This window comes from Amblyomma americanum, chromosome 6 (genome assembly GCF_052857255.1).
Source record: "Amblyomma americanum isolate KBUSLIRL-KWMA chromosome 6, ASM5285725v1, whole genome shotgun sequence".
Classification (NCBI taxonomy): Eukaryota; Metazoa; Arthropoda; class Arachnida; order Ixodida; family Ixodidae; genus Amblyomma; species Amblyomma americanum.
Genome location: NC_135502.1, coordinates 59,694,567 through 59,765,969, shown reverse-complemented (window position 1 = coordinate 59,765,969; position 71,403 = coordinate 59,694,567). Strand labels below are relative to the sequence as shown.

Below are 71,403 nucleotides of genomic sequence, written 5' to 3'. Positions count from 1 at the left end.
CTCGTAAACAGTGACTCCACGTCAAATGACACCAAAATTTCGTCGTCCTCTACAACCATGTTGCGAACCTTTTCAATGAAGTCGTGTGAGTTGTGCACGTGCGTTTCGCTTTTACCAACCAAAGGGGAGATAACACGATGCAAATAGTTCGACAGCTTGTGAAGCGGGTAGCGGGTGAAATCGACGATTGGGCGCATTGGGTTGCCTTCTGGGTTGCCTCCATTGCCATGGAGGTCCATGTTCCGTCGTTCAAATCATGTTCTGTGATCGGTTCACCCTCGACGGTGACTTCCATGTTGCAGGCGTGTCAGCTCCCTCCGGGGAGCCGAGGTCGTCGGGAGTGGTTACCGCCAGGCGGCCGTACTCGTGCTAGGCCTATTAGGCCTAGCGGCGGAAAAAACGTGGTCGACGCAAAATGCGCCGAAAAATAGGCACACGAGCACTTTCACGCAAACACCGGTCGTCCTCGTGGTCCGGACGAGGTCCTGAAGGCGTTAGTAAAGGTTTCAGCAGCCGGTCGAGGGCTATTCCGCGGGTGGTAGCCGTAATCCTCGGAGCTCATGCGAAACGCGTCCGCACGCTCTCGCAACGCGGCGAAAAAAAAAATCAGGCAGAATGGAGAAATGAAATGAAAGAGGTGAGGGGACAGGAAGAGAGGATAGGGAGAGAAGTAATATGTACAAACTATTTACACAATAAGAAATGTGTCCAGGTTGTGCGCGTGATTAGTTCATTTTAGAGGAATTAAATCACACGCGCACAGCACTGTGTTGGCTACAACTGGAGTGGGGCGTCCAGTTATTAAACGTTCAATAAGGTAGAACTCGCGGAGCGTTCGGTCACTGCGTGTAACTACCTGACGGAGAACAGACGGGACGTCAAGCCCGTGTGTTCGAGGAATGCACAGAGGCTCGCCAATGTTCGCTCACGAGTGCGCGCACTGCCCTGCGGCCACAATAGCGGGGAGGTCATGGATCTCGTGGAGGACATGGTGCGCAGGTGCTTGGGCACAACGAGCATAGGTCGGGGCCGGTACGGTTAAGCCTTCTGCGGTATAGATGTGTCATGATGGAGCACAAACCGGCGCAGAGCAGGGTCAGATAGGGTGGAGCTGAGTCGGTCAATAATAGAGCACAGCTCGGTATCCCGTCGCTGTTATTGCCAACGTGAGCAATAGCAGAGAGCGAGAACAGGTCGGCGGCGTAATCAGTGCCAGGAGTAGAACTTTCTGACGGGCTAGTTGGTACATTTCTATTAAATAGCGTGCGCTAACAGGACGAACACAGGAAACTTGGAGACAGAGGAAAGAAGCGCATTCCTTCTCTGTGCTTCTTTCCTCTGTCTCCAAGTTTATTGTGTTCGTACTGTTAGCGCACGCTATTTAACGGTGCCAGGATGGCCAGAAGGGTCAACGGGATATCAGGAGAGGCAATTGATCGGCATCTGTGTGTAACCGACCGGACTTATAAGACCACGTTGTAATCGTAGTCTTGAAAGCGTAAAGCCCAGCGACCTAGCCGGCCAGTGGGATCTTTCAGAGAGCAGAGCCAGAAGAGCGCATGGTGGTCAACGTAAAAGGGCGGCCGCATATTTATACAGCGAAATTTTCGAACCGCCCACACGAGGGCCAAGCACTCGCGTTCCGTGATGGAACACTCGCGTTCCGTGATGTAGAGAGGAGGCGTCTGGCGTAGGCGATGGCACGGTCAGACCCAGATTCCACTGAGAAAGGACAGCGTCGATTCCATGACCGCTGGCGTCAGTGCGGACTTCAGTCGGAGCGGCCACATCGAAGTGTGCCAAGACTGGCGAGGTGGTGAGCTTCGAGATGAGCGTGACAGTGTGGGAGTTTCGGAATGCCGTATCCTTCCCTGGCCGGTAGTGGTGGTGGTGGTGGTCACTTTGGGATATTCCAGGGAGGGGATACTGGACGTGACATATGTTCCCTGATTCGTGGGATCACTCTTGGCGTCCAGGGGAGGGGGGGGGGGGGTGCAACTGTCGCCGTCGTCGCTGTTCTTAACGTAATCCAAGAATCGTGGCGGTAGCTGGAAATCCGAAGTCACCAGGCAGCAGGCCCACGACAGCAGCAGCATCGGCACCAGGGGAGGGGAGGATGAACGGCAGCAGGTGGAAACTGCTGCAGGGTAGCAGCGCGGCGGGGGACGCTGAATAGCGCTTGCACAGCAGTGGCGTCAGGCAACTGGCGCCACGAGGGCCGGTGGTCGTTACCAGGAGCGCAGGATACGAGCCTGGGCGGTCCGCTGGAGGCTGCAGCAAGATGGCAGCATGACGAGGTCTCGGGAAACCGCCTTGGGGAGCGGCGCGAAGAGGCCCCGCGCACACCAGTTCGCGCGGGGTGGGCGGAGGGCAGCTGGAAGGCCGCTCTCGCATCCGGGATCAGCACAGCAGGCGTTGAGGTGGTGGGCGGGCCGCCGCCATCGTAGTCCGCTGTGCCGGCTGCTGGGAGCTTGCAGGAAAAAGGGCCGTCGCCGCTGCAGCTGACGACGACGGCCCAGTGAAGCTGTCCCGGCGGGCGTAGACTAAACGGCCGCCGAAACGGCCGACGGGTAGTGAGGCCTATTTGAAGTAGGGACGCGGCCACCTAATACCCGTGTTACACGGGCGTTTTCACCGACAGTTCAGTTAACCGCCAGTTAAGGATTTCAACTGCCGTTGAACTCAACTGGAATCGCCAGCTGTTACACGAGCACTTCGCGTTCAGTTCAGTTAGCACTCTAACCACATGTCCTCGCGTCTAGAGCGAAGTTTAAATAAGAAAAAAAAGCAGTGCGTGCATTTTTTCTTGTTGTAAATGATCGTAGTGTATATATTTTTTACTATAGTGACGATTATTTTTGTGCACTTTTTGCTTTGCGGTAGAAATTTGCGGGTTCGAAGCACACTGAGCCAAGACAATCCAGTAAGAGGGCATGTTTTTCGGTCTGTAGGTCGCCATCTTGTCAGTTGGCCGTTCAACTGGTATCCCCGATCTCAGTCGAACTCAACTGCCGTTGAGATTTCAACGGCAGTTAGCACTGCCGTGTAACACCGCTAACTGCCGTTCAGTTCAACTGAGAATCAACTGAACTGCCGTTGAAAACGCCCGTGTAACAGGGGTATAAGCGGCCGACGGCCGATGGGGAAGCCCTAGTAGGGCGGAAGGGCGCCGGACGCGCGCGGGGGTCCTCGAGCTCGTCCAAAGGGCAGGCAGGAGGGTGGGCCGGGCGCGGCGAGGGCTTCGTGACGGTAACGTCAGGAGGCGCGAACACTTAGTGGGAGGAGACGCTGGAGACATGCGTTCCCCACAGAGGTCCAGACGGAGACCGCGCGCCGTGGAGACGCAGGATAGCGGACGTTTTCCTCCTTCCCCACGGGCGAGCAGCCAGAAGGTCAGCTCGAGAGTGCTACGCCGCCTCCTTCCTCAAACAGGTCGCAAGCGCGCACCGTTAGGCGCCGCCAGAACGTTCACTGACTGGCCGAAAGTGACAACAGGCAAGTGCGCCGAGATCAGCGGGTACAGGCCGCGGCCGGAGACTACAGCGAGAGGACATCAGGTAAATACCTCCCTTCTTCCCTTTTTGTTGTCGCCATCCTGCCCGTCAGCCGCACGACCAAGCCAGACGGCAAGGGTCCAGGTGAGCAGCTAGCGATTTTGGGAGAGCCCAATGAACGTTCGGGATGGGGGGGGGAGGGGGGGGAGGGGGCAAAGCGTCCTGTTCCGTGTTGTGTTCTTATTCGCATTTCCGCTGTGCCACCGTGAGAACGGCCGTGCGTGGTTTGCGATACCGGGAGCTCAGAGTTCGCGGCCGAGGCCTCAAAGGAGACTCAACGGCCTAGTAAGTTAGCCCCCACAGCTGGCGCCTCAACGTGGTTCTCACGCGCAGACGCGCTAGAACAGCTCGCTCCCGGCGAACATGGCGGATCCTCAGTGTTCACTACCTGATCTGATGCGACTCACAGAGCTCGGCCAGGGGTCTAGGGAACGCCCTGCCGCAGGCACTCCACCAGCGGAATCAGCTCTACGGACGGGACGACACACCGCGGCAGGCGCGACGTACGCAACATCGGGGGACGCAGGAAAACTCCGCCAGATACCTGGCGTTCATTCACCATCGGCGCGTGCCGCCTGGGCACAGGCGGGCACATCGCCCTACGTCTCACAGCTGCCAAATGGCACAACCTAGACCGCGCCACATGCGGCGAGTTCACCGCTCATCACGGCTCCTGACATCGAGACACCCGCAAACGCGACAAATCTCGCCGAAGTCATGGCCAGCGCGTTACAACAAGCACTGCAATGCGCACAGCCCAGTCCTCGGGTCGGACCTCCGATCCCCAAGTACAGTGCATGGGTACAGCGATCAAACGAGCGCCAACCACTTTTTGCTGGCTCTCGACCAGTACGGTCAGACAACTGGCACGAGTGAGCGTGATATGCTTCGCAGAGTGATCTCCGTTGGGCTCGTCGATCAGGCCGCTAGGTGGCACCGGTTGGTCGGCCACATCGCGAGCACGATGGCCGATTTCCGCAGCTCAGGGAGGAGTTCCTGCCTTACGACTACCAATTGCGGATGCGGCGAGAGTTGGACCTGCGCACGCAAGCCCCTGACGAATCTTTGGTCGAGTATGTCAGGGCGATGCAGGAGCTTTACGACTACACCGATCCTGGAGCTTCGAATGCGGAGACAGAGCCACCCCATGTTTGCTCTCTATCTGCGGGGAAATCGCTGCGGAGACTTGAACAAGCTATAGCTGTGGAAGCGCGCCGGGTACAAGCCGAAATCTTGGCAGCCCGCGCCTGCCGGCCCCCGCCACCACCATCGGAATCACTGGAGCCCAGCTGCGCCTGGAACGGCAGCACGCGCCCACGAAGCGAATCAGCTCGGGCACCGGCTCGGTTCTCGGGAGAAGGCGCGCTTTTCAAAGTCTAGGATCGCGCCTTGGATCCCCGCACAGCCAGAAACTCGATAACCCAACACAAAGAGTTGACAATTTAACACAGACTCGAACAACACATATAGGATGTAAATCAAGTTCGCAGTAATCGACACCGTCTTACAAGAAATTTTACGCCGGCTTTCCCCCGTCAGCTCAAGGGGCGCCAATCGATCTATCCCAGCAAAATGGCCAATCCTAAAACCATAACAATTCGGCAGTGGAACTGCAGGTCTATGCGCAACAACAAAAATTGGCGGTGGCTTAGCTCTGGTTAAACCTGGAGTGACGCGATAGCTACAGCTGGCCGAGTGGAACTTGGTCACGGGACCAACCACGTGATCAGCCACGGCGCCGCGCCACCGGCAGCTGCTCCGCACCACGTGACCAACCACGTGACAACGTGGCGGCGAAGCCAAGGGTAGCAGCGCAACCACGCTGAAGGCTCGAAATGCTACCGTAATGTAGCTGTCGCTACAAAAGCAGATCTGCAGTTACACATTCAATCGCAATCCGAAAAACCTGACGTAATATCCATCCAAGAACCCAGAATGTCTCGACTAAAACTTCCAGGGTACCGGGCAGTTCTGCCATGTCACATCGCAGAACAGCCTTTAACCACTACGATGGTGCATAGAAACCTTACCGTGGTTAACCGTGAGATTGAAAACGTACAGCTCGACTTTATATTAATCGAAATTCTACCTAGCAAAAGAAACTCCTCTGTTCATGCTGAACGCATACAGCCAGCCCAGGGCACAGGCTGGACCAGCGAAAGCCGCTATACTCAAAGCCCCACAAATCGCAGACCAAAACCCAACCCTAATTGTGGGCGACTTCAACGCTCAACACGTGCAATGGGGACACGCAGCAATGTCAAGGAAAGGCACGGCCCTAATAAATTTTATCCAGCAAAGAGGGCTAACCCAATACACGAACCCCATGCAATCTACCAGGAACAGCGTGAACAGGGACACATGCCCGGACCTCACGATAGGCAAAAATCTCGCAGACTTAAGCTGGAGCAACACGAGACAAAATCTGGGAAGTGACCATTATATCATAACGTCTAAAATCGCAATTGGCAATCTCAAACCCCAAACCAGAAAAAAACAATCACCGACTGGGACAAACTTATGACGATCCGCGACCAAAATTAACCGATCAAAGACCTAGAACAGTGGACACAAACCCTCCTATCGGATGTGGGAAAGGCCACTAAAGAACTAGCACATGACCTAGGCGTAAATACGATTGACAGCCGACTTACACACATTTGGGAGGCAAGGCAAAAGCCTAGAAAAAGATGGCTTAAGCAAACATACAACAAAAAGCTTAGAAACAGAATAGTCACACTCACGGAAGAAATTCAACACCACTCCGCAGAACTCGCGAGGAAGCAGTGGAACCATATCTGCGAAAACGTAAATGGCAATCTAGGCACGAGAGAGACGTGAAATCCTCTGCGGCATCTCCTTGATCCGGAATCGAACAAAGCTACGCCTCAAAAGGAAATCGCCAAAATTTTATACATAGACCCACGCGCGGATCAAGATATTATAAACACGCTACAGCAGAAACACTTCTGCACAACCCGAGAGACGAAGTCTCTACCCGATCATAAAGGGCAATCTAACCCCATCCTGGACGCTGACATAACAATGGCGGAAATATGAGCAGCCCTTAAGATACGCACGACATTCGCTCCGGGAGAGGACGGCATTAACAATAAGACACTCAGAAACCTATACGACGCTTCCATCACAGCCCTCGCGGACTTTGCGAGCGAGTGTTGTAGGGAGGGACTCCCAGCGTTTTGGAAACATGCCATCGTTAAATTCATCCCAAAACCAGGCAAAAAGCTCGCGCTCGAAAACCTCGGACCTATTTCGCTTACTACCAACCAAAAAAAACGACACACTAAGAAACTGAGAAACACCGTCAACCAAATCTCCCTCCTCATCAGGCGCATCGCGAATAGGCGAGGAGGAGTTAAAGAAGCCGAGACCAGGAAACTAATCCAAGCCTTCGTTCTTAGCAGTCATCTATATAATCTAAACGATACGTCACTCTCACAGTCAGAGAAAGAGATGACCAGAGTTCTCTAATTAGACAATCCTACAAAATTGCGCTCAGCCTCCCTCGTAATACCCCAGATGAAAAACTACTACAGTTAGGAATTCATAACACCTTAGCGGAAATGATGGAAGCATAACTCACCACACAATACGAAAGACTATCAGGCACTGAAGCGGGGCGTTTCATCCTAAAGAAGGCAGGAATACAATATGAAGGAATCCGTGCACACACGTTGCAAATTCCAAGACACATGCACGAACACTTAATAGTCCATCCTCTGCCCAAAAACATGCATCCACTCTACGATACGGATAGAAGAAAGGCTAGGGCACAAAAACTTCACGAAAGATTTTCAGTACAGAAAGACACGGCGCATGTGGACGTGGCAGAAAATGCGGACAGAGACGCCTTTTCCCTGGCAGTTGTCTCTCATCGACGTTCTCCCTTCGCATCGGCGACAATCGATAAAACAAAATTTTCGGAGGAGGCCAAAGAAGCTGCCATAGCTTCAGCCATTACCTCCACCACTGGCAAATACATCATCAGCGACTCTAAAACCGCAATTCGAAATATTGCCAAAGGAAGGGAGCACTCCGCAGCCATCAAAATCTTACGAAAAATCTCCAATACCCGCCAGATCACATTGATCTGGGTCCCCGCCCATTCGGGCCATCCTGGAAACGAGGCGGCGCACCAATTTGTCCGGGTAATTCGTAGTTAACCGGGAGGTGCGCTACCCCGAGCTCAGGTCGGCCAAGGAGCGAGTGACGACCTCCAAAGGAATTACTACCCACTTCAAGAAAGAAAGACAAATCTTCCCTGAACCACATAGATCTCTTAGTAAGACACAACAAGTCAGTTCGCGGCAGCTCCAAACAGGCACTTTCTTTAATCCGTACATGTACTCCATATGGTCCCCAGAGCAGTTCAGCCCCGTCTGTTCTCTCTGTGGGCGCCCGTTGTGCCTTAGACGGTGCGGGATGGGCAACATTATTTTCCTTTCTTTTTCTCTGCCTACACTAATATATGTGGGCACCAAAAGGCAGACACACCACACATCCTATACTCATGTAATCAAGACAAGCCATCGAACAGTCTGCAGCTCTCTACCCAATTACAGTGGGAGGCCGCGCTGCTCAGCTCGGACCCGGAGGTTCAACTCCGAGTCACGAAGAGGGCCGAAGAGGTCGCCGAACACCATCGTCGGTCGGCCACCTAGCGTCCGGCCTAGAAGAGGAGCCCACCGCGGGGAGGGGAACATCACCCCAATCCGCGCCTAAGACCCCTTCTTTAATAAAGTTTACCTCTTCCTCCTCCATACTCATACGGCCTCTGGGCAACGAAGGTCACACGGCCGGGAGTCTGGCCAGCCTCTCGCCAGCCGCCCGACAGAGATTTCCAAGCACGGACAAACGATCGCAAAGGGGTTACGCCTCCAGACGGACAGCGTCACCGAATGGAAATGCCGGTTCGGAACGCGCTCACGGATGGCCGTGCGCGAGAGCAGCCTCGTCCGTCCCTGTTCCATGCACGGAACTCTGTGCGCTACTTCAACTGTGGCCAAGCGGGTCACATTGCACATGCGTGCCATACCAGACCAGGAAGCGAGGCAGGCCGCCTGTAGTGGCGCCGGCGGCCGTGGCGGAACCGGGCGATGTAGCCGCGATCGCGGCCCCTTCGCTGTTCAGGGTCGGAACGCCGAACAGTGTGAGTGCTCCGCTCATAGAACTTGCAATCGCATGATTTACATTCAAAACACTACACGACACTGTCGCGAACACGTCGTTCATCGGAGACGATATCGTCTCAAACATTGGCGGGTCGAGGCATTTTTCTACTCTGGACGCTAGCAGAGGCTATCTCTAAGTAGAGATACGACCAGGCGACGAGTGCAAAACGGCATTCACATGCCACAGGGATCTCTATGAATTCGTTAGGATGCCCTTCGGTTTGTTCGGAAGCCCGAGCACCTTTCAGCGGCTGATTGACCGTGTGCTCGGCGATGCCGAATGGCATCGCGCCCATTCGGCATCACGCCCTCGCCTACCTGGACGACATCATCATCTACCCCCGTACCTTCGAGGAGCACCTCGACAATCTCGGGAATGTCCTGAGAAAGCTCAGAACAGCAGGCCTCGCACTCAACCCTGCCAATGCGCAGCTGTGCAGAGCGGAAGTCCGCCTACTCGGCTACCGCGTGCGGCGCATGCAGGTGTCTCCGGACCCGGAGAAGCTTCGCTCGATCCTGGAACTTCCAGCACCGAACGACGTGAAAGCCGACAAGCGCTCGTCTGTCGTCTTGTGTGTTTCTTCTCTGTCTTCGTCTAAGTTTTGCGCTAACTTCTTCTATATCATGCAAAGCCAACTTGCCCGACAACACGCTCTTCTGAAAGCCGTACGTGCGCCGCCTTCTATGGTCGGCTACTACCGCCAGTTCATTCCCAACTGCATACGCCTGCAAGCCCCCCTGACGAAGCTGATAAGGAAGGCAGCCCCGTGGGAATGGGGAAAGTGCAGACGAGTTTTCGTCAGCTGGCTCAGGCCATCGCCGACACCGCGTCACTGAAACTGCCAGACCTAAACCGACCATTCGTGATCCAGACAGATGCCTGCGATTTCAGAGTGGGCGCAGGGTTACTCCACATGGGAGACGAGCAACTGCGACCCGTGGCATTTGCCAGCCGTGCGCTGACGCCGGCCGAGCGCAACTATTATAATCAGGGCGACCGAGCTTTACTGGCACTGCCAATAATGGCGTCGAAGAACGAACCCACTAACAAGCGTTGATGATGATGATTCACAAATGAGGATGAAGTTCACATGAAGCGAAGGGGGATGATGGATAATCACAGATGTGGATGAAGTTCACGAAAAGTGCTCACACTTTTCCCCACCCCGCGACGAAATCGGCCATCCTGGTCGCAGGAATTAAATGGAATAAGGACGGCGGGTGAAAGGCTTGAGCCGAGACACGTGCACAATCTCAGTTCCACGACAGCGACGGTCGTTGACAGGAGACGCTGGGGCTACGCGATAGTTCACTGGTGTAGTTTGTTCGAGCACCTTGTATGGGCCGATGAAGCGACTGAGAAGTTTCTCACACAAGTCTGGTGTGCGGGTAGGCGTGAATTGTTCATAGGAGGGTGGGTCAGAGAAGAAGGATGCTTCCAGGATGAATGTAGGGGACCGACCATAGACAAGGAAAAACGGAGAGTAGCGGGTCGTGCGTTGAACTGCAGTATTGTAGGCGAAGGTGACAAAAGGAAGCAAGGAATCCCAGTTACTGTGATGAAGGTCAATGTATGTGGATAGCATATCGGACAGGGTTCGATGATAGCGTTCGGTGAGACCATTCGTTTGCGGATGGTAGGAGGATGTTGTCTTGTGAACAGTGTTGGTGGCGTGAAGAACTTGGGCCATGATCGCAGCGAGGAAAGACTTGCCGTGATCGGACAGGAGAACACGAGGAGCTCCGTGGCGTAGAATCATGTCTCGCAGAAAAAAAGCTTGCAATCTTCGCAACGGAACAAGACGGTATAACTGCGGTTCCAGCATACCGGGTGAGATGGTCCAGAGCTGTGACGATCCAGCCATTTCCCGCCGCGGTCAACGGTAAAGGGCCGTACAGGTCATTGCTACAACTTCGAAAGGTGTCAAAGGGCAGGTAAGATGTTGAAGTAGGCCCGCGGGAGGTGACTTGGGCTGTTTACGGCGTTGGCACGGCACACAAGAGGCAACGTACTTGGCAACAATCGCGTGGAGACCGCGCCAGAAAAAGTGGCTCTTGATTCTGTCGTAAGTCTTATGGTAGCCAAGGTGACCAGCGGTGGGGTCGTCGTGGAAGGCATGCAAGATCTGGAGGCGAAGAGAACGGGGAACAACCCACAGTTCGCCGAAAGGGGTGCGGTTATGCCAAAAAAGCAGTCTACCCTGCATTTTAAATTTGGTAAGTTGACGGCGCAATCGAGAATTCTGGGGTAGCGAAGCACCGTTGAGTCGATCTATCAGCTTGCGACAGTGCGAGTCCGATTGCTGGGCGGAAGCCAGATGATGCTAGATGTCGGAAAAGGCAGAAATCGACGTGGTATTCACATCCGGGTGGGCAAATCATTGGCACGTGTGGGCAAGGAAGTACTCAAAGAATTACTAGGTGACAGTGTGACAAGGGGACAACGAGAACGGGCATCGCCGTCGAGGTGCGTCTTGCCAGATATGTAAGTTATTGCTCACACTTTTCGTGAACTTCATTCACATCTGTGACTATCCATCATCACTCTTCGATTCATAGTCCTCAGTGACGGAGAAAGAATGCTTGGCAATCATCTACGCACTACGAAAATTCTACATGTACGTAAAAGGAACCAGGTTCACCGTCGAAACCGACCACATAGCACTGACTTGGTGAGCCGAGCGGAAGGCTCGCGCGTTGGGCCCTGATGCTACAGCGCTTCGAATTCGCAGTGTGCTACCGAAAAGGGGGCACAAACGTGGTTGCTGACGCGTTGTCGCGAGCGCCGGTGAATGACCTCTCCCCAGACGATGGAGAGAATATATCGCTCGATTGCACGCGCACCTCGTTGGTGTGAAGGTTCCAGTAGAGGTTGCGTTCAGCGGAGAAGAGCTTATCAAGGCTCAGCAGGAAGACTCGTACTGTCGGAGGCTGGTCGCTGGGCTTAGTGAAGAGACGGACCGCCCGACGAGTCTATTCAAAGGGCGCCCGGGAACCGCAGGGAAAGCGGAAGGCGAGAGCTCTAGTGCAGCTTGCAATGCTGCGGGTGAGCTGGAGAATTTCCTGCTTTATGCCGACGGAGCTTTGCTGAAATACGTGCCAGGCAAAGAGGACTCGAACGAGTGCTTCAAAGCCGTCATCCCGCACCAGCTCAGGCACGCATGCTGTGATGCAGCATTACCACGATGCGGGCGGCCATGGGAGCGCGCCAAAGACACGGAAGAAACTATGTCGGTTCGCTAGCTGGCCTGGAATGAAGGTTGAAATACGTAAATACATACAAACCTGCCATCTCTGCCAAGAGAGAAAGCCGAGAGGGGGAAGGCCACCCGGCTTGCTTCAGCCAATCGTGGTCAAAAAGCAATGGGAAATCGGGGTGTGCGACCTGATCGGACCGCTGCCGAGCAGCAAAAGCGGACACAGATTTGTGCTGGTGGTCACTTGACACTTCAGCGGGATCGCTGAACTCTATCCGCTGCGAAAAGCCACTACGAGGGAGATCCTGGCGAGAATATCAGGATGATTCTGCCGCTTTGTATTCCCTGATCGGTTGATCACCGACAATGCATCGTACTTCACGTCAAAGGTTTCTCGTGACACATGCATGCGCAGGAATGGGAGTACGGCAGCAGAAAACGACGTGCTATCATCCGCAGTCCAATGTTACAGAGCGTCGCAATCGCGATGTGAAACCACAGCTCGGGGCATACGCCCGGGCGCACAGCGACTGGTACGAGCACCTCGACGCCGTCACCTTCGCACTGCGAACGAGCGAAAACCGCTCTACGGGCTTCACGCCGACTTTCCTGATGTTCGGGAGGGAGTTGAAGACGCCAACGGACACTGTCCTTGCCAAAAGGATGGATGCTGCTCCAGCCGAGACGGCAGCTGCCGACTACGCGCGGCGTGTGCGAGAACGCATAGAAAACGCAGTAAAAGTGGCCAGCCGCAATCGCGCGATAGCCAGGGCGAGCCAGAAGGCGGCCTATGATCGAGCGCATCGGGACTTGGAATTCCAATTGGAAGATTTGGTTCTAAAACTCAACCACGCGCTCAGTGATGCGAGCACTAGATCTGCGGCAGGCCTCGCGCCCAAATGGGTCAGCCCATTGATCGTTGCTGAGAAGCTCTCGCCACTTAATTACAAGCTGAGAAATCTGAACTCGGCTCGACTCAGCGGACCCATCCACGTAGGGCAGCTAAAAAGGTACACTTCAAAGGGAAGTCGCCGTGGCGAGGGTAGCTCCGGCCACGCGAAATTGCGGGGAAAGGGCGCTGCCCCCAACGCACTCCTACAATACCCGCAGACAGCGAAAGCGCTGATAACAGTGGGCGAAGATCAATGGACTTCAAAATTCCCAGGAGGGGACCACACGACGACCTCGTCAAACCCTGCTCCTCAGACGAACCGTGACTTGACCATATGGCAAGTTACGACAGATTAGAATCAAAGGGAAGAGCCAATGGGGAGCGTGGATGCGTTTCCCAGAGGACACTGCGGGAGGACGGTCGCCAGCCCATAGTGACCGCGGCGCTCACTTCCCAAGCAACCACCATGCAGGCACCGTCGCAACTACCGCTATAGAGTGAGCAGGAGCGCCCGGCTGACCACCGACGGCAACGGGCTCGCCGGCAATGGTCAGGGAGAATACGCGACCAGCCGGCGCCGCGGTCCCACGCAGGACCCCAGCCGCGATCGCGGCAGCACGGAGGCCGCGGTACGAGACAGCAGCCGGCGCCGTGACCACACGCAGGACCTCGGTCGCGACCGCGGCAGCACGGAGGCCGCGGTGCAGCGGAGCAGCACGCTGGCCGGCCGCAAGCAGCGTGCCGCAAGCGCCTGGCCCCCGCCACCAGCTTTCGGGGGCCGCGCCCGCACCACCTCCAGAGGACGACGAGATCGGGGACATGGGGATGGTCTTCGATCTGATGGGAGGTTTATAAGCGGCAAACAATAAAAGGCAAGGCCTTTAATGAGATTACTGCAGTCTACCGTCCGCTGAACTCAGGGGACGTACGTTCAGTCTTTAGGGAGGAGTGTGGGAGTTTCGGAATGCCGTATCCTACCCTGGCCGGCGACGCGCGCCGTGGAGACGCAGGAAAGCGGACGCTTTCCTCCTTCCCCACGGGCGAGTAGCCAGAAGGTGAGCTCGAGAGCGCTGCGCCGCCACCTTCCTGTGGCCACTACCTCCCTGCTAAGGGACCGCCTGCAGACCCTGGAGGATGCGGGCCACCAGATCTCCCTGCACTGAGTGCCGGGCCACTCCGGCATTGAAGGCAACGACCTGGCCGACGCCCTGGTCAAGTCTGCCCACACCGATGGTTCCCCGGTATTCTTTGCAGTGCTTCAACATGACTTTGCCCGCCCCCTCATCATGCAGATGGTACGGGGCCTTCACCCCGACCGGACGATTGCGGCCTACAAGCCCTTCCGCCGGCTCTCGGACCAGCTTCCCAGGCGGGACCGAGTCCTCCTCCTGCGCCTCCGCATCGGGTGCACGTGGACGCCCTCGAAGTTGTACGCCTGCGGCAGGGCCCCCTCTCCTGCCTGCCCCTCCTGCGGGGACACGGGGACGCTCGGCCACCTCTTGCTGGCTTGCCCGACCCATGATCCCCCCAGGCGACGACTCGAGTCGGGATACCGGGCACTCGGTCTCCCGACTACCACGGAGCACGATCTCCTCTTCCCGGCTCGCAGCCAGCTCCTGGCGCATCGGGTCCTCATCTCCTTCCTCGAGGAGACTGGCCTGAGCATCCTCCTCTAGACCTTCGCCCCATCCAGCACGAGGCGATGGATCTGAGTGGACCGATGCTCATTCCCCCTGCCCGGTGCTTGCACACATTCCCAGTGCACCGAGGCTCCCCTCCCCCCCGCCCGGTGCTTGCACACACTCCCAAAGCGCCGTGGCTCCCCTCCCTGTTGGACGCTGACGTTGCTGCGGCGGTGCGACTCCTGAACGGCCAAGGACTTCCACGGATACGACGGCGACGACCCTCCCCTCTACCCTGGTCCCCAAGAGTGATGCCCAAAGGGCCAACATACGTCGGGACCAGTATCCCCTCCCCCCCACCCCTTCATAGCAACAACCACCACCACCACCTTCCTCAAATCAGTCGCAAACGCGCACCGCCAGGCGCCGCCGGGGCGGTCGCTGATTGGCCAAAAGTGACAACGGGCAAGTGCGCTGAGCCCCGCCGCGGTGGCTCAGTGGTTAGGGCGCTCGACTACTGATCCGGAGTTCCCGGGTTCAAACCCGACCGCGGCGGCTGCGTTTTTATGGAGGAAAAACGCTAAGGCGCCCGTGTGCTGTGCGATGTCAGTGCACGTTAAAGATCCCCAGGTGGTCGAAATTATTCCGGAGCCCTCCACTACGGCACCTCTCTCTTCCTTTCTTCTTTCACTCCCTCCTTTACCCTTCCCTTACGGCGCGGTTCAGGTGTCCAACGATATATGAGACAGATACTGCGCCATTTCCTTTCCCCCCAAAAAACCAATTATATATATAAGTGCGCTGAGATCGGCGGTACCGGCAGTGGCCGGAGAGACACTACAGCGAGCCTTGACAACGAGAGCATAGTGAACTAGAATAGCGAGAGGACGTCAGGTAATAACCTCCCTTCTTCCCACTTTGTTGTCGCCATCTTGCCCCGTCAGCCGCACGACCAAGCCAGACGGCAAGGGTCCAACTGAGCAGCTAGCAATTTTGGGAGAGCCCAATAAACGTTTGGGACCCCGGGCAAAGCATCCTGTTCCGTGTTTTCTTATTCGCATTTCCGCTCGATAATGTTCTTAGCAAGCATTTTTGTAACCTCGGCGTTGATGGCCTGGCGCCCAGCGTGGGAGACTCGGTATGGTCGACGATGGATAATATAGGCATCCCCGGTGTCGATGCGGTGCTTCACAGAGAGAGCGTGGCCCAGCGGATGTTACTGAGGTAAATGTCCGAAAAAGATTCGAAAAGGTCTCGAAGCTGTGCAGTTTGGGCGGGACAGAGATCGGGGGCCATCATGGTCGTGAAGGCGTCCGTAGAAAGAGAGGCTTGTTGTGATCGGAGGCCCGACAGCGGGAACAGACGAGCCATCAAACTATGCTTGACCCAAAGGTGCTGTCGTCCTGAGAAGAGGATTAGGAACGGCTCCTGGCGACGGTGAGCTGTGACGAAAGGCCTCTCATCCCTTCGTCCGGAGTATGGAATGCGGCATTGTTCCCGAACTGGGCCCTCACGTGGACCGGCAGAAAGACGCGAACAAAGGCGCCGAACCCGCCTCGCTCGCTTGCACGTGCGGCCAGACAAAGCGGGGGCGGACACGGCTGATTCATCATACCCTCTGGAATGCCCGGATTGGGGGGGGGGGGGGGGGGGCGTCAGGACGCATCTTTACACGGAGAGCGTCACCACCTGCTAAGCCAGCGACCTTGTGCACATGATCAACCCGTCGGGAAACACATTCCAGGACGTTTCTTTCCCACGGAGGGGGTCACCGCCTGCTAAGCCTACGACCTTGCGAACCTGCTCAACCGGTCGGAAACAGGATTCCAGGAACTCAAGGCGCCAGGATTCCTCATCGCCTGTGCACGTGTTTGTGCGGGCGGAGCGGTCACGGGGTTAGGGAAGAGACTATGAAGAGTGTGTCTTCCCATTGGACGCTTGATCAGCCACCGGTTTCCCTAGCTAGGTGCCTAGGGAATATCCACTGTATTTAAGCCGCGATTTGGCTGGTTTCAGGAGTCTCCATCTCTGACTTTTGGGTCACCCTACTTCTGTTGTAAATATGTAGACTTCATCTCTGACTTTTGGTCTCCCTACTTCTCTTGTAAATATGTAAATAAACCTTCAAGTTTACCAACCCTCCTGAAGGCTTCCCTCCTCGTCTGCAGAGTTCATCGTCATGCGGTGAAGACCTCGGTCCCGATAACCAAGCATATCAGGCTGGTGATGGTCTGCGAGATCACGAGAAGGGGCAGTGTCGAATGCTGCGACTTGGCGCAGAGCGATGGGGGAGATCGTAGCAATGCAAATGCCGGACGGAAGAACTTGAGAAGCCGGAGTTTAGGAACGGGAGAGACAGTGCGTTCGCCTTGACGGAGGCGATGGTATAGGGCAGGGCAACGTTGCAGGTCAGCTGGAGATCGGTGCTAGGCGCAACGAGGTAGTCGCCATCGGGAACGGGGGAAGAGGGTGTCAAGCAACAAAGGAGGCGGTTTGAGACGGCAGGCGAGCATAGTCTGCATTGAACAGGCGGAGAGAGGGATCGACGTGCTCGGAACCGAGTTGTGGGAGCTCGAGTTGGAGGACACCCTGCGAGCGCGAGCAGTCGATCGAGGCTGAATGCATGGTCAGAGAGGAAATCCATGCCGAGAATGAGGTCGTGGGCGCAGGTGGACAAAACAGTGAACTGAACCGGTGTACTGTGGCCGGCAACAGTGATTCGAGCAGTACATAGTCCGTCCACAGCAGGTGTGCCTCCATCCGCTACGCGCACACGGGACGTTGCAGGCTTGAAGATTTTGCGGAGGCGACGGCGAAGGTCAAAAGTTCCCAAAAGTCATCACGGATACGTGAGCACCGGTGTCAATGAGGGTGCGCACAGGAACACCGTGGTCAGTAGAGGATTTCTGGTCGTCGGTGTCATAGATGCAGCGTCACCTCCCGGAGCTTCGTTAGCTAGTTTTCCAAAGTGGAGCGGTCGTAGGGGGCAGCTGCCGAAAGACGGGGCGACTACGGTGAGCGTGAGCGACGGCGTTGGGGCGACGGAGAGCAGGAATTGCGGAAGGGGGTTCAGACTGCTCTGACTGGGAGCGGGGCGAGAAGCGGCGCTAAGGGTCAGGTGGTAGTTGGAGAAGCCACCGCGGGGAGGCGAAGACCATGCGCTGCGGCATGTCGTCGAGAAATGTGTCCAATGGTCCAACGCGGAAGCAGTCACAGCAGATGGCTCTGTCGTCGGCCGTGCGCCATTCCGCCGGATTGCGGTAACGGGCCGTGGAGTAGTAGGTGGGGTGGAAAGCAGGGCCAGGATGAAGTCTCTTGATGGGCAGGAGGCTGGCGGGCAGCTGAGCGGCCAATGGAACACACTTTCACGACGGCCTGAGTAAGCGACACGACGGGCAGCGTCATATAAGGGGCGTGTTGTGGGGTTATCACAGGTGCGAGGGCCTCCAGTTCACGTAGGACGATCCGCGCGACCGAATCGGTGACGGGAGAAGCGTCCGAGGGCACGTGGGATAGAGATCGCTGGTCCTCACAGGAAGATGGCGCTGTGTTTGGAAGGCGGGAAAAGAGTTGCGCAATGCGGCGGCCTTCAACTTGCTCAAATCGACGGTAAAGTACTCCTTAATGATGGAGTCGACAGTGGAGCAGTCTTTGCAAACAAGCAAATGGAAAGCGTCGCCTGCAACGCCTTTGAGCACTTCGCCCACCTTGTCTGTCTCACTCATGGCAGCGTCGACCTTGTGGCAAAGAGCCAAGATGTCCTAAATGTGCCACGTAGCTTTCAGTCGAAGACTGGGCTCGAGATACAAGCTGCTGTTTGGCGGCGAGCTGCCGATCATCAGGCTATACCGAACAGCGCACGCGCTCTGGTTTTTTCCTTAATTTGCTGCGCTGCCAGTGAATAAAGTTAGATGAAGTTTAGAGGTAGTCCTCTATGCCCCTTTCTTGTGTTCGTCTTGGTTGCGCTACAGTTCTTTGGTTACAACATGCACCATCTAGCCCAACAAAAAGTTCTAAAAGCGTCCTTAACTTCACCTTGAAGGTGTCCCCGCTTGTTAGGGCGTCCTCGCGGGTTTCGTACCATTACGATAAAATATGACACTGGCGAGCATTAATGTAGGGTCCCACCTGTTATAGGTGCTGACACGTTCGTAGAGGCTAAGCCAGTCTTTCACATCCGTTCCATCAATGCAGGAAAAAGGTTCCGGGGTCTCGAAGAGGCCACTCCGAACCACTGTCGACCACTCGGCCGCTGACGACCACTACGAACGAATTGTTGGGCTGGTTGGTATTTCAGGTCGTCCACTTTTTTGCGCTGTGGATTTAGAACCACTCCGAAGCTGCGTGGTTGCTGAGCGTAAAATCCGCACCTCCACCGAAGATGTTACGTGGCCCACGGCAAAAACGACGCAAGAGAGAGAGAGAGAGAAAAAAAAACCTTTATTGTTGGAAAGGAAAGTCGGGGCACGCCCCTGGGTCCCCGCACGACCCCACTGCACTCAAGTGTTTATGTCCAGGTCCATAACACTGGCAGCCCGGCCGGTGGCGATTGTCCGCACGGCCGGGTCCTCCGAGCGCAGCAGGGTCTCCCAGTCCTCCCAGGTCTTGAGGTCCTCTAGGCCGAGCGGGGGAGGGTCCGCCGGGCAGAGGGAGAGGATGTGGAGGGAAGAGGCGAATGGTCATGGGCACAAGGTGCAGGCAGGAGTGGGGAAGGAGGGATGATAGTGGGCTAGGGTCGGGGTTGAGGGGAGTGTGTGTGTGTGTGTGTCTGTAGTTTGCGCCAGAGTGTTGCGTGTTTGTTATCTAGGGAGGGGTGAGACGGGGGTAGAGCTGATGCGAGGCTCTATAGGCCTGCGTCATCTCGCTGAACGAGTGCATTCGCTCCCGCGCGAATCCCCGATCCGAGGCCACCTGAGCCCGGTTTAAAGAACCTCGGGCTAAAAGGTTGGCGGCCTTGTTTCCGGGATTCCCGGAGTGCGCAGGCACCCATATAAGCTCTACATGGCGGGGTGGGGGTGCATCGAGCGAGCCCAATATGCCAAAAGCAGGGAAGTGGACTCGGCCTCGCGCAAAATTCAGAATTGCAGTCTTAGAGTCTGTTAAAATACACTGGGCTTCCGTGCGGGTGATGGCAATTGCGATGGCGGCTTCCTCTGCAGCCTCTGGGGCGATGTCTGCACAGCGCACAGGCCGAGAGCACAGGGCCCGCACACAGCACACGACACCCAAGCCCAGAACACGCGCACCACCGAGACACTTCGTTCACCGGTCTTTACCCATCAAAAAAACTTCCTCCAGCAATTAACCGCCTGTGTCTTGGCCACTCCCTCGTAGTGGGAATGTACCAGCTTTATTTGAGGCCAACCAACCAACCAATCTCCGTTGTAATATCACTGACATTTCTGCGCCAGTACTGCTAGTGCACTTTCGCTGCATAGGTAGGCTGAAGCAAACACTCCGCAGCGAACACATCTACATCGAGTTTGAATTGGAGTGGCGGGGCAGGGAAATATTAAAATTTCTCCTTCCACATCTCTCATCCCTGAAAAGGTTTTTTTGCTGTCAAACAAGCGTCAGCAGTGTCGAAAGGCCTTGCTATCATATTTTACTACATACGCAAACCTATTAAGCTCTCGTGTTCGTTCGAAATTTCCTAACGATAAGCACACTGTTCTACCTCTTTCTCGGTATTTTATGAAGCTCATGCAGCACCTGCCAATAACACTACTGGAACACACCCAGTCAGCATAAGCTGAGTGCAGGCATACCTTACAGGAGTCACAGTCACCAATAATATACACATTCGCCAACCAATTAATCCGTTGCTGCTTCCGCAGGCAACTGCATTCAGTCTGTTCACAAATTTATTGAACCAGCATCTCACCAGTATGCAAGTCATGTTTAATAGGCAAGGACCTGTCCAACAGCGATGCTTCCAGAGGATTGTCGTGCGCCAGCCATTCACCTTCGCTGACTTGCCCTAGCTTTCCATGGGGAACCTGCGCTGAAATTGTTCCATTCGGTGACTCAATACTGGTTTTGTCAGCCGCTTGGGCCGCTGCAGACGCGAGAACATATTCTGCGCGATTAGATACCCGCGTTTGGCTGACAGCATTCATTGCCTAGCTTCTCTCGGCGTAGCCCAGATAGCTGACGCATGGCACGTGCGCCTTCGACAGAGCGCGGAGGCTCACGCCAATAAGCGCCTGAAGGTGGCGCGGAAAAGTACTAAGAGTACTACTCAAAACTGCTTGCTCTTCTCGCTAGGCAGTGTGTTATGGCGCTGCAATCGGCACCGCAAACTTCAGCGCAAGTTCCCCATACAGTACTTCCATGCGTTCGTGTGTTCACTGGATCAGCGGTGCTCATGCCGCCGTGTTCTGTCTGTGCAGCGCACCATTATTCCATACGCGGCACCTTCGGCCGCGGCGCTTCGTGGCTGTGCGCGCGTCTGTTCGCCGGTTCAACAACGAGACTTCCACCCCCGCTGCTTGCAGTGCTTCCGTGTGCGTTTCGAGCCGCCTTCATCGCACTCTTCCAGCCTACAAAGTTTAGTCTCTCAGTAGAATGCGATTTCAGAATGGACACGGCTGCGCATTCTACATGTACTCGGATTTCACTGGTTCAGTCGAACCGCGCGGCTGCTTGAATCAAGCAAGAACACTCGTTTGATTTATGCACCTGCTCCAACACAAATATTACCGGTCGCTGCATGAACATCGCCAATCACTTAGCAAAATCTAATTCCACAAAGGACGTTAGAAATAGCATGTTTCGGTCAGCTCCGCTCGTGTGCCCTCAGTGCTGCTGTAAGTTGCGTGGCAATTGGGTCTTTCCGCAAAAAAGAACTGTAAAGCGCATGCGCTCGACGACTGCCGCGGCCTTGCGCCAAGTCCCCCCACCGACATGACGCCGATAAGATTGCAGCGCGGACCACCCGCGCGTATCTGATTTGATCTTTAAGCACGAAATTCTGTTAGCTCCCGTTCAAGGCAAGCTCCGGCAGGTGTCGTTTGGGAATGCGAACATGACGCCGTAAATGAAGCGATTGAGCTTCGCGAAAACTTTCCGTCCAAATGGCATGCAGCTTGGTGCACGGTCAAACGGTGCTCGAGTCACGACGATGATCGGGCGACCGGCGGCAACGGGTAGCGTTGCGTGCTAGACCGATGCTCTTTACAGCGATCGGTACCAGCGGGGCCGGCCTGCGTAGAAGTGACCCAGTATCTGGATTTCACGCCGCCGCCATCGTCTAATCTTTCCACCTTTTCCATTCGCTTCTGTCCAATCTCAGTTTCCTATATGTGCACGACAGCAATAGCGGCCCAGTTCATGCCACTATACAAGCCCATGCTCTTCGGTCGCCGTTTATGATGCAGTCGATACTGGAATTAACGGATCTGTTTGCGCCCCAGCTTCGGGCTAAACAACCAAGACGTGGCCTGCCTATCAAAGGAGGATACTAAGCACCGCTTTTAAAACCAGTGCAGGGACTTGAGCCACCGTGGAAGTCATCGTAGGATGTGCTGCGCCTTTCCTGCAATGCATTCATTTCATGATTGCACGTACTGTCGGCGACGAGAGAGCCTACAATTCTTAGCCCGGGTTCGTTAGGCTTACGTTAGGTTCGTTAATTTGACAAGAAAGTTCACAGGCAGTTGTGTCGCAACTTCCGGAATAAGCTACGTCATCATTATGCTTGTATCCAAAGCAACTTCGCAGCAACATTCAAACACTGCTGTGTGCGTTTAGCAACATCGTAAGCAATATCAGCGGACACTAAAACTCCACTACAGGTGAATGTTACAGTAATTTTGTTTTCCCCACTTACGCAGTTTCATCTTGGTCCAAAAGATGGAAAAGGTCTTTGTATCGCGAGTAGTAGGAAGCACCCTCCATTGCGACCGGGGGGGGGGGGGGGGGGGGGGGCAGGGCTGTTGCAACCCAGAGAACAGACCCACGGGTTTTATGATTAAGAGTCCAACATCTGCTTGAGGGTCCGACAAAAGGGGGATAAACCACAAATGCAGCAGGACGCTACCGCGAACCATTAGGGGAGCTGATCGCAGGCCGTGGAAGTAACGAGTGCTCTGGGTGTGCAACCAGTGCCGCAATGGTAGGTCCGCGGGTCCGAGCGTGGGATACTGCCTCGGCCGGGAACCATCAATCAGTGAGGGCGTCTGGTGGGCACCAGTACCGCAACGCTGACCCCAACGGTCAACGGCAAGCTTAGGAAAGAGAGGGGTAGGGCCAACGCTTCTTTGTAGCTCGGGGACTGCTGCCTTCCGTCGCTCCCGACTGCCCTTTTACACCCTACAGACTGCATCACGGGAGTGAAAGAAGCCGTTAAATTCAAGGTTGAGTTGGTGGTGACCACGGCCCTCCCTTTCGGACCTCATCGCAGGCTGTTCACTTTATTTCTTCAAGAGTACAAGTGGCGCTGCTGCGCTACATTCATCCCCGGTACAAAAAAAAATGGTGAGTGTCCTCACTCACAGGTTCTTGATACAAAAATAATGCTTACACAAAAATAATGCTTACTGCAGTGACAAGGTAACATAACGGTGCAATACACTCTACATAAGGCGGTAGTCCTTGGAATTGTTTCATTTCCTTTGGTAAGTTCCACAGCGCGCAGTGACACAGTAACACTCACGATCATGTAGGGTGCTTCGATGCACGTGCATGTTCACTGTGAGCTTCATAGCTGTGGACTTCAGGGGAGAGGGAGTGGGACCGAAGTCTACTCTGTTCCTTCGTGGACCACGGACGCGTGCACGCACACGCTACACTTGTTCACGCACACGCACGCAATGTGGTGGTTCCAGTTAGCATGATGTCACGAAATGTTGTTCCTGCACCCATTTTGCTTTCCGACGTGCTTTTTCCATGCACTCACACACGCTCGTATGGCACTTCACACACGCACGTGTGGCACTTCACAGACGAACGTATGACACATCACACACGTATACACACGTTGCTTAATAGTAGACAAAGTCGCCACGTCGTAAAGGCACTGCATGGCAACGGGTCCTTTCACTGGTAGTTTTGACATTGCCGCATAAGACCGTGTCCAATGCATCGAAGAACTCGTCATCATCACTGTCATTAGATGGGAGCTCATCTGTGCTCGCTTCTGGGCATGGCTCCGTTGCATCTTCTGTACCAGTGGTGGAGCCCTCTTCGGAGTTGCGTTCCTCGGGGCCGGTGGCTGGGTTGTCACCGCGGTCAACATAGGGCTTGATACGATTAATGTTGACGATGTCGCGACTTTCCAATCGTTTCTGCTGTTTGTCTCACGAGGAGGAAGGGACCATGGTAGGGGTGCAGAAATTTCAACGTGCGGCCTCGCTTGGATGTAGGCATACATACATAAACGAAATCGCCAGCGATCAGTGGTTGCGTGCGGTATGTTTGATCGTACCATAACTTATGTACCTCCTGTTTCCACACATAAGCTGCAGTGTGTGTGCTTACAGAAACCCCGCATATGACAACAAACTGTGGTTACTGGCTGCTTATCCACTTAACTTCTCAGTGCATTTCAAGACGAACTCATGGGGACCATCAAAACTTCAGTGCCATCGCGTGCAAGCAGATCTTCCTTCGGAAAGACAACCATGCGATATTGGGAGGTCTGCGGTAGTTTCGGACGAGTGGCGGGTAATAGCGCCTCGAGTCGGCGTCCGTTTGCGGCAGGACGCATGGGGTTCCAGGCAAATAAAAAAAGCCGTTAATTTGTGTGCAGATAGGTTCTGCTACAAAAAATTCGAATTGTGCGCCATTAACCTAGTTAGTTTGCACTGGCGGTCACTTCCTCGGACAAACGATCAGTCGTGCGAGAATGATGCTTTCATAATCTTCGAGGCGCGCATTCATCTGTGTATGGGCCACACCTGCTTTCTTGAAGGAAATATTAAAAAAAGAAGATCTGTGCGAGGTCTGCACCCGAATTTTCCACGACCCACGTAGCCGTGGCCTCCGCGATCAACTCCGGAGCAACGGGACGGTTGGTCGCGGAGGCTGCGCAAGAGCACAGGAGCTTCCAGGGGCCGTCCACGGATGGCGCCCGATGCCGCGGCACATCATCATCGGCAACTTTTTCCTCCGCCGCAAGCTCCCACTATCTACAGGGTGTTCCGTATTTATTTGTCCGGATTGTAAAAGTTCTGCACGAACCACTGGTTTATTTCTGCTCAAGCAAAGACCACAGGGCAGCTTATGCTAGTCTGCATTTTTCGATAAATAATTTAACATCGGAACTTACCTGGATAGCCAGAAATTGGTGAAAAACCGGAGTCATCTGCGTCGTCTGGGACCTACCCCAGCTCAGATCTGGGGTAGGTCTCACAGTACCCGAGATGACGCAGCCTGTCAAATCTGTTGCTCCGATCACCTAGATGAAAATTCTCAGTGCAGACGACTAGTTTTTCGCCGATTCCGGACAATTCACGAAAGTTCAGGTGTTTAAATTATTTATTGAAAAACATAGACTATCATAAACTATCCTATGGTCTGTGCTTGAGCCCAAACATGCAAGTAGTTTGCGCAGGAGAATTTTTTACAACCCAGACAGATAAATACGGAACACCCTGCATATCGGCATCAGTAGAGAGCTTTAGCTCCACCGTAAGGTAAGCACGGTAACTATGGCAACTGCTACCGTACGGCAAATGTGGCTGGGCAAGCCTGGCAATGGTAGAAACGGCAATGCATTACTGTATTTCGCCAGCTCCAGCTTTTTGTGGCTGTAAAAGGCATGGGAGTTGTGGTAGCGTGTTAGTTCACCAAAGTTGTGTCTTTCATGTGCTGCTGCCGAGCGTTGCAATTTTAGCACAATGGGCAAGCACCTTAGCAGCTACATGGCTGGGAGTTCGCTCTGAAACACGGCAAGCGTGCGGCGAGCAGGAAATTCGATGTGGGCCGTGGCCGAGAAGTGCGGCCGACGATGGTGCAACCAAAAGGATGCATTGCGGAACACAAGCTGCAAAAAGTCCGCTTGCCGAGGCAAGCTTCCCGAACTGAAGAAGAGCTTTTCTGCTATGTGAAGGAAGTGCGAACATGCTGCACGACTTTTTGTGGAATGAGCGTGCACCACAGCACAGCACCAGCTCGGAGTCTGAAGACTCCGCAAGTGACAATTGAACGTAGAATAAATGCCGCTCATTCCCTGGTTGGCGTGTTCTTACTTTAAACAAATTTTTTTTCGCACATTGCATGTATGGGTCACACCCCGAAAATTGGCCCTCGAGTCTGGAAAAAAAAGTGCGGTCCTTACACGCATTTGTACGGTATGTTTGACTTGAGTACTTGTCACAGTTACAGGGACTTACTGCAGTGCGTTATGAACGCAATAGCAGTCGGCACCTGTTTAATCTTTGCGCACTCTAGTGCATGCACTTCGGGATTCAATTCACAATTCAGCATGGGCTGGACTAAAGTTATTAATACGGACACACTTATTTTCACTGAGCATCTACTTACATTGTAGATGCCTGCCATGAACAATTCATTATGTCACTACATTTTGGTGGACAATAAGTTGCATGAGCTACGTATGAGATCAGAAGTGTAAACTGCATACACTATGGTCATTTTTTTTTCTTGCTTTAAGTGTCAAAACTAATGATATGCCACGGTTTTTCAAAACCATTTACATCAGCAAAGACGCCTTAGTGACACTGCCGCCTGCTCATGGGAGAGCAGACGAGGACAAAGTGTGCCTGTGGGCGAGTCAGCCATCTTGTGAGAGTGCACTCTTCTCTGCTGTGCCAGTGCAATTGTGGCAAGTCCCACAAAGCTTTCCTTAGTGCTGAAAGAAATATCACATGGGATCAGAATTCTTCTAAAGACAAGAAATTAAGTTTACATATTTTAATCGCGCTCTTCATCATTGTTATTTGAATTATTGTATCTCCTCTTGTGGTCAGACATACCATTCTCACCTCTTCACGCTTCAGTTTATCCAGAACTAAGTGGTTCTTATAATCCCTTTGTCTAATCAGGATACCTCTATTACCCTGTTACCCCATTGTACTCTCGACTTGATATCCTTTATATTTCTGACCTCACAAATTTCAATCTTTGCATATTTGCTTATTACGCTTTAAATAACCGTAACCTTCTTCAGTACATGCACATCTAAGAAGTGAGTAACCATTCCCTTTTTTGGTCATACGAAGGCACAACATAGAACGGACATAAGAAAGGTGGACATGATGACGCGCTACTGACCACTGGTTTATTATATATATGTGACTATATATAATAAAGTCTGTCTTATATGTGCCTATATACTATGTGTGTCTTCCAATAAAGAAACCAGTTGTCAGTAGTGAGTCATCCTGTCCACCTTTCTTGTGTCTGTTTTATGTTGCACCTTCATATCACCAAAATTTATGTATCAACTAGCCTGGCAACATGTTCTAACAGAGAACCATTACCTTACAATATGGTTACACCACGCGTCAATTTTAGACGATCAAAAGTTCGAACTAGCTATGGAATTCAGACTGTTGGCCTCTCTTTCATAAAGTTATGAAATTCTTTACCATGTCATCTGTGTTCTAAGTGTAAACTTCGCTTGTTCATTTTTTACTAGATTTTTTTTATATTGTTTTATTCCACGTTATATCTATTTGGTTCTTGCTCTGTTTTTGGAGTCTTCAGTACTTAGTGTAGTTTGCTTGAATGTAACTCTATTGCATTTTTTTATTTTAAAACATTGCTGGCTAACAATTTTACTGAAATGTAATCCGTTTCATTTTACTGTTATTTGTGCTTGATTAAAAGAGGTCCCACTACAGTGTTCAGCTTAGGGACCTCTTTCTGTATCCCTTTGTGAGCGTGTAAGCTTTGTATATATGAAAAAAAAAAACAACAATAATAATAAAAAGAAGTGACCAAAATACACCATCACAGAAATGTGCTATCCATAAAGGTAACCTTGCAGTGCTGCACATCGCACAGATTGCAAGCACAGCCTGTTTAGAATTGACTTCAAACTGAATGGTGTCCTAAACTAATTGTTTATTAGATGCTTTCAAGGCTACAAAGTGCTAGCTAGAGCTGCTTGGCTTCACTGGTGTTGTTGTGGTGGCTACTTGCTCACGTGGTTTGAACTGTGTGGGGAAAAGCTCCTGCAGGGACGCCTCTTGTTCCGGAAAAAGGGCCTCCACTGGCAGCTTCTCAAATGGCACCTCTGAACTCTCATCAACTCGGACAGCTTTGCCGACATGCTGGATCCGGAAGGGTACTACACCTTTGTCAACCTTGTTGACCTGTTCAAAGGAATATACAGTCACAATGCTGAGGGCCACTACAGCAAAGACTGCGAAGGATATCAAATGAAGCAGCACACTTACATACATATACACATTTATCGGTACCCACCTATGAGTTCATTCATGCGAAGGCAAAAGTGATAATTTTATGATCAGGAATGAGTGCAACATTTACGTTCCCAAGACAAAGAGACCCAATAACACAGTTCTCCTCAAGGCTCCACATGCACTGTTAGTCCCAGTGAAGCATGAAAAGCACAAAGAGAGGTTTCCATTCAGTAAAATGTGCACAAAAAGGAGAAAGAAAGCATCCACTTTTCATAGCATCCACTGGGTAATGACCCAATCCATCAAGAAATCACTGAGGCCAGTTCTCTGACTTCAATCTCTGAAAGAATCGAAAGCTTACAGCACACACCACTTAGATGTTGAAGAAGCAGTTAAAACTTTCAGTTCTAAAGTGTGGCAGGACCAAAAGTCAAGAAAGCAACATGCAAGGCAAGCATTTTGTGGGATGTTAAGCCATTTGTCACATTCGTGTTTTTAGTTCAGCACATGCAAACTTAGATACAACGGTACGATCAGTCCAGTGGCGCCACATGATTGTTAGAATGCAAACTATTTTTGTCAACAAACAACGCTCCTCTTAGAACTAGAAGGGGCAGAAACATCACCCTAAAAAAAAAAATAATGTGAATTTATCGCTCATACATTTTGTTATAGGCGAGATGAGGCAAATTAAAAGCCCAGTAGCCCATTTACAGCCAGTGAACGTACTGAAAATATCAGTAACAACGACGTACATTAAGGCTCAATATAAAATTATTTTTGGCGCATGCGTACCTTAAAGCACTCTATCCGAAATACTCGTATGCCTATTTTATACTGGCACTACAATCTGCAGCGTCGGAATGTCGCCTGTGCACTAATTGCAGCTTTGGTAGTGCTGTAAGGAACTACTGAGATGTAGTATAGTGCTTGCAGGTCTGGTCGCCGTTCTTGTGCTCATATCAACCATAGTGGAGCGGGAAGGAGTTTAGAACATCCAAAATTCTGCCTATTACATAAAACGCATTTTGGCCAGGGAATTTTACAAATTCGTATCAATCGTAATAGTACTATCAAGATTTTGCTACATCTCCAAGCATATCTTATTCAGGCATACTGTTAGTTTTTGAGTATTTTGTGCTGGTAATTAAAAAAAAATTTATTTGTGCAAAAACTGCTTATTAACTGAGCACAAATTCTTGAAATTTTCAAATAGAGAATCGAATAACCTCCTATTCTATTCTTTGAATGACTCAATAAGTGCATATCCAAAATTATTTTAAACAAACAGAGCCCACACCAATGCCGCACAGCATGCTGGCACAATCGGTCAGCGTGGGATGGAGGCGTTTAGCCCCGCGATATGGTCATTTCATGTGGTGGCATTCATAATACTCATATACGATCACCTAGACTGGGCGACATAGCAGAGCTAAGGCGGGTTTAGCAGAGAGTGCCTTGATGTCCAATCTTGGAGGTAATGGCTCATATGTAGCTTTCATCCTTCTCATCTACTAAGCTATGGAACTAGTTCATTCACTGCCATCTTCAGCAGCTGGTTTGGTTTAATAGGGTTTACCGTCCTCAGGCTATGACGGCTGCCGTAGTGAAGGGCTGCAGATAATTTCGACCACCTGGAGTTCAACATGCACTGACATCGCACAGTACACTGGCCTATAGCATTTCGCTTCCATTGAAATGCGACCACGATGGCCGGGACCAAACCTGCCTCATTCTGGTCAGCAGCCGAGCACCATTACCACTCAGCCACCACGTCGGCGTCTGACTTCAGTAAATATGAAATGACATTCATAGAGTATATACTGATTTGATGAAGCGTACCCTGAATGGAGATGTGTGACATTTTTTGACATCTGTAGATTAAGCACAAGTTACAGCTCCATACCATAGCACCACAGCTTGTACTTCATTGTTTATTTCTTTTGCACGAATACTTGTAAAGAATGCGTATTCAATTCAGTTCTGTCATTATTCGATTCACATTCAATTCGGTTTTTAACTGCACTATTCATATTTGATTCAGTAGCAAAGTTCGACTATTTGTATTAGAATCAGTTTTGAAGAATTACTAGCCGCACATCCCTACAGCTTACTCCAAGCATTCAGGCTTCATGCTGGTCTTGAGCTCATGAATTCAAGAATTTTCAAACACTTTCAAGGCCTTTGGCAATATTTTTGCAAGGACTAATGAAAGCAGTGGCTTATAAAAGCAATACTTTATACACACCACAAATGTAACTATGCAACTCTTATTACATAAGGAATTTCAAGGAATGAAAACTCACAAGCTAAGCTGCTTTTTAGGCTGAGCATTCAGAAATGTTCAGCTTCCATTTTCTTTTTTGAATCTCAACACTGCTGCTGACGTTTTGTGCATTTTCTTTGTCAGTCTTCCTCAGGCTGTCTGACTTTATTATACATGCCAAATCAGTAGTAACCTCTACTTTCTCAGCATAAGCATCTGCTGAAGCATTCAACGCAGCAAAGCCTGCTTCTGACTTTTTTTTTCTTTTCCAGAAGCCTCCAATTTCTTTACCAACACAACACTTTTTAATATATCCGCTACTCTGCACTTTTGGCCACATACTTCTTTTCAGCTTCTAAAAAACCAAAGTAATGCTGTCTTGCAGAAGCCACGGACGTCCTCAATTACTTTGTTATTTGAAGGGCAAGGGTGTTACCTGCTCTGTGCACACAATCGCATGCAATGCGATGTGATATTCAAGACATTTCTTTCATATCTGACACGTCCACTTGCGAATTCGCACTGAATCCCCACTCTATGCTTCGCTGCCCATAACTGTGAATAAACAAGAGTTGAACAACAGTCTAGTATTCTCTGTATGCTTAACTTATTTCATAATCATCTGTGCAGCGGAGATGGATTCTGATGAAACTTCAAGGATGTAGGACCGCCACTTCCGGAATGGATGGGCCATGTTTGCTGTTTTTATTGCAGTTTGAGGCATCACCGGGAAACCCTTTGCATATTTTGCACATGTTTGCATTACTACTGATAGGATGCTGTCAGACCAAATTGCTAGGCTTCTTGCTCTAATCAACTGCAATAGCAATTGCAGTAGCTAAGAGAGCAGCAGCAGCAATGATGACAAAACATATATGCCCTACAAGAGGTTTATTAATATAATGTTACCTTAACCATCTCGGAAATCACCTAAAATCACTGGCTAACTCTGCACCATTCAACTGTTCATATGAAGAGATACAAGTACATAAACATAAGCGCATCCATTCTCAGTGCTGAGTTGCTCAGTCCCTGCGGCACAGATTACGCCCTGCTCCAAGACTCTGTGAAATTCTTCATAACACAATCTTGCTTGTGTAAAATAAACAGTTCTATGGACGAAAGTGTCCCTTGGCGCCGCCCCCTTAAGAACACCAGAAATTCAAGCGGTTTCAAGGAATCGAACGGACCATGTGTTTTCTATCTCACGAGGAAATGAGCTCACAAAGTGTGACTAAAGGTGACCAATCCTTGTGGGTATCAGAGTTGCAATGCAGTCCTTGGTTCATCATAAAGCAAACAGAGAAAGAAGACCGTATGATACCAATAATTTTGAACCAATGTAAAGTTAAAGGACCTTACAAAGTTCATTTTTGATAGCAATCTTTTACTCCACTTTTACGTGGTCCAAATATGCAATTGTGCACAGTGCCACACTGAATGTAAAACGCTCACTACACTGCTGGGAACAACTGGTGCACACTTTCAAGAGCAATGTGGTATAGAACTAGTTTCCCGTCGTCGTTTCCTTTCACACATATAAAAAATGGTACCTTTAGACAAAAATGTTACACTCACATAAATAGTGGCCAGGAACACCTTGTTTTCCTTTCCAGCGTAGTCTGGCCCAGTGATTGGTGTTTCAGGCACCTCAATAGACCCTTCCGGTACAGTGATGCCCTAAATAGGGTTTCGAAAAGATTATTACATATTCAAGTGAGACGCAGAAACTTCCAAGCTTTACACCATTTAAGAGATTCTTCAGCAGAAACATCTGAGAAAAGTGGGTAAAACAGCACTGCACTACTGGCAGGCAGCACGTCTAACAGCAGTGAAATGCATGACATCAATAAACCATGCGCAATGTAGAACAAATGATGAGAAAAAAAATTCAGGGACACTGAGCACCCAGCATACCACAAAATGCGATATCAATAAATTAATGCACACCAATTAGAATTAAATTTTTTGGTTCAAATCACCCGCTGTTTCGAGTGATATCCTGCATGCCCACGAGAGAGGGCTTCCAAGCGCCTTATTTTGTTCTTAGTAAAGCGGCCAAGCATTCAAATTCTAGCTTGCATGTACAAATACCCAAGTGCTGATTTTGGACTAACTTGTACTTGGATGGAAGATGATGAAGACGATGACATCTAAAGCACAACACGTGATACTGGCAGTTTAACACGCAGGACGTTAAGTTGTGGCGACGGAGGAGTGGTCTAATGCACCGATCAGTGAAGCTGATCTGTTCGCGCCGCCGCAGGTTCAAAGACCGCTCACTCTGCTACTTTCTCTGGTTTTCTTTTATTCATACTCCGACCCAGTGTGACAATCCACACCGCCTTTCGGGCTGACAAGGTCGTTATGCTATCACATGATCATACAAACCGAACCAAAACATCACCAGATAATACTTACTGCACCTGCAAGATCAGACACATTAGAAATGCACCAGCTGTAAAGATCGCCACAACCGATTACATTGGCATGCCAATAAATTACCATCAAAATACTTGGCACAATTATGGTTTGAAGCCTAAAACTTCATGCATACGGTGGTATCTTTTTGCGATGACAATCCTGTGATATGGGTCGTCATGAAGTATATCTTTACAGAGTACTAGCACCCTCATACTTTAAATTACGCTATGGCAACTAAGACCGCGCAGAAAACATGGCTAGGCAAGCACAGCTATGGCAGCAAGCAACAGCTGCACATAGCCATATTGGCCGTACAACTCTGGCTACGCTAAGACTCTCCATTGTGTTTTGTGCTTGAAGCTCACAATATGCTCATTGACTGATCACATGCTGGAAAAAAGACAAGCCATTTTTTTGTCTGGCAACCCTATGCAAAGTAGATTGCAGATATCAATGTACTCAGAAGTGAGATTTATATAAAAGCATAGGCACAAATGTAGCAACTGACCGCTTGGCGAAGTGCAATCCGAAGATGCCATGGCTCAACAGTCCAGCCCTCTTCTCGGTTCATGGGAAGCCTGACGATTGTAGACTTCAACATACGAAGGGTCTATTAACAAAAATAAATAAAGAAGGCTTCAAGTTAATCCATGTTCCAAAAAAATTACTAATGATATCACAAATGTGAAGCAGCAGACTTCTTCACATTCGTTCACAAAATGAATCTACAAAGTCCTCAATGGCATGGTGTGATGTGTCAACTTTTTATTGTTTGCCTTTGTGCTTGGTGTCAGGTCTATGCGAAGATTTGGTGCTAGTGCGTGTCCGTTAACTAGCACTACATTCAGCCTCTCATTTGCAAAGAGGCGTGCCATTTACAATCAGCACCCAATAGGTGACAACGTATGCACTCAACTACCACTGGTGTCTCTCTAGCTAGTCCTCACAGAAGCAGTTACTCTGACTTCACCTGTCTGTGCCACTGCCTTTTGGCAGTACTTAATAATGCGAAGCTCTGTCATCGCACTGCCAACAGACTCTGCAACAATGAATGTTCATTGTGTGGCTGTCTGCCAAATTAGCAAACCAGAGCCATCCTTCTCACAGAAAGTCCAAGATAAAAGAGGTCTCCTGCACTTGTCATCAGATGATGCACATAAGTAAAGCATTGTTTTGTTCCGTTAATAACTTGAAGTTACTTTTTGCCACTTTCAGTCTGGCCTGCTCAAAAGAATCTCAATTTGCAAAGAAAAGTAGTAGTCTAATGTTGTCCCCTCCATTAGCATGAAATTGTCATGGTCTACTCGATATGGCAATGGTCTTGCAGCAACAAAGCACATTCCTCAATCTTAGCTATATGCCAAGTAAGGCATGTTTCTGTTGGTGCCACTAAGGAATTTTCATGCTTTATGTGCACACTACATATTATCCCTAAAGCGAGACAACAAACACATTCATTTTAAATGTAAACGTAAGGGTCCTACTTTTACACCAAACCCCACTAAGCTGCAATCCCAAAGCATAATCAAGCAGCATTGCCTCAGCCAAAATATAGCTGAGCCCACTATAATGAATCTAACCGGAAAGTGGATTGTGTTCGTTGCTTCCGAGGTTCATAATAAGTGGACCTTTCATTTTACAGCCAGAAACATGAAGTCCAACAAAACTGTCATTTGTTTCTTGAAAAGTTTGTTATGCGCGTCGGCTTCTTTGAAGAAGTATATATCACAGTGCCTTCCAAGCTCTGCCGAGCGGTCATACATATGTTTCTCGCTGAGACAGAGCAACAAGCTGCTTTAAGAGCATAATTTAACTAATTGTAGTTCAAGCATTCACGGAGACTGGTGGCAGGACGGCCTCCTCGTCATCGGATTCTTGGTAGTCGGGAGCTACTCGCACTTCACACACAATGGCTTCGTCATTGTATCACTTTACAATATTGGCGTCATGATCCGCACCTCAAGAAAACATCCCAGGCGAAATCATGTCTGGCCATCTGTGCATCAACAATGAGTTGTTATGAATCCACATGTATCTAACCACGCAGATGCTCAACAGCATCTTCAGCCATTTCTGGGCCCATACACCATGCTTTATAGAAGCAATTTCCGATGTACCCTGCCGCTGCGGTACATGTACGGTGGCGGACTTCTGTCCCGCAAGGTTTTTGCCATTTGGAGATGGTTCTAACCATCGTTTGAAATTTCGCGCCATACTGACGATGCATGTTCACTGGGAGGCGCTGCCACCTCATAGGATTTACAAGAAGTGTTAAAAAATTGCTTATGCTACATTCTAGTGAAGAAAAACAAAATCGATTTTGATCTTCAGCGTGTTGCGCAGTTCAAATTGTGATGCGCTTTTGTGAATTCAGTTTCTCTGCATGATCGCAATGCAGGTGCACGAAAGTATATTTTTATCTTTATTGGCACTCTCTTGCAGAGGCCAGCAAAATCTGATTTCCATCTTTATTGGCAGTGTCCTGTAGGTTATAGTCACCCTCCTGGCTTACTGGGCTTCCGGATCTCTGGCCAAGGCAGCCGCATGAAGCTAAGGTGTCATGTCGTGTGAGCATGTTACACTGACCCTGTTACACTTGCTACTCCGAGGCTCTCTCTCTCTCTCTCTCACACACACACACACGCACACACAGTGCCAGCTTTTCTCGTAATGAGTTTAGCAATGGCTTTTGCATTCAAAAGTGCACACCAGAGGTCAAGTAGTAATCCTTAATTTCATGACAAGTGTTCTACAGAGCGAGCACTGAGCTGATCAGAGCGTGTCCTCAGAGTTGCTACTGCTGCTTGTAAAGCATGTAGTGCATTGTGTAGTGGTAAAGCAACCATGGATGAGCAGTGCGTAAATGTAATGGACGCAATAGGGAATCTATTGCTCCTATCCGCTTAATGCTCAGCTCTATTTCCATGGGCTGGTGAGGCTTCATTTTCGCCTGGTCTATATTCAGCAACAAATTTTTTGGACGACAGAGAAAGGCATAAGCGCAGAGCACCTGTAACTGATGACAGGATCACCCCCCGGCACACTTTTAGCTGCATGGTTGCTTTGCTCCATTGGTGGTGAAGTTGGCACCACCTATGGAAGCTTCATATACCCACACATGCCCAAAAATTTGTAGTAACAAAAAAAAGGGTGTTTTGCTGTGGCTCTCACACACTGAAAATGTGCATTTATGTTAGAAATATACCTTAAATAATGAGTGTTATCTGTACACTATGTCTTAAGAGGAATCTATTAACTGCAACCATGGACTATATTCTGTTGCATAGAACAAAAGGGCACGTTCTGGCTCTATAGGGAACCTGCGCTGCCTAAGAGGCGCCCCTAAATTTGAGGCCCAGCGCCACCTGGTTTTCAAATGAATAATCACATACTAGTAGAATGGAGCAGACGATGCCGTTGGAGCATGGCTAGCGCGACTGCTGGCTCTTCAGCTTTCTGTTGCGTTCGTAGAGTTTCTTTCTTGGCTTTACTGTTCCGAAGAGCGAGAGCTTTTCGAGATTAGTTTAGCAACACTTCTTGATCGCCGCAGTCGCCTGGCAGCTTTGACACCGGCTATGTTTTCACAGCACTGCGGGAAACATGACGCTGGTGATGCCGCACTATGGCTTTCAAGTCAAACTCCTTTTGAGTACGTTTTTTTTTTTGCTCCGGTTTTTCTGTGAACAGCGGAAGAATTTGCACAGCAGAATATGTGTACCCTGGTAAGGAAACACTCCGAAGCAACCAAGCTTCATGCCAATGCACGGGGTCAATATCGAAATGGACTTCCGCGAACTACATGGGCTACGCACAGAAAACTTGTTCAATATTTCTTCTTGTGCTTTCGACAAACTGTGCTAGTATATTAACCAGGCCAACATCGGCCCCCTTTCGTTGCCCTTAACATGTCGTAATTTAAAACACATGCAGTGAGTATGAGGACGTGTACAGAAACATGCTTGGGCGTGAAATAAATATGCCCGTCCTTGCGCCTCAATACATGCGTACTAGCTTACGATCATTTATGACTGCCATTACATGAGTTTTATGGAGGTTACCACTCTTCATGCTTTCTAGATTAACAGCATGCGTGGGTTACACAAGTGCATCATATATATCGGCACCTGCGAGGCTTGCTTTCAGGGCACTGCAAGCATGACGCCGCTACGGGCCGTCGTAATACAAGACTGTGGTAGCCACCCCGAAAAGATGCGGGCGTGGGGAGGACACAGTGATCATCTCCAGCAGACTAGCCAGCCTGAGAACTTGCAACATTGGAAGTTGTTTAATTCAGTGTCACACAATGAAATAGTTATTCCGAGAAAAGTGGAACAACAAGTTTCTGTCTATCGTCTCCATCCCTATACGAAATTTAAGGCTGGTATGAACTTAACATGCCTCCCTCTGCTCCTTCAGTGCACTTGCTACGGTCGAAAATTAAGAGCACAGAGCATTTTGGACAAAATTAAGAAAGCCACACTGCAGCCGATAATGGCATACCTACCTCAACAAAGCGAAGTGTCAACGTAAAGCATTGCCTACAGCAGCACATTTAAATACAGAAAATTTGTTTCTGTTTGATGTACAACGAATGAAGCTATGTGCGATTAGCATGTATCCTGAAACAAATACTGCGTGAAAGTTTTCGTGCCACGTACCCAAGAAAATACTGACACTGAAGCAACCAAAAAACAAAAGTGATCCGAGTGCAGTTGAAGCGATGTGGATTTAGTTGCTGTATCAGCGAGCAACGCCGACCCGGTAAATTGTTTTTAGAGTACACAGCTTGCTCAGCCATCCTTATGGAGCCACTTGCTCCATAATACTTGCTCCTTTCGGGAGCAATACTTGCTCCTTCGTGCGTCGGCTGTGGCTTGCATGGTTTGCAGTCTTCTCTGCGCACCTTACATGCGCCACGAGCAGCAAAGCCGCATTGCGTTAAGAAAATTAAAGCTTGCACAACAAACCAATGAACAAATGAGCCGCATGCGGATTTGACTCGCTCGTTCAACCACCTGAATCTACCTCACTGCCGCTTTTATTCGCGCGTCCACGCTGGAAACAAGTAGAAAACACTCTTATCATAGCCCTCTTCAATGTGGCATTTGCAGACACCGCAGTATGCTGACAGTTTTGGTGTTTCATTGGTCGCCGTTCCGTATTTCTATCCACAGTAGCTGCCCCTGTCCTACCAAGCAGTGCAGGTGATGGCCGCTAGGCGGCGCTGGTGGTAGGCGAGGAAACTTCAACGCAGGTTCCCTATAGCTTTGGTTCCATTGCAAAGAAAAGTTGTGGCAGAGTAATGCACTGCTGCCCCAGCCAAGACTGCGCATTAAAGATGAATGCCACTGAAAATTAATTGCATTAGAGTGCCAATCCTATTTAATGCAAGAACTCGTGCTGGTGCCACTAAACACTTTTGATAGGCAGTGGCACCAGCTAGACATTAGCACAATAAAAAAGGCCCATGTGTTGTGGTGCATTATTATATTTTAACCAAAAAAGATTCACATTATTTTTTTAAGGGCCGACTCAGTGCTCTTCTTTCCGATAGAAAACAATTCCAAACATAGTGGCAGCTTACCTTGATTTTAATTTGTGTTTTGTAACTATATTTGCAACGAATACTACAACCACGTCAATGTGTAATATATAACCACTACGTAGTATTGGTTGCTCCCAAGCCCTTTCTTCACATGTATTTCTCTGCAGACACATCCACATTTCTGCAAAACAAGCTTGCTTACTACACTTTATATCTGCTATTTAATTAAGAAAAAATATACCAGCTAACTTATTTCGGATCTATGGAGAAGACACTGCAGCCTTAATAACAAATATATTAAGAACACTGCACTATAATATGAGCTCCACAATTCAGCCTGCCAATAGAAATACCTTAGCAAAAGCATTGCCACAGGGCATCAGTTCGTATTTGGAACTAGTACTATGGTCACCTTTATGAGCAATAAATGCCTGGTCAATGCTTTACTTACCACAGGAGAAAACCGGGAACTGTATACTGGGCCTAGGTCTTCTTTTCCCTGAAACAGGATAAAGTTATTAGCACTGCTGCAACTTGAATAGATGCTTTGGTTCAATAAGAGCATGCAACAACCAGAAATAAAGGAACATACAACAAAATTTCAATTGAAGCTGTGAGTTAAGGGCATAATACACCTTTGAGATGAGTGCAAACATAGTTAGGTTAAGTGTGTAATACAACTTTGAGCCGAGTGGAAACCCCCTGGAGACTTTATCAGCACTCGCATCAGCTCTTGCAGGTAGTATTGCTACGTCTGCAACAATAGCCGCTCGGCAGCAGCTCAGCACGCAGCTCGTGCGCCACGCTTGTGGCTTTTGTGAAGAAACTGATGTTGCTCCGGCCGCCTCTCAGTGCTGTTGCAACTAGCCAGAGCTTCTCGGTGTTGGCGTTTCTCAGCTGTCTAGGCATAAGTTACCAACACCAGTTGCTACGTGACGATATAGTAGCCGATTGATTTTTAGAACTCAAATAATACACACTTGCGCGATTTTTCGGACTTCGCTAAGGAACCGTCATGTATCTCATAGGAACTCATACATATTCATGATTAATATTTCGAACTCTGGAGTCCGAAAGTTAGATTTTATGGATAAAAATAGGCACCACCAATATCGCGGAGATCGTTTTTTCATTTCAAAGTTTATTTTTCGGACTGATATAGATGCAAGCAAACATGGCTGTCGCAAACAACCGATTGTTCGTTGCTGTAAAAGGTGACATCTTCGATTTAAACAGAATCATTCGGACAAACTGGCTTGGATGGGCTCGGCTATTTGTTCTTACACCAAGTAATGGCACGCTTTTCACTTCAATCGAGGTGGCCTACAAAAAAGAGCATATGACTGTGTTGAAAAACATCCACCACGGCTTAACGGCGCCGTCTGCGGGGCGGGGGGAGGCACTTGCTTTTTTCCATGGGTTCCCATTAGATCTTTGTTACCATCATTACCCATGGAATCAGACTATTCTTGCTTCGCGCAGCGTGTGCATTTGTTTGTGGCATGGCCTGTGGCTGCATCACACTGACTGGTTTATGGGGTTTAACGTCCCAAAGCGACTCAGGCTATGAGGGGCGCCGCAGTGAAGGACTCAGGAAGTTTCAACCATTTGGGGTTCTTTAACGTGCACCGACATCCTGGGGTTATTTAACGTGCACCAACACGCACAGTACACGGCCCTCTAGAATTTTGCCTCCATTGAAATTCGACCACCATGACCAGGATAGAACCCGTGTCTTTTGGATCAGCAGCCGAGCGCCATAACCACTGAGCCACCACGGCGGCCACACTGACTGGTATCATCACGTGAGGTGGTGCAGACATAATGAAAGCATGACTGACTCAGATGCAGTCTGTTACTATAGCCTGCAAACAGGATGTGGAGAGTGGCGAAGCCCACGATTTTTAAAGCCAGTTTTTCATAGAAAATTTTTTTTAAATTTCAGATATTTTTTCGACTGTTCGATTATTCGGACCATTTTCTAGTTCCCGCCATAACCAAAAATCAGATTCGGTGCGAAATAGAAAATGGTCAGAATAATCCGTCAGCGACTAACAATACTTTCACTGCTGTTTTAGCTACTTATGTTTAAATGTGTCAAGCTGATGATGATGATGATATGTCGGCTTAGTCAGCTGTCCAAGCTAGGACTTGAAGAAGGAGTTTGGCAGAATTCTACATTGCAGTGAACAGCGTTCGCAGAAAAAAAAAAAGGATGTTGAACAACACAAAAACTGGTCAAGGTACTGTCTCTCTAAGGTATTCATCATAATCAGGAATAACATTATTAATAAACCTTGACACCAGATAAGATGCAGTTAGTAGCTTTACAGCAGTGAAACAACCAAGTCAATTTGCATTTAAAACGTTAATCAGACATAAACAGATTTATTTATTTTTTTTAAAGGAGGTGGGATAGAACACGTTATTAAAATATACCTCAATCACCTCTGAGGAATTGTCAATTAGTAAAAAGCGTAATGAAACAAAAAGACAATGCAGACTACCATTTTAGTAAAACCTTCAAATCCTCCGACATTAAACAGCACCTCACGTATATGCTGACAAGCATAATAGTAATACTGGGCTAGATCAATATAATTTAGTATCACTAATCAAGGCAAGAATGAACAGGTATTAATGGTTTCCTGCAGGTACACAAGATGATTTTCATAAACCGAGAATGCAGGACCAGTAGAGAAGTTGAACAGAACAAAGTGAGGGCCGAGCAAAAATATAGCACAGGAGTTTCTGAGCATCAGACTGACATTGCCGAGACTAGAATGACCCAACTGACCCAAGACGCTGCCCGCACGTGAGGACACCGCACCCCTGCCCCTGCCGTTCGGTGCGGCCAAGGACCTCCGCCGTAAGCTCCTGGTACCCTACAGCCCGGATGCTTCGTGGACCGGGACTCATTCGCCAATCGTCTCATCCACCGTGGCAGCAAGCCCTTCACCTCCTCCTTCCGTATTCAACTATTTTTCAAGCCCATCATCATCTACAGCATTTCCTCTTCACCGCCGATCTTCTCGTTTGCTATCAGGATGATCCCCCGGTGGCCCCGGGTAGTGTGACAAAGTAGAAGACGACGAACTGTGCAGTGGCGCGGGCAGGAGAGCAGGCGCGCCAGGCCGTCAGCCATTAAAATCATTCTGTAGCCATCTGTCATCTCATTCATCGGCTTGTCGTCATGTAACAATATGACCAACAATGTTAATGTTTCCCATACAGAAAACGAATAAAAGATGCATGTGAACACACAAGAAAAACAGTGAACGTGGCCTAAATACCACAATATCTGAGTTTTGGGTACAAGAGGATGATGAAATCTCTGTCTGAAAATGCTTGTAAATGTCGCACTATACACGAAACCACAAAACTGCTGCTTGTAACAAAAACGGTGTGATGAGCTCTATAAGACGAATTTTTCTCCATGTACACTAGAACAAAGTAAAGTCCACACAATGACAGTCGGGTGACATGTTAGAGAGAAAAGGCGACTTACCACCTTCATCTCATCACGAAGTTTCAGGTTTTCTGGTGTCGCATACATGGCCAATCCCGGCACAATCAGATGAGTAAGACCATAAAACGGCTTCACAGAAACTATGTCCCACTTGTTACCAAGTCCTAGAAGAGATTAAATACATTTGTAACAACTAGAAAACAGCAAGGCTGGACCCATGCAACATAGCTTAGAAAGTTGAGAGACACTTGCATAAATTTAGCTGAAGGCACCAGAGGAGTGAAAGCTCCTAATCACAAACAGACACCTAGATACCAGAAAAAGCCAAATTTGTAACAGATGTGTACAAACTGGTGGCACCTGGCAGCGCGGAATGCGTGTTTCCTGTGCTGCCATTGCTCAGGCAGCAATTGAAAAATGGAACATCAGGCCCATTTAAGAAGTGTCTGCATGTGCAGAGCAACATCAACTGCTTACTCGTACCATGAAAGATGTAAAAAGTGAATTTTCACATCATGGAAGCAGGCAACGGCTCATTTTCTGGAAACTGCCAGAAGACAACCAGGTGCACCACTTACCTTGCATAGCCACGCTTCATCTGATACTGAAGGTACATTAAGCCGTGTTTCCAAGTGGTCATGCCCCCCCTCCCTTTTTTTTCTTCTTTTTTTTTATATTCTATGAGTGTGCCATTAGGCACTGGGTTAGAAAGAGGGATGATGATGTAGGACAAAGTTAAAAGAAGTGAAGATGAGTTTCACTCAGAAAACTGCAAAGCCAGTCGATAAAGCAATTTTCTAATGCCCACTTACAACAGTCACATACTTATCCTTATGACAGAGGCTGCTTGACCTTAAGTAATGCTAAAGTATGCAACGGCTGAAGTGCCTGGACAATCCTTGCTGGCTAAAATGTCCACTTTCATGGTTTCCTGCAACATGAAAGGACTGTTTCCGTGATTTCATGACCCACAAAATGGAAAATAATAGAGCACGAGGTGCAAATGGACAAAGTGCTGCCTTTTCTCTTCTTGTTTCTTGCTCCTTGATGTGGTTTATAAGCCATCTACAAAGCTTCAGTTCGTAGATAAGTACGCAGCAGCACACACTGAGAGATGCCACCAGCACTTCCTCAAGACAGCGACTAGTGTTGCCAAAATGCTATGCAGAGATGCAGCGCAAACAGGATGGCACTGCTAAGCAATGAACACCCCCCTTTTTTTTTTCCTTTTTCAGGGCCTAGGCGTAACAACCACACTTGCCAATTTTGTTGCGACGGTGGCCGCAGACATATACAAGAAATTTATTGTCACTGATAACCATGCCCTCGTCTTGAAACATCTCGCATGCTCAGCTTTGCAACTGGAATCCGAGGCACTGCTTAATTCCTTCATGGATCTTGAATCACCGGTTCACTGGTTGACCTATAATGCTATTATGGAAACTGTCACATTGGGAGCAACATTGTGCTACTGCTCCCATAAGTGTAAAGTCACTGGACTTGAACATAACTGAAAGTAGTGGCATATGATGTTTTATGTTCAAAAGCTGAATGTTGGCTATGAAGGATGCCTTAGAAGAAAGCTCCAGATTACTTTAGACCCCCTGGGGCTCTTTGATGTTCACGATCGTACAGTACACAGCTGTTTTTGCATTTTGCTTCCAGCAGCCAAAGCTGCTGCCACTGTGCCACCACAGGAGGCCATGTACGTATGTGGCTTGATAAACGTCACCCTGAGCATACAGGTCCTCCACAAAGCCACACAACTACAGTATTTCCCGCTCAATTTAATCCGAACGCCAGAATATTTAATCTGAGTGCCATTCAATTTAATCCAGGTGCCACAGAAATTAATCCAAGCGCCAAAGCATTTAATCCAAACGCCAGCGAATTTAATCGTCATGCATTTTCACACTGGACTCCTCAAACTTAAAACGCGGTCTACAAATCCCAGTAGAGTGGAGAGCTGAGCAAGTCAGCAATAAATTGCAATGGGCAAACAGTGCGAAAATCCTTCTGGCACTAAAGAATAAACCATGCACTTCCTGCATACAGGACAGCTGGTCAAATCACAAGGCCAGCACTGCAAATTACTGGAGCTGTGATGCAAGCACGGCAAGGAAAAATAAAAACAAGCTGGAATACGCCCAGCATTTTCTCATGAGCCAGTGGGCCTGAAGCATGCTGAAACCTCGCTATGGTCTTCGTCCTGCGATGTGGAGAGCAGGCAGGAAGCACGAGTGGCACGAACATTCTCGCACGGCCCTGGTGTTGCGTTTCACTTCTTTGCTAAGCCAGAGTGAGGGGATAGTGCACTATGCATGGAAATTCTCAGGAAGTTCTGCAATTTAGCTCTCTTCTTAATTTGCACTGACAAAATGGGAGGATGGTGCTCATCAGAGGTTCGAATAAACACAACTAATGTGTGGACTTAATAAGCAACCACTCTAATAAGACAGTGCCTCAGTAATTGGTGTCTCATCGGCAGGAGAACCATGCACGTACCACACTGAAGTCAGCCAAGTATGTCTCTGTGCTTGACACAAGACCTGCTGTCTTTTTCCTCACCGTCTATCCGAGATGCAAAGGAGAGGAAATACCATCTTTACTCTCACACACTCATCATCATCCCTTAGAGATGAAGAAGCAAAGAACAAAATTATGGCTGACGGTACAATAGTGAACTTCGCCTAAAATAATAATACTACAAGTTACGTGGATGTTCAAGGCCACCCTTATTACAACTGGCTTGGGTAACATAACTGGCTTTAATAAAAGATTTCCTCGCACAAGATTTTCATCGCGTGAAGTTGCTGTAGTGAATAGAAATGTGGTTAGTAGCGACTCATGTGTACGTAACTTAAGTTTAAGACAAATGATCGAACTTACCTTCAACGAACTGCGTGAGGATGACATCAATGTTTGGCTTCTTTTTGAATTCGGTGACCTCCTCATAATCGTAAATGAAGTGCTCTTTCCTCAGGTTTCGAGGTGTCTTGTACCACAGCTTTGACAAAGGCGGCGTGACAACCCGCCTCAAAATTTTGGTCGTCTAAATAAAAGAGAAAAGAACAAATGCAGAACCCACGAAAGCTGCGCGGCGACAATCTTTTCAGACAACTTTCGCGAAAGTCGAAGTCATGGCTCGACACCCGCGATTTTCTCTAGGTATCACATTTAAAAAAAATCAGAAATTCGTCTTGTCGATATTACCCCGTGTGCAGGTGAGTGTCCACTCGCTTACTTTTTTTTTCTACGTGCTAAGAACACGGCTCATCATGCAATCCTAGCAAACAGCGAGCTTGCATATGCCAATCACTGCCATATTCTTACCCTAACTTGGGCGCAGGCCGTTGATTGAGCACTTCCTAATAAAGCCCGTGTCGTCGACGATGCAGCAGTTTTCAGCATTTTGACTAAAACGCAGGTACTGGTACAAAGTTTGGGAGTTCAGTTTAGTTCTGCTTTTCCCAGTAGCACCTGATCGTCCCAGCAATGCCGGTCATCAGGCACGCTTTGCAGATAGTTTCAGTGAAACCGCCGCACTTTCTGATGCGCTTTTTCTACTTGTGCTACCAGTTACTTCCGAAAAACCGGTGTTTCGGTAGTTTCAAACATGTCCCAAGCAGCACACCAGCCGAGCAAACGCACATGGACGCCTGCGCGTGCTGTCATTGTCAAGAACCGATTCCTTTTTGCGGCGGTTAAAGTTGGACTCATTAGAGAATCAAGGCGTCAAAGCCCAGTCGAAAGCAAAAAAAATGAAAATTCAAGCAATATTATAATTATATATTTTGTCCGGAAATTCGGCAGTTTATGAAGCTTTTATCACTGATTTTTATTAATGGTATAGAAAAATGTCACGTATGAGCAGTCAACAACAGCCAATGCAAGCCGTTGTCATATCCGCATGTAACTCAAGTAAACTCAAGCTTGGGACACGATGCCGCTCGTAATTATGTGCGGGCTTCCTTGCAGCGGAAAATCAGTACGTGCACGACAGCTGAAGAAACTTCTGGAGCAAGTCTGGCCCGTCGATCTGGTCTCCGATGACGACGGTCTCTTGCGGAACGAGGTCTACGCAGGTGCCGGTTGTAATGCGCTCTCGAGTTGGCAAAAGAAGCAGGCAGGCAGGCTTGCAGCACGATACGTCTTCGTTTAATCTAGTGGTGGCGTAATGCAGCAAAGCATTAGTTTTCAGTGAACGTGCCGGGACTATTCGTAACCCCGATCAACACTAACGGGCACCGAACTCGCACGCACTGGATTTACTGACGCTCGTAAACAGGATTATGAAGCCAGCTTTTGCGGGTCTCGAGTTTCAAGCACTTGAGATCAACATTAAGAAAAAAAATATATATATAGAAGGTGCTATTTTGCACTGATATGCATGCCGAGAGTAATCAAAACGCTGTGCAAGGTATCGAGCTTTCATCACTGGCATTGGCATCGTGTGATCATTTACGCAAAGCTGTTTTAGGTGCGGTCTCTACTGGGCGGCAACACGCTACGGCAGTAGATCATGCATTTCACGTTTTGCTTGCACACGACTTATTTTCTCTTTATTTTCTTTATTCAATTTTTACCCCGCTTAGCCCGAAGGCGCTACAGCAGGGGGGTTACAATGATGAAAAAAACACATCTTCATTCATACAGCACACTTGCTGACCTGAAAGGCGATTCCATTCACTGATAGAACATACAAAAAATTAATTTGAAAGCATATTAAATCTGGTACAGTATTCCAAAATCTTAAAGCAGTGATCAATACGAGAAGAGACATAATGGGGCCTGTGTAAATATTTTTCCATTTGAATGCCAGTCTTATGATGAAATATTTGATACATCAGTTTAAGGCGCAATTTTCTTCTTCGAGCAGAAAGACTTTCCCACTCAAATTCGTTTTTCACATCGGTACAGCTATCACTTCTAGAGTATCGATGTAGGACGAAACTTGCAGCCCTGTTTTGGATTTCTTCAAGCTTATTGCTCAGTGTTGTTTGCCATGGGTCCCATACCGCACATGCGTTTAGGGTCTTTGCAGCCTTCGCAACCACCATGTCAATATGAGTATTCCAAGAACAATCGGCCGAGAATGTCACACCCAAATATTTATACTGTGATTTTTGCGTCAGCGTATTGTAGCTCACTAGAAGTGCCCTCACATCTGACCACATATGAGAGAGTAAACTTCGCAGGTCTGGGTCGGTGGTTTGAGCAGGCGAGTTGGGTCCGGAGATTGGTGTGGTGTGTTATTACACGTGAGTGATGTGGGCTACGAAGAGTGGCTGTAGTGCTGGATGTGACCCAAACTTTTACTTACAGTTCATCCTTTTATCATAAAGAATGGCTACACAGTGAATTAAAACATGCTGTACGCATTTTTTACTTCAGTCATCTATTTCATAAATGATACCAAGTGTGCCAACAAAAGTATTACATTGACAAGAGTGCCTGGCGACAGCTAGAAACTTTTGTCTGTGAGTAATACTTGTGTTGAGCCCACAGTACTGTTGCCACTCAGTAATGCATTTTGCTCAGGCATTGACAGTGGGCAGAGGATAGCTTGCACAAAGACTGAATGCGGGAAACATCTGTGGTTCCAGAGGCAGGCCAGGAGAAGCAGTTGCGGGACCGGCTCAAGTCTGACGTTGCACGGTGCGTGTTGTGTATCCAGTTGCAGCTTGGCTCTGGATGACTGATCACTGTCATTCTGCGCAGGCTGCTGTCCAGAGACCGGCTGGTGATACTAGACGCCCCCAACTACATCAAAGGTGCAGCCTCTTGCTATGGGAAGGGATAAAGGAGGGAGTGAAAGAAGAAACGAAGAAAGAGGTGCCATAGTGGAGGGCTCCGGAATAATTTCGACCACCTGGGAATCTTTAATGTGCACTGACATCGCACAGCACACGGGCGCATCAGCGTTTTGCCTCCATCGAAACGCAGCCGCCGCGGTCGGGTTCGAACCTGAGAACTCTGGATCAGTAGCTGAGCTTTCCAAACATGTTCTCTGCACAGGGTTTTCCAACCGTGACAAACTAAAGCCAATCAGCTCCAAGACTGTGCCAGTTAGGCTTAATGCCAAGTAATTATGAACATTTTCACTAAGAAAAGCGCAATCCAATATAATGCAATTCATGGAGCAGGAGGGATGCTTTGCTGAATGAGCACAAGAACTGTTCTTGCTGCGAGTGCAGTAAAAGATTGAGTAAACAATGGCAGCGCTCAATAGCACCTGATGCTAATGAACAATATATTAATGCTTCAGAAGTTGTACATTTACAAGTTTTATTTATTTCGATTTTCAGCAGCTTAGATTGCAGGTTTCACACATCTTCATTTGTCCGAATTGTCGGTAGTTATGTGTAAGCAATATTTTTGCTGAGTCAACAGAGCATGTGCTCAGGTGTTCCAGCTCATGCAAAATGCATTGTAGAAGAGACCACTGCTCTTCAAAGAAGAAAAAAAATTCTAAGGACGATTATGAATCTCCCTAATGCGAAATTTGAGCGCAGTTCTGTCGGTGTCTCAAGGCTCTGTAGGCTCATTGCTTTGCGAGATTGTGTGTGATCGGCTGCGGCAATAGCCTAGTGCTCTCGACTAGTGGCCAGTGAAGCTGATCTGTTAGCGGTACAGCAGATTCGAATCCCAGTCGCGGCAATGTTATCTTTATTTATTAATTTATTTAAGGTTTGGCTTGGTTACACCGACGGCAGCGACGCGGCTCAGCCCACAAATGGGCGCTTAAGAGCTGCACTCTAAAGCACCACAAGCAAACATGATTCGCATGCTAAAGCTGAAGATACACTTGTTACCACAATCATAGCTGTACATGAAATTCCTCTGAGCTTTATAGCAATATGCACGGCATGGCACAAGTGGAGAAAGCGGCAGTATGAGGCATGCTGACATCGTTCTCCCCAGTGGTGCACATGGAGACAACTGATAAGAGCAATTGCACCACGTCACTGCAGCAGCTGTGCCATCGCAAAATGGCGTGAGAGGGAGCGCATCTGCCAGCAACAGCAGTAAACCCAGAGCTGCATGCTTGCTACCAGTTATCAAGGCTCCAAACATGGCACCAGCACAGAAAATATGCAGTCCATTTCAGGAGTGATGGTTCAAGGCACAATGTGCCACCACTGCTTGCAAACGTCACTGTACCAAGACGGAAGCGCACCAATATGCCGCACGTGCACCCTCTTCACACAAGCATGATTGCAGTCACTTCTTGGCAGTTCGGGGTAAAAACACTGCAAGTGTTTTTGGTCGGCTTTCTTACTGATGTAGAAAAATGAGAGCAATGCTAAGCTTTGCTGTGTGGTGCAAGAGTGGAGACTTTTTGGGCATGCCTGGCTACACGCTGCCGGGGTTCTGTGTTTGCAGGGTACCGCTATGAGCTATACTGCCTGGTGCGGGGAGCCCGGACGAACCACTGCATAGTAAGTGGTGAATTTGCAAGCCAACAGCGGCAAAATTATCATGGCACTTTTGCACAGGTGCAGGTACTGGCTACCCAGGAGCAGTGCAAGCAGTGGAACGGACAGCGGCCAACCGAGCAGCAGTACACCCTTGAGGTGTGGGCAGCTGTTTCATATGCTTGGCAAGGCATCCTGAGGTCCCCTGTTCTGTTTCCAGGATGACTGCCCTGGCCGAGCGACTTGAGGCCCCTGATGCGAACAACCGCTGGGACCGGCCGCTTGTTCAGCTGCCTTGGGATGCAAATGATGCAGAAGCCGCCAAGGAAGTGGAGAATGCACTGACCGACCGAAAGCCGCTGCCACCCCACCGAGCTACACAGAACGTAAAGGCCCTCCATCACATTTTTCCTACTACATGCAAGCTAACTGCTTTGTGTAGCAATTAGTAGCTAGACATACAGCGCTAGCATCTACATGAATCTCTGAAATTTGAACTTCAGCTGCCATTTTAATCAAGCGGGCTTTGAGTATTTTGGCAGTTTCTATTGTTAGGCCCCCTTGGGTCAGATTCTCATTTTACATGACCACCAGCCTATTATTGGTTTCAGTTTCCCTTTTGATGAATAGTCTGCTGCTCTCGGAACTTGAAACAGGATCTTTCCTTCAAAACCTGGAAAACCGGCACTCGCATTTACTTCTACTATAGAACGCGGCTAGAGCTGCAGAACATTTACACTGCATAACCACCATTTGACAAAGCAGCAAAAGTGGTGTAGTGTGCCAAGCTAGTTCTTTGCAATAACAATTTAGTTGGTAGGAACACCTTAAGTGTGTAGAAGTATCCTTGAAAAGTCACTTAGGCCTGTGCAAAGTAACACGAGTAAGCTGTTGTCTGTCCTGTTCGGCAGCCTTGGGGGAATGCCCAGCATGTGTAGCTAGAATAAATGCCATGTTCATATTGACGTTAGCATGTCCCAAGACATTTTGAAGCAAAAGCAAGCGTGCCGGGCTTCTATCAGGTCTTGCTTGTGGTACAGTGCTACCGCAGGGAAAGTGCAGCATACACAAACAGGTAGGAGGAGACAGTGAAAGCTAACCTTGTGAATGTAATTTAAAGCCCACAACTGCATGAGTTATGAACTTATGATATATGCACTTCCTTTTATTCTCATGGTATTTGACTATATTAAATGCTAGACTTTCTGGTGGTAATATTGTACAAAATGTCTCGGTGACCAGCACACCATATAATCTCGTGTAAGGGCCGCACCCGTGTATGGGTTGCACCCCGTTTTGGACAGGATAACTGAGAAAAAAAAATATGCTTATGCATTTTTTAAAATTCTTGTATGGACTGCACCTTCAAAGTTCGCACCTGAATTTAAAAATAAAAGTGCAGCACTTACATGTGTTTATACGGTAATATGATTGTAGAGGTTAAATCTGGGGTTTGCCAGTGTGCTGAACTGCGTCAAGTTTTACAAGCTACGGGCCTTGTGCTAGAGAGCCATGTACGTAACTTTCCATTGAGCGAACCTATTTTGTTCCGAGCAGCATACAAAAGGCTTCTCCTCCTGCTATTTTTTCAGCACCAGTGAGCACGCAGAGTTGAGATGTGTGATGTGTATTACCTTTGTGGTGGTGTGAACTGGATGCTGCACAGTGTTTGCTGTAGCAAACCTGGCAGCTTTAATGAAGAGTATCAGGAGAGGCTTTTCATGATCGTTTTGTGCAGGCCCCCCTGGTTTCCGACTTGTACGAACGCGACCAGTTGACACGCAACCTTGTGCAGACAATGCTGCAGTCGGCTGACCCCATATCCTTGCACAGTCAGTCAGAAGCACAGCCACTGCCAGCATCTATGCATTTATCTATACAAGGTGTGGCAGAAAAGTAATTAGACTGATTCTGTGTTCCCTCTGATTTCTTTTGACCTCCTCGCAGATTAAGGTTACTCCACAAAAGTATTAGTTCCCTTGGGCAGTTTTGCACGGGCATAGCTGTTGCTTTCATTGTACGCAGTGGTGCTGAGGCATTGTGATGTAAAGGCGTCCAAGTATGTGCATGTTCTTACACAAACCATCGTTTTCCTTTGCCTTTCAAGGACTTCCTGTTAAAATTTTGACAGCTCATTCTGAAGGCACTGTTTAGTTGTGAACTATCCCCTGGTTGCAAAAAAGAAAAAAAAGTGAGCAATTTAATTTTCAATTTACTCATGCATCTAGCATTCTGGCTTTCTTTGAATGGGAAGAGTTTGCAGCATACCACACCTAAACTTGGTATTCTTTTTCTTAGTGTCGTGCTCAAAAATTCATGATTTATCAGCAGTTAACTTATGAGGGACAAATTCTGGCTTCCTCTCAAAGTGATGCAGAAGATTAGGACATGCATATCTCTGAATGGCTTCCTGCTTAGTTGTGAGACTTCATAACTATCTTGGTGCACACTTTTTCTCATGCCCTAATTAATGTGTTAGTATGAAAGACTGTAACCTATTTTGAACTTAACTTGCTATATTATTATCATTCTCAACATCAATCAGCAGCCTGACAACACAAGAGTCTGAACTCTTCCCACATTGTCATCTACTGTTTGAGATTGAAAGCTTTCTTACACAAGTTATATCTTCCTGTCTAAAGCCTTAAGCCATCTGAATGTTCTCCATAAGCCGTTTACAACTTTTCAGAAGTCAGTGGTGGATTTGATGAGCTTTACACAGTGTCGCTAAAAGATTTGTTAAGCTATTTTTTGTAATATGTGCACACACAAACTCACTTCCCAAATAGCAACTGTAGCTAGCTGAAACTTGCTTTGAGCAAGGGCAGTGGTTCACTTAACTGTTATGTAAATGCCATTGTCATGTGCACAGCATTGCCAGCCTCACCACTCTTCTACCACATCTCGCATGCTACCTTGAACTGCAGGCAGTGCTATAATGCACATATATTTGAAAGCACTTTTTTTATGTTTCTTCTGGATGCCTCGTAAAATATTCGAGCTGTGATGCATACTGTGTCACAGCCAACCTTAGGAGTACAAAAATACAAAGCAACATTCCTAGTAACGACTGGGGTCACTTCAGAGGAACTGACAGATGAGAGATAATGAACTGATATCTGGCCTGACGAATTTCTGGTGTGATAGTTGATAAAGAGCGTGGGTAGACCTGTTCAACAAGCTGTGGCCAAAAGTGATTGGTGCAGTTTCAAGTGGAATCACTGAGAGGAGCTGCTACCTAAGACAAGAGGGGAAAAAAGAGAAAAAACCACTTGTAGCGCACTCTACTGTACGTTTAAGATGACAGTCGCATGCACATTCTGGGAGAACAGTGCCCCTTTACAAATGAACACCTGCGATGCTGAGGACAAACTGAATTTGGCCTGTACTGATAGATCATTGCATTTGACAACAAAGGCGCTACTTTTACTGAAGTTTTAAAATAAACTGCGGTACCTCGCAAGTTTGGATCTAGCTGCAACAACATTTTAAAACCCAATTTTCTCAGCAGCAAATGAGTCTTCCGGTGCAAGTCAAACGTCAACAGAGCCAGAGAGAGCCACAGAGTCAATTTTACTAAGAAAGAAAATTGGAAGGCGTCCTCCCTCAGTGTCTCTTTATAAAACTTATGCACGGGAATGCAGGCATTTCACCACATACTTTTGGAAGGTTTTTCCATTGAGTGCTCAGTACAAGAATGGAGACCAACAGGAAGCGGTTGATGAGACGGGCACCTGAAAAAGCAGCTTAGTCCAGGAAAGTGTCAAGCAGGAACAGTTCAGAGCAGAAGGTACATCATTAATTTCTACTCAAGTGCACTGAGCTGTCATCAAAAAGTGCAACACCTGCGATATTAGAAATCATTCGAGTCGTACCGTAATGCAAGTACCTTCATTGTTTCTGCAACACAGTAGCACCTCACCTTCCTGCAATCCATGATGCTTAAAATGTAGTGCATGATAAATACAAAGTCCCGAAGTAGCAAATTGATGAAATAGTAGTGTGTCACCAGTGCACACACCCAAACAAAGCATGCAGACTAAAGCTAAGCATATGTAAACATGGCAGCATCTTCCTTAGCTTGGTCAACCACTTGAGTACAGACTTGCTGTAAATGACAAATGAACCTCAGTGTTTCAGTGATTATTGCATGCAAACCTTTATTGCATGCAAAAGAGGACACAGCAGAACCATAGTGAAAATGAAATGGAGAAGCAGCTCTTTGTTTATTGTCCTTGACCACTGACCTGCACACGCTACCACCTGCCGGCCAGCTGCACCGTCTGCGACGCCAGTTCTTGGCTTGGAGCGGGACGCAGCCACTGTCTGAACTGCCACAGCTGTTCAACCAGTACGTCCGTAGTGGTGGAAATGAGACTTAGGCATCAGCCAGCTCAAGTAATGTGCTGCTGTACGCCAGGTCCCAGTAGTGCTCCACGCCGTGCTTGCGGAAGTGTTCCCGGGCCAACGACTCGGTTGGGCACACCTTGAACTTGAGCTCACCAAAGCTCCGCGATTTCACTGTGCCCTGAAGGAGCAACATGGCACTGCACTGGATCAACCACTTTCAAATGACAAACCATGCATGCATCTCTGATGGAACATGGAGGTTGTCAAAATGAAGCATGCACAGCCTTCACTGCTCTACAGCCTGTTTTGCACTGCGACCAATCCTGAAGGAGTCATCAACTGACAATTTCACACTGTGCCTTTGACATCTCTGTGCATGTGCCCTTAACTTCAGCTGCAATGAACAGCAAAAGAGTATTGCTTCTCCAACAAAGCATACCTCACTGGTCTTGCACATGCGGAAGTTATGTGAAAGAAAGTTATGTTGAATTGTTCTAACATATTTGTCTACTATGCATTTTTCCACGCGGAAAATGATAACATCAGTATGTGTCCCCTGACTCCAGAGTTTTGTAAAACATATTAAGTATTATTAAAGAGGTGAACTCTGTACTCGTCTTGATGCAACAAAATGAACTGAAGTGTGAAACCATTGTTATTGTTATTGTTTTGCTTACTGCTTTTCAGCGCTATATACTCCCTCTTGCAACCATTAGTCTCAAGTTCTCAACAGCACATTTTTGAATGCCCATGTTCCATGTCCAACTTATTTTTTTGTGGCAGCACACAGTAATTTGCCATCATCATAATGAAGCTGGAAAGGAATTGTGGTTTCACTTCTTTGACACTGTTTTGATAGGTGACAACAAATATCACGGGAAACGTGCTGTGCTAAAGGTAGATAATCAAACTTTTGGCAGCCCATCAAATAAGGAACCTCATTTACAATGTGATTATAACTGCACTTGCTCATACTGCGCATGGTGAAAATTTAATCGAAAGAAAGTGCCACCTCAAAATCCCATTACCTCATTCGGTGTGCAACAAATGGGATGAACCCCCCCAGATCTGCAGCATTGGTGTAGATGTCCGCACAGCACAGAGGGTGTGAAGGGGGGGAAGGGTAGGACGGAAATAGCAGGTGCGATACAGACAGCATAGGGTACAGCATTGAGGGGGAGGGAAGGGGAAAGGGGGGGGGGGGGGGGGGGGTGTCGCTATGCTGTACAGTCAGAGGGCAAGCGATCTAGCAGCTACAGTGCAGCACACCAGGAGGGAGTATCAGCTGTGGTGCAGCATGGAGGGCAACAGTTTGTACGTACAATGCACCTCAGTGGGGGAAAACGAAGTGCTATAGCACAATAGAAGAGGGAGCATCGCACTGGTGGCACAGTGTGGAAAGGAAGAGGGAATGTTGCATAGCATAGCTTAACAGCTACCGCTGAGTTCTCGCATTATGTGGTCAGTGTAAACATTTGTCAGTGTAAGCTTTACAACCAATAAAGCTCTTGGTTCTTTGATGATTCTGAAACAAAGGAACGCCTTCTCAAGAACAGCCACTGTGACAAAATGCTTGCTGCCATTTAGTGTACGACACAGATGCAGTGCCAATAACTTGCCAAGAACCAGCAAGATGGCAGTACTAGCTTGGCACTTTGCCAAACAGTGAGCAAGAAGTTCGAATATCTCCATTAAAATGCGTTATTAAATATTAGGTTTGTTTCTACACAAATGCTTTAAAAGAGAATAGTGCTTCTTTAGTTACACTCCTTTCCCCCCGTGCAGGGTAGCAAAGCGGGTATTCTTCTGGTTAACCTCCCTGCCTTTCCTCCTCCTCATCACTTCGTTACCATGATTTGTTGTAACAAGGCTGTGTTGCTTTTTCACACCGAGAATTGCTACAATGAGACTTCCTATGCACTAGAACACTTTAGCCATCTTTTTTTTTTTGTGATTGACGAAAGGCCAGTCGTACTGACAAGCATCCAAACACTTACCTCCCAAACGAGTGTGCACTGGTTCTTTTCAGTCTTCTCACCTTCTGCAAAATGCAATGTTCCTTATCAGAATGGGTGCCAGGCACATAGACATGCATGATATGGAAAACATGTCTGGTATGTATAGTCATGTAAGTACAACTCAAACGAAGTGGCAGTTGTCCCTCAAAGGAGGCCCTGCAACCAACGACACTGACTTATTGTCACGATACCACTGTCAGTAGCCTTGCACCTGCTAGCCACCAGCACTGTCTTGCTAACATGTGCAAGGCAGTGAGCGCAAAACTACAACACAGAAAACGCATTTAGTGTAGCGATATATAATAGGCACCATGCATAGCGATGGCCACGCCACTGGTGGCGGGACTGCTAAGTACACTCGGGAAAGGACCGGCCGCTCCAGCCGCTCGCCATAAATTTCAACGCTGTCGTGCCAATATGAATTCGTTTTCTTGACATTTACATCGGGTTGTAAGCAATATCTACTGCCAGCGCCCTGTGATACAAACTTCAAGGAATGTCCAGCAATGGTGTCTTTCTAGTTGGAGGTTCAGATACTAAAGATATCGCAGACACAATTTTGTTCCCAGCTCGACTGGAAACATGGCCTGGTGTGCACGGTTACTGTGCCATTTCTTTCCTGATAACCAATTATTCCCATATTTTTTTTTACAATGCTAGATCATTATTCAAAGGTGTGGCTGTCAATGTTGAATATCGGTTTTGAGGAAAATGGTTTATGGGGCTATAGGTTTAACAGGCTATGAGAGACGCCGTAGTGAAGGGCTCCGGAAATTTCAACCACCTGGGGTTCTTTAATGTGCACTGACATTGAACAGTACATGGGCCTCTAGAATTTCGCCTCCATGGAAATTCGCCCACCGCGGCCGGGATCGAACCCGCGTCTTTAGGGTCAGCAGCCGAGCACCAGGAGCACTAAGCCAGCGCAGCAGATGTTTTTGAGGAAAATGGAAAACTGTTTCATTTCTCAGTGGACATCCCAGCCATGCTGTGAGAGAAGGGAGGAAGGTGAGAGTGAAAAAGAGAGGTGTCCTATAGTGGAGGGCTCTGGAATAATTTGGACCAACCGGGATCTTCCACATGCACTGATATCGCAAATTTCAATGAAAAAGAGCCTCATTTTCAGAACAGAAGCATGAAATCTAGTTTTTTGGTTCAGGTAGTGCAGTTCGTTCCCATTCTGTTAACAAGAAAGTACAGTGCCTCGGGCACTACAGATAAAGCACCACAACCCTACCACATCTCACGTATCATTTTGCTTTGTGGTAAAATAAACTTCAAACTACTTCCTGAAAATAATATACTGAAGCCTGTTTCCAGCCTTATGCCCTGCTTTAATTTTTGCATGCATACCGTATGTCAAGCAGCTTCTGACTTTGCACTCTGTCGCTGACAGGTGAGAGGTCACGGTATCCCAAAAAGCAATGAAGCATACACTAGTGTCTGTTCAAACAGCAGCCAAAGCCCGCTTTTGTCATCGGCACTTAGCGACATCACGGATCTATCCAGCAACAACAAAACGAAGGAACATCATCTGGGCACAGATGTATTATGCCATGGAGATGCCAAATTTGCAGTCTTCCGAATTTAACGTAAAATGTATGAATTTGGACTCATATTTTGATTTTATGAATCTTGCCTAAAATTTTACGAAAAATAAATTTTATTTGCGAGAACATTGGAAATTCTATAAAAAAACTACACAGTTGCCGGTGGTACTTGCGCCACCAAGAGAGGACTGACTATGTACACCCTCCCAATTGTTTAACATGAACGAGCGAGCGTCGACTGCCCGATGCAGCGGTGCCGAGGCGAAACAGAGCGGAAATCGGGAGAGCGAACGAGCATGCGCGCCGATCATGCTGCTGTGGCTAGCGTCGTCTGCTTGGCTGTTCTGTTTAGTGCGAAGCAAGTTTTATGGCCGAGTTCTGAGAGCGTTTGTTCCGCGTTCTACCTGTTTTGTGTTTGTGACTCTGAGCTGTTGCCAACGCGCAGCGTTCCAAGTAAGACTCTAGGCCCCGGTTGCGTTTGCAGGTATTGTCTCGAGAGCACTTGCTTTAAGGAAATTAACGCGGCAACATCGAGGATCTTCTTCAATATGATTTTTGTAAGTAACGATTGCAACTGGTTTCTTGGGCATGCTAGCCTTTGCCAAATGTATGCTGTTTCCAGAATCACCCAGGCTATATGCAGCGGTTAAAAACAGTTACTCGCAACTTCTTGGGGCTCCGATGGATAACAGCCGATGATGGGCAGGGGTTGCTTCGCACTAACCAGAACAACCAAGCAGACGAAGCTTACTCCAGCAGCATGAACTGTGGGTGTGTCCTTGCCACCTTGTGTCCTTGTCGAATGCTTTACCCTCTCATTCTTCTTCTGGCGCAGCAGCGCCGGGCAGTTGAAGCTCGCGCGTTCATGTTAAAAAATTGGAAGGGTGTACCATCTGTGAAATTAGCAGCAACAGCAGGAACATTGTACAGTAAATTATAGTTAACACAACCCAACTAAACAAACGTTCAGTCCTACTCCTCAACCACCGTAAATTCAGATCATCCTGACAGCCTCCAAAGTCCCGCCAAACGCCCGTCTCGGGACCTTGTTTATTCAGATGCGCAGAGGCTGTTATGGGTCAATCGACAGGCTCCCGAAGTGGTGCCGTGTCGGGGTATGACCTGCTTGACAAACCCATTGCCCAGATATTCGTCCCCAGGCCTGAACTGCACGTTCAATTGCTTCTGGTGCCTCTCTGACATGTGTGCAACTGCAGGTGTTCTGACTATCAGCAGGCCACCAGCGATAGGCCGATGGAAAGTCTAGCCACGTAGTTTAGTTTTCAAAGCTTTGCCGCCAGCCCGGAGTGGCGGCAGCGCCTATTGGCTGCACTTACCATTCAGCCAGCCAAGCTACACGCCATTTAGAATGACGAGACTGCATTGTTGCAAACATTTGTTTGTTCGTTTATTCATTGAAGGCGTCTTAATTGCCACTCCGACAAGGCACTGAAACAATGTGCGCCTCCCTCGATTCCGTCCGCGTGATATGTCAATTTTTCCAGTGCCGAAATTCCCTCTCGTCATGTGCTGTTCGCCGTTTATGCGTTCTCTCACGTGCGACACCACATGTGAAGAAGCTCTAGAGCTATTGCACCGTACACTGAAAGAAGCGACACAACATGACATTCGGGCGAGTGGAGAGGGGGTACAGCATGCCACACAGTGATTAATGGACTGGATCTTGCAACCCACAACCATCGGGGGGAACACTAATGCTAACGCATACTCTGCTGCATGAATTGCATTGACCTTCTGTGGCTTTCTTTTTCTTTGCAGGCTTGTCTCTTGTGGCTTCTTTTGCTGCTTAACACTGCCAAGTCCTTGGGCTACTTCAGGTGGTAGCAGGCAATTTACATAATAATAAAACAACATGGCACAAACATTTAAGTGCAGACTAGCAAATGTCCATTCCAACATCCATGAGCAATGACGCTCTGCTGCACTGAAATAACTATACAGCAATTGCTTGCATGAGTCTAATTGCAATACTATGCACAGCCCTGCTGGCATTGCTTGTTTGCATCATAAAATGCAATGCTTAGCATATAAAACCAGAATCAACAAGAAGGCAGTCATTTTTAAGCTTAACCTACTCAGAACAAGGTGCTGTACCAATGTTTATTTCCCCTGTCCCGCACTGGCACATTTATTGTAGAAAAAATGACCTTCACCTTCACACCAGGGAAGGCTATAGTGGTCCTGGCTGGACGACCTAAACAGATAACCTTCACGTCGACTGTGACTGTACCAGTGTTGAATTCCTGACCCAGCTCCCTTCATTTCAAGTACAAAGAAGGAAGTCTCCTCCATATTATAGTTTTAACAGCCGTGTTAGAGCAAACTAGTAGCTAAAGCAAAAGTCCACATAATTTTTACTTTCCTTTTTACGTATAATCTCATTTACGAGCAAGGTGATGGAAAGGCGCAGTTCTGGTACAAAGCACAACACTTCCACCCCTGCAAGTGCAACGTCTCTGTGGACAGCTGTTTTTGCCTGGCTTAATGAGCTTTGCCTAAGAATGTGCCTCATCATTCTGCTGACGAGCACACGCTGAGCACAAATCATATCAATTCCCTATTACAGTGAACACTCATTAACCCAAACATCTGAGCTCGTGTTCCTACTTGCATCCTTTTCGAGAGCGTCTTTTTCAGCAACACCCGATTGGCTAAATCGTTGGAAGGAGTTGGGGTGGCTCGTCTGCTTCCAGCATTTCGGCCGATAACATGTCGCCGAAAGGCATGTTTTCAAAAGGAACACAAGTTGGAATCTGGGCCCTGGTTTATTAAAACTAGCACTTTGGTTCCACTAGCAAATGCATTAAGAAGACTCCTTTTATTTCAAACTCTACATAATTCAAACAAATTTTTGGTCCCCTTCAAGCGTGAATTATTAAAAGTCATCTGAATTAGACATGATAAGAGTTTTCTTTAACAGAAAGTGCTTACCGCCTTGTATAGTGTCCTCGGACCACTTGATGCGGGAAAGCATGAGCCGACGGTATTTGCTTTGCTGTCTGGGTCCCCCCTCAACTACAACCAGGTTTACGTTGCGGTATAAAACCACACAGCCAGTCAGGAACAACTGCTTGGCATTCATCTCCACCTTGAACTTCTTGGCAGGGTTTGTCAGACTTAGCACCCTGCACAAACAGCAAAAGGTAGTTGCGTCAACACTCTCCTGCAACCACCTGTCTCTCGAAGAACAGACAAGAAGCTGACCGCACACAACGATCACCTACCTACCATATCGTAGTGCCTCTTTGCACATCATAAGGCTCCCAACACACTTCAGTAAATTGCAAAGGCAATGAGCCCTGATATGCATCACCAACTATGACATTTGTTTTCTACTTTAGAAACCACACCTGGTATTTAAGGTATCCGAAAGAAACAAACAATTGATATCGTCTGTTTGACTTAAAATCTTGTGCATTGAAATAACATAAGTGAACTGCTACATGTTACGGAATGTGCTGCCAGGAAATTGGTTCCAGCCGGTCCATCAGTAGAGCTGCCACAAACGCGCCCTTATCGCTTCCTATGATAGAGGGTGCACACCAGTTCAATGTGTAGCTTACTCTGCCTGAAGCAGGCACAGTCAAGTTCTTGATAGAACATGGTCCAGTAAAGTAGTCGTGGCATTAGCACAAGGAGCTTGGTAACTCAGCAGCTGCAAAATACTGAACAAGATGACGTCTCGGTATCAGACACCAGATTTGGCCAAACCATGGTTTGTGAGCCATATAAGAGTCGTAGCAGCATCATCAGCACCACCAATTCAGCACCTTTCAGCTTGATGTGAATCATGTCGCTGAAGCGCAACTGCAAATGCAATTGCAGTAAGATACAGTAATAAATGCAGGTACATGACAAATACTGGGCTCATTTCCAACAGCAGTAAGTCATAAGTTCACAGTAAAGGAGAGTAAATTCCCTAATCTGATCTACACTGCTGTGTTTCTGCACTACTCGGCACGAGGGAAAACTAAACAGAATGGACGCATTAGCTTCAAGAAAAGCACCTTAATTAAAAAAAGTAAAAACTGAAACCCATCATGGCTACTGCTCCATCTCACTTTCCTATTGCTGCTCAATGAAATACAGTCCGCTTTTTGTGGCTTTCAGATTTCTTGTGCAGATGCCTATAGCCTAACAGAATTGCTTGTTCCATGTGGAAGAAATGGTGATATTGTTTTTGGCACAAGAGCATCTCTGGGCAAGAAGCACCAAACAGACTCTCCATTTAGACATTCCAAAAGGAAAATAAGATCTTTACTTTAGTGGCACCTGGCCAATAAAGAGTACAGCAAAATTTTATGCAGCCAAAAGAAAGCCCGCAGCAAGACGAAAGAGATGTGGCAAAAAGTGTTGCACTTACCGGTAGACGGCTACGTGCACACCTCGAGTCGTGTCCTCCTTGAGCTTTCGAAGCTTCTTGTCACGCCGCTGCTCAGTGGTTAGTTTTCGTGATGCATTGGCCTCTTCGTGGGCTCTGCATTACCACCAAAGCAAAATGGCGTGTTAGTGCAGGCCTCAAATACTGCACAGAGAACCCGCCTACTCACTTCTGCCGCTTGGCCATCTGCTCACGCACATGAGCCTCGACTTTGGTCGGATCTTGTACCTGCTGGCTGCCCAGCACTCTCATCAGGTTGGACATGCGCACTGCACAGACACACCACATGCACCTTATCCCAAGCACAGGGACTAGAAAGACAAACAATTCTTCACAAATGAACAAATATTCATTCAACAGCAAAGAGCGGGAAGTTTGGTTTTAGTCTCGTTTTATGAGGTATAACGTCCCAAAGCGACTCTGTCTACGAGGGACGCCAAGGCTCACTGTCTCGTTCAGGCAAACTCATGACGCCGAAAACTCGATGGGGAATTTTCATGCAGCTGTTGCTCTGCATTTCCACCGTGTTGTAGCAGTCCGTCTGCCAGTGTTTAGCAATCGGTTTACCATGACTTCTGTACAGGATAGAGAAAGCGTGGCACTGTAGCGACGGCAGCTTTAGCATTGTGAAGTGCAACAAGCATATCTGTCTAAGCCTGGAGCTGGTGAAGTGTGCTGGGAATGTGATCTAACCGAAAACCGGAAGCACAAGAAAGCCAGGTATACACATGAGTGTAGAGGCACCAAATCAGGCCTTTAGGGCTCAACCAGGCAGCCACCTGTGAAGCACCAATCAGCTTTCGCTTACAACTGTGCTAAGCTGATCAGTTTAGCTACTAATCTTTTTACCAGAATTAGGGGTGAAAAATCACCTTTTGCATTATAATGCATATATTATGTGGCGACAAAGGCACACTGCTCCGTATTTACTCGCATATTGGCTGATGCGTCATGCAGCTCGGCCCCAGCTTCGGGAAATGAAGCTGCGGCGACAGTGTTTCGATGGAGGTGAAACGCAAAATGTGCCCATGTGCTGTGCGATGTCAGATGGACCAGAAGTGAGATGTCACGTGATATTTCATCCACAGGCAAATGGTCAGTCGTGTGAATCTGCTAAAAACATGAATTTCCCTACTGCTTGGTAGCGTGTCAAGAGGGGCCATCACAAAGGTTTAAAGGTGTGGCATTGGCTGGCCAGAGCAGGCAGGGCGAAAGCCCCATCGCTTTTGGTTTGCTTCAACTGCACTGGCCTCCCGGGTAGCTGTTACGCTAAACGGGAGAACAAATTGGTAGTCAAAGTTGTAAAACGACTACAAAAATATTAAATGATGGCCCTGACAACTAAAGAAAAGCCCTGCAGCGAAGACGAAGATGAGAGCAAAATCACACGATGACGTGCATGTTAAATCTGTTCAGGCATATAAGGCTGCCTAGCAGGGCTCTGGTGCAGAGCCAGGCAACATCCATTGATGTGAGGCCAAGTCATCGGCATGTATCTACAGGCTGCGAGTGCTGAAAGCAGCACCCAAGGGTTCAAATCGTTTGTTGGGAAAACAGAACAGGAGACATACATATTTGTTGGATTTCTCATCGCATTTTGAGAAAAATACCTCCTCGTTGGCATTCCAAGTGATGGCAACGTCAATAACTATGGCTTCAGTTGGCGTGTCAACTACTATGTCTGGCTTGAGTTTCACACCATCAGGGGGAAAGGAGGAATGAAAGTAGCCTCTTCCTTTACTACGGCAGCAGAATTGTGCTCCCTGGCCAGGCGAGCTATCTGTGTGCTAATAAAATTATGGTGCTTTGTGTGCAGTAAATGGACTCAAATGCATTCTTGTAGGATATGGGAAGTGGTTTCATTACATTCACCGCAGCAGCTTCAGCAGATGCGGGTGCTTGGATCTGGACTATGCTTGTTTGTAAGCGTGCGCGTTTGGAAGAGATTTGTACAGAGCCGTGCGGCACGGATGTGGTCTCTGTCCTAGAGGTGTTTAGAGTGGTAGCTGAGCCATGTGCTGGCTAGTGGCTGGCAACATTAACATCAGCAGCCACCGTGATTGCGGCAGGAACTTCAAAGGCATTGGCAATGCGATCATAGTGAGGACGAATTAGAGGGAGGGCTAGAGGGAGTAGTCCAGAGGGAGGGCTTTCTTTAAAATGAACACTTTGTGCAAGGCCTTCAAGACGGACACAACCAAGCATCCCCCCCCACCCCATTTGGAGGATGTCCAAATGTGGGAACTGGGAAAATTATGTGGTAACTCGGAAAACTGTGTGGTAAGTGCAGGGTTTTCTTTATTTTGGAGCAGTTTGACGAATTGGGCGGATTCAGATTTGACGAGGAGAGTGTTTAAAGCACCATACAGGAAGGCTGGTGTAACCAACTGACGCCGGCAACCCAGCTTCTGGAACGTCTTGAGAGCTGCTATCATATGGAGCACATCTTGGCAGACTCAACCTTAGGATTCTTAATACCAAAAAAAGTTACGCTTAGATAATCTATGGGATCATTTGGTTTCTTGCTGCCCACAGGGAAGTCAGTGATATGTATTTCAGGGATCATAAATAAAGCCCTTTGATATTTGATAAATGATAGAGCCTCCAACCAATATATTGTTATTTCACAGGATCGAGGTGCAGACTGACATTATTGAGATATCCAGATGTTATATTCAGCAAAGTGTGGTAAGCCCTCTAAAGAGTCCGAAATCAGAAGCAGGTCATCGGCAATTGTCTTTGCCAAGACAGAGAGAGAGAGGTGTCGGCAAGATAGATACCAACTTTCAAGTCATTGAGTTTATAAAGGAATGGACCAATGACCGAGTTAAATAAAAATGGCGATAAGGGGTTGCCCTCCTTATTGCCATGTTGACTGGGGACTCGTAACATTGTCAGCAAACCAGTTACACTGAAACGTGGTGCTGCAGTGCTGATACATTTCTTGAATTATAAAGTATGTTCTGGGTAGGATTCCTCGAGCATTGAGGGCCGAGAATTTTGCATAGTGCAAAATTGAACCAGAAGCCCTCCTGATGTTGAGACTGACACCAAAGAAGGGCTGGTGCTGTTCCTTCAAGGTTTTCATGATTCTTGAGTTTGTTGAGGTAGAGCGGTCTGCAGAGAGGGCTGGAATGGATTGCAATTATTTATTGCTTCCAAGCGAGTAAGCATAAGCTTGGAAAACAACCTATACAAGGCGGGAGCTATAGAAATGGGACGGAAATCGCCTGTATTTATAGGATGCAGACATTTGGGAATAAATGTTGGTCTAGACTGCTTGATCTCCAGTGGGATCGAAGCAAAGGCCGACCAGTTATTTACTACCATACGAAGTACTGATATTGGTATTTTACTCAACTCTTTCCCAGTAACCCTGTCAGGGCCCGAAGCTGTTTTTAGGAAAACGACTTGGAGGCATACAGAACTTCAGCTTCTGAAAGCAGGGATTCATCAACATCCAAATGGACTTTAAATTTCAAGGGAGCTCTGACGAGCACCAATTCTTCACCGAAGGTGGGATCGCATGTAGCGTGGAGATCTACCATTGCACTGTAAACATGACGGCCTGCGGCGGCGCGCAGCAGCGCTGCGATGCCACCGTGCCCTGGTGCATACAATTTCGTTTCCCCCATTTCATTCGGGTATTTTTTTTTTGTTTCATGCCCACGAAGTCGACCCTCATGTTATGATTTTTTTATCCTGTTTCTGCTACAATTGATCTTTGCTTTACTATCATAGGCGCATATTACGTTCGAGTTAATATTGTGATTTGTTGAGCATAGTATCGTATAGTATCGTGTGTAGAGCTGCAGAATAAAACCAGGAAAGCGGTGCGCTAGGCCAGCATGCACTCTGGTTTCCCTTTGCAAGTGCAGACAAGGTTCGAGTTCCGCAGAGTTCATGTCTGGCAGCAGAACTTGTGGAACAAGTCTACAGAAAGTAAGATGTGTGCCATAAATACCTTTTGGCTCAGGTGGAGGTTCCAGCCCCAGCCGAATCTTCTCCTGCTTTTCCTTCCACGCTTCACGGCGATTCTGACGACGGAGTTTCTTGCGCTCCTTCTGCGTCAGGAAGACTGGCAGCGGAGGCGGGCCCCGGGGTGGCAGTGTGGGTGCCTTCATCTGGATCGGGTGCTCCACCAGGTTGGTGACACCTTCGAGCAGGTTCTCGAGTGGCGCCCCACCTGCCACTACGGCATCAATGACATTGTCATAGCTCTCGCCCTTGATGATAAACGTGTCCCACCATTCCACATCGGGTATCTCTTCCTTGCCCTCTTTGGCACGCGCCGCAGGCACCATTAGCGCAATCTTGGTGGCCGAGGATATGCCCGTGCGTTTCGCCGCCTGGGCAATCTCCTGCTGTAGCCGCTCCAGCTTGGCTCGCGTCCGCAATCGCTGGGCCAGCTGCTCGTATTTGCCCTTCTCATGAAAACGGAAGCCCCGGCGTCCACGCTGCACTGGCTTGGCCCCGACACGCTGGTCAAAAAAGTTCTGCTCCGCAACATCCTCGCCGACTCTCTCCTGATGGATCTTGAACTGCTCTCGCTTTTGAGCCCGGATGTTTGCCTGCGCCACGGGATGTGCTCCTGTGATTCTCGAGGTACTTGGGATGTTGCACCAAGGGTATGCCTACTTTATACTGGGCATATTCTGTAACCAGATTAGCACACCCCGCGTCCAATGTGTCACAATGCCAAGGATGAATCAGGTTGGAGATGTTTGATAAAGATGAGCATGGTATAGCTGCTGCTGGTCATTTTTAGCCCCCCAGATTTGCTACGGCCACCTAGGTGTGAGGATTACTTTCCTTTTCATAATTTCTTCAAAGCAATTTTTTCATTTCTTATAATAATATAGTTAGAAACAAATGTGCTAACTGATAAGCAGCAGACCACTATACAATGATGCAAAGAGAAAGCTCTCAAGATGCTGCAGATTCTAGAAGCTGGCCTGGGCAGTCTTACCTTGAGTGTGGGTGTGTGGTGGGCTAGCTGCACTTCTCTACCTGTCGAATCCACTGTACGGCCTTCAGCATTGAGAATGAGGGGTGTAGGCCGCCTGCATAAGCATCAGTCTTGTACACATTACATAAAACGAGTAACTGATTACAATTACTTTGCCAAAGATGTGAATAATTTTAGTGACCAATCACATCTCATTAAAAGTAACTGAACAATTACGGAGAAGTAATCAGTTACTATTAGATTATTTTTCACCCATCTTTTACTCATCATTATCAGCCAGATTATACCCATTGCAATGCAATGGCCTCATCCGCCCACCTACCTTTCTGCCGCCCCTTGCTACGCTTCCCTCCGCTTGGTATCCAGTCCGTTACCCTCAACGACCATCGGTTATCTTGCTTTCGCATTACATGCCCTGCTGCCCTCTCCCTGTCTCTTAATGTTACAAAGCTTATAATTTTCCTTCCCATAGCTCACTGCATTGCCCCCAATTTAAGTTGAACCCTTTTCGTTAACCTCCACATTTCTTCCCCATAGGTGAGTACCCGTAAGATACAGCTACGTACAGTTATATACTTTTCTCTTGAGGGGTGTCTCTTAACGTTACCACAGTACAAATATACATGGACAAGAATGAGTTGGTGTGAAATATATGCTGCAGTACATACTTTGGTAATTTACCCTGCAGTTATGTTTCGAAGTTTTATTCGGAACTTTTTCCATGTTTCCTTGTCAGCAATCAGCAGAGACACTGAGCCTTGTTCCTCTGTATGCACCAAAGGGAAGTGCATTGCTCTAACGTACAAAGACCTTGTGCACCACCTCATAATTATTCAAAGCACTGTGCTTCGCTCTTGTTCACATTCTGAGGGGACAAAGCCCAAGCTGAATAAACATGACAATCCGATGTGTAGGAATGTACGATTATTCAGAAATTTTGAATACGAACCAAATACCCTCCTATTCGAACAAATCAAATAGTGTATGTTCAAAATTATTTGAAAGGAATATGTCCACAGGTTTTCGAATACTTTTGGGGTAACTGGCACAAAGTTCAAATAAGGTCTACTGTATTTTTCTTCCATGACTATTCCAAAAACAGGGACCATACACGCTGTGATCATGCTGCCGCGATCGGTATGCGTGCGATGGAGGATTCAGCGCCGGAGTGCAGCTCATCTGCACGGCGGTGTTCATAATCCTCATATATGGCCCCAGAGATCGGACGACCGACAGGGCCCAGGCAGTTTCAGCAAACCTGACGTTTATGCTTGACCTCCAAGGCCATGCCTTACACGTTGCTCTCACCTGTCTCATGCACTGAAGTGTGGCGCCAGTTTATAATGTTCCATTATCAACAGCAAAAGGTAGTTTTCCTATGCGCACAAGTCAGTTAATACACCAAATTTGTGCTGCGACCCCCAAATAGAGATCCGTGTTGAGTCTTTTAACAAGCAGAGCTATAAGTGCGAAAGCAGCACTTTGCTGTTTCTCACTATTACTCACCAGATATTAGCAACGATCAGCGCAACAAGCAGTGAATATGCATTCAATGCAGTTCTCTACCAAAGCTACAGTAATCGTATTCAATTCGGTACAGAAAAAGTACTATTTGCACACCCCCACCACTGTGCCATCGTGGTGCAATGCAAAATGTGAAACGCGGAGCACGGGGCAAGTCAAATGCAAGCCTCCTGGGCTTCCATGTGCAGACATCCTCGCACATGCAACTTCTCTGAAGCTCGACTGTTGTCACTAACAAGGGAATTCCTTGCTATGCCAGTTTTTGTCACCGAGTAAGGTTTTTGAAGTCATACCACTGGTTAATTGTTTTTGGAAGAAGAGTGTAACGGATGACTAGTAATCATTACTAAAAAAAAAATAACTGGATTACCGAGAATATTACACTTTAAAAAAGTAATGAAACCAGTACAAAATTCCAAGATAATGTAATTTGTTACAAGTAATCAACTAATTGTAATGTGTTACATGCAAGCCTGGTATGCATGCATGCAATACTGACTCAGTTGCAGGCCCATATGAGCTCAATACGCCAAGCCTTGATTAATCTCATTAACAGTATGCAGGATCAGTTTCGCTGACAGCAAAACGCCCATTCAAAGGACTCTTGACTAACTGAGCAGATTTATTTAGTGCACAACTTCAGATGATCTCCTGAACGGAATGCAATGTAAGAAAATGACAGCTTTCTGTTAATTTGAGCTTGTAAACCAAGGTGAGAGTTCACTAACTTCCGAAATGCCATGCTATACAATTATACTAACTTATATTATCTTTGCATTCACAACGCATCAATAATGCAAGCATAAATCCAAACAATATTAATGTCATTATGCATTTTCAAGGAATGTTATAAACTTGCTTGATCCATACACCTAGCATGCCAAGCAACTTCCATGGGGCAAGACTTATTTGTTTGTAGCCCATGCACCTGTCATCCATGCAAACAATGGTTTTTGTCTACTGCCAGTTCAGGGAGTGCTGCTACCCAGAGATACTGTGCCCACTGGGAGGAAGGAGCACGGTACAGTGCCACAGACTGTCAAAGTCAGCGTCGTGGCACTGCATTGCCGTGGTGGCACTGCATTTTTAACACGCGCCGACTGAACAGATGCACACAACGCTGGTTTCACATAACACCTTACAACTGAACCGAAACCTTTTCCGACTTACAGCAAAGCTCGACACCAAACGTGACATCAAGAACTACAACGGCTTGCTACACGGGTTTGCGCCGTTTTAAACAAGGTAGCAAGCCGTTCTCACAGTGTGATGGTGTCTTACGTGGCAATAGTGGCCGGGGGTCGCAGCCGGCTGCTGAAGGAAACCAGGCCGGCTGCCCAGTTTGGCCTGAATTTGGGCTGTCAGCTCGGCGATGCGGTTACGGCTGTCAGCAACAGCCGCAGCGACCGGAACCACAGGTGTCGGAACGCTGCCCCCGAGAGCCTTTTTCCGCTCTTCGATCATGCGCTGCGCATTGGCCATCATTTCGCGGATCTGCAGGGTAGTTAGCTGGCCAGGACTCGGCTGGCCCATCACAGGCGGCATTTCTGAGAAACGGGACTTGCGTGGCCCGTCGTCTTCCTGCGCTTGGCGGTGCTTCGTGCGAAGCTGCTCCACGGCTCCGGTCAGCAACTGTTCGGCCAGCGACGCCGCCTTGGAGTCGTCCAGTAACGATGACAGCTTCCCTGCGGAACATTAGCGTTAGGCTCCCCACTACTTTGGAAACGAGATGCGGAGCATTTTCCTTACTTGCCGTCTCAGCGCGGTCAAAGCCGCTTGAAAGGCAGCTTACAGCAGCCGTCACTAGTGTCGGCTCTTCGAAGCCGAGGAACTTCTGCACCGTCCGGTCGACCCATGGCCTCAGCTCTTCGGCTTCCTTGCGGGTCAAAGTAACGTCAGCCATGTTTTTACTGAATTTCAGATACTGCTACACACTCAGACACGGCACACAAAGTAAAAGGTCCGCGCTCGACGCATATCAGAGTGCTTACAAGAACAACAACCGCTCGAACGCAAACGAAACGCAACGAAACGACACTTCTTTTTGAACAAGCATGCAGAAGCGTCTTGTATTGTCTCGCCGTGGCTCGCTTGTGACTTGTAATACCCCTAGTGACTGTTCCTGTCGTAAAATTCTTCTCTCAGCGGATAAATGGCATTCGGTTGGCAGAATTGCTTTTTTAATTGGTTTTTAATTGGTTTTTCTAGAGGAAAGGAAATGGCGCAGTATCTGTCTCATATATCGTTGGACACCTGAACCGCGCCATAAGGGAAGGGATAAGGGAGGGAGTGAAAGAGGAAAGGAAGAAGGAGGTGCCGTAGTGGAGGGCTCCGGAACAATTTCGACCACCTGGGGATCTTTAACGTGCACTGACATCGCACAACACACGGGCGCCTTAGCGTTTTTCCTCCATAAAGCAGAATTGCTTTATGTGACATTTTTTTTTTTTTTTTGGGGGGGGGGGGGTACTTGCCTGAATCGATAAAAAAAAGGTCGAATATTCGCATCGCCTGCGGCGACAACGAAACGAACAAGCCGTCATCTCAGCGATTGCACCAGTGGGGCTAGGGTAGTGGCGCCATCTCGTTTGCCTGCCGTAGAGATTCAGCAAGGGAGTGGGTGGTGGTGGTGGTGGTTGTTGCTTTGCGGGAGGTTTGAAGACGTTTTTTTAACTGCTTTATCAATGTGGCTTGTTGGGCTAGTTTGGTATGCATTTATACAAATAAGCATTTGAAGACACGGACAGAAAGGTGGGGACACACAGACGCTCAGCGTGTGTGTCACCTTCCCGTCCATGTCTTCAATGGCCGATTTGGATAAACGCTGCCATTGCTTGCCCTACAACGAATGCCGCCAGGTGAGCGCCGCAGCATATCGTTGTGTGAATCAACACAACTCGTCAACCTGGTCGAGCAGACGAGGTCTGCCAAGCGCTTGCCGAGCGGCCCCCTGCCCACCTGCTGATGTGGCTGCGATGGGCGGGGGGGGGGGGGGGGGAGGGGTAGAAGCAAGATGTCCTCAAGGGCTCTGTCATGTCAGCCGTCAACGCGCACAAGGACACAAGGAGCCGAGAGCGACTAGCCGTTGATAATGCATTTTAGCTACAACTCTTCGGGGCAGCAGCTACTGCGGTGATCACCTCGCGCTCCTCGGCCAGCCCAGTGGACGAACTTTGCAGACGCCGTTGCCTTGACAATGTCGTCGTTGTACCTAATCATCTCATTGCGCTTTTGTGAAAAATTAAGCGACTTCCGGCACGCGTTTTGCAGCTGCGCTTGGATGGAGGAGGTGGAGGAGAGCTGTGAACGAAGGCAGAACAGAGTTCCATAGTGGAAGGCTCCAAATTCATTTCGCCTACATAGGGTACAGAAGGCTGCATTTCGTGGCAGTCAAAACGCGGTCGCCGAGGCCGGGATATAATCCCGCATCCTCGCGCTCAGCAGCCGAACGATGCAACCACTGGTCAAACCACCGCTAGGGTTATAGGCAAGTCCATGTTATAGGAATGTATTTTGTGGCACATGTGGAGGTTGGAAAATGTAGGTTTTTCTGTAATTGGCGCCAGTAAACTATATGAATGCGCGCGAGTGAGCAGTATGTGCGGGGCAGGGAGACGCACTCGTGTGCCTCGAAAATACTACAGTACGCCGTTGTATGTTGAGGGGACTGACACGTA

At 48.4% G+C, this 71,403-nt stretch overlaps 3 protein-coding genes across 4 annotated transcripts; 1 reads left to right on the top strand and 2 right to left on the bottom strand.

Annotated features, from left to right (window-relative positions):
• Positions 1 to 27,469: 27,469 nt before the first annotated feature.
• On the bottom strand, positions 27,470 to 45,177 carry mRpL9 (mitochondrial ribosomal protein L9). The gene is made up of 7 exons (XM_077627103.1): positions 44,829 to 45,177; positions 44,385 to 44,547; positions 41,535 to 41,659; positions 38,478 to 38,525; positions 32,990 to 33,091; positions 31,636 to 31,737; positions 27,470 to 27,740 (listed from the first exon to the last, which is right to left on the bottom strand). The coding sequence occupies exons 1-7, from the start codon at positions 44,904 to 44,906 to the stop codon at positions 27,519 to 27,521; spliced, it is 840 nt and encodes a 279-aa protein (XP_077483229.1). The 5' UTR covers positions 44,907 to 45,177; the 3' UTR covers positions 27,470 to 27,518.
• Positions 45,178 to 45,366: 189 nt separating this feature from the next.
• Positions 45,367 to 53,306, top strand: LOC144093568 (protein KTI12 homolog). 2 transcript variants are annotated; one of them, XM_077627104.1, is made up of 8 exons: positions 45,368 to 45,580; positions 47,102 to 47,153; positions 47,217 to 47,269; positions 48,882 to 48,937; positions 48,995 to 49,074; positions 49,134 to 49,299; positions 50,652 to 50,733; positions 53,168 to 53,306. In XM_077627104.1, exons 1-8 carry the CDS (start codon positions 45,439 to 45,441, stop codon positions 53,293 to 53,295), a joined length of 759 nt encoding a protein of 252 aa, XP_077483230.1. In that variant the 5' UTR covers positions 45,368 to 45,438; the 3' UTR covers positions 53,296 to 53,306. The 2 variants fall into 2 exon arrangements, with proteins under 2 accessions (XP_077483231.1, XP_077483230.1); XM_077627105.1 differs by lacking the exon at positions 47,217 to 47,269 and having other exon boundaries at positions 45,367 to 45,483.
• Prp3 (pre-mRNA processing factor 3) lies at positions 53,110 to 69,767 on the bottom strand. Its single transcript, XM_077627102.1, is given in 10 exon segments — positions 53,110 to 53,441; positions 55,261 to 55,304; positions 59,784 to 59,977; positions 61,216 to 61,329; positions 61,403 to 61,502; positions 65,198 to 65,804; positions 66,203 to 66,296; positions 69,008 to 69,022; positions 69,024 to 69,411; positions 69,476 to 69,767. Coding segments are annotated over 10 exon segments (1,860 nt in total). The 5' UTR covers positions 69,630 to 69,767; the 3' UTR covers positions 53,110 to 53,291.
• Between the last annotated feature and the right edge of the window lie 1,636 nt (positions 69,768 to 71,403).

What these genes read in the sequence shown, in the direction of transcription:
- mRpL9 (XM_077627103.1), bottom strand. Translation starts at nt 44,906, where the DNA reads ATGCTGAAAACTGCTGCATCGTCGACGACACGGGCTTTATTAGGAAGT. An exon ending in CGGCCTGCGCCCAAGTTAGG is followed by an intron (nt 44,548 to 44,828) that starts GTAAGAATATGG and finishes TCTTTTATTTAG; the next exon opens with ACGACCAAAATTTTGAGGCG. An exon ending in TTCGTGATGAGATGAAGGTG is followed by an intron (nt 38,526 to 41,534) that starts GTAAGTCGCCTT and finishes ATCCTGTTTCAG; the next exon opens with GGAAAAGAAGACCTAGGCCC.
- LOC144093568 (XM_077627104.1), top strand. Translation starts at nt 45,439, where the DNA reads ATGCCGCTCGTAATTATGTGCGGGCTTCCTTGCAGCGGAAAATCAGTA. An exon ending in CTCAAGTCTGACGTTGCACG is followed by an intron (nt 47,154 to 47,216) that starts GTGCGTGTTGTG and finishes CATTCTGCGCAG; the next exon opens with GCTGCTGTCCAGAGACCGGC. An exon ending in CAGCAGTACACCCTTGAGGT is followed by an intron (nt 49,075 to 49,133) that starts GTGGGCAGCTGT and finishes TTCTGTTTCCAG; the next exon opens with GATGACTGCCCTGGCCGAGC.